Genomic DNA, 60,027 nt, shown 5'->3' on the forward strand with positions numbered 1-60,027 from the left:
AGCAACCTGGTGCAAGGGCAAGAAGAAAAGGAGAGACCATTACTATGTGACACCACCAGCAGCAACTCCTAATTCCTCCACGCTCTAATTTAGTACAACTGAGAGTGTCATCAATTGCTGAAATCTTTTCACTATTTTTAAACCTTAGGGAGCAAATGGAAATCACATTTTAAAGATGGAAACTTAATTAGGGTTTTTGAGAGCTAGTCATTTACCAAAGGAGAAGCGGCAAGGGCAACTCTACATTCCTTACCTCTCCTCTGGGAAGGTTTCTGATGTCTGCTGCCGATCCACGCGGTGTTTCTTTTATTGTGGATTTATCTGTGATGGCTCCCGGCAGATCGGTTTGATGCAGCTGGTCATCAGGATTAAAATGGAAGAATCGATAGGTTTTTCAGTTTGCATTTTTCTTCTCCTTAATTACAGGAAAGCCCGTAATTCTCATAATCACATCCTGACCTTGATTCCCAAGATCATCTATTTTTGAAGATACCTACACTGTAATCAAAGTTGCCATTACGGCTCTGCTAGTTACATGTATAGCTGCTTTCATCTAGCTAGACTCATATTAAAGGTTCCTGCAACATTTAGGCTGCTGAAGCCAATGGCAGGAAGGCTGTTGCAGCAGTGGAGCCCTTACAGCCCCACAGGGGATGATGGGCATCCACTTGTGAGGACCAAGGGCTTGGTGGCCCTTCCCATGACAGCTCCTGTCTCTATGGCTCTGCTGGAGTCACACTTCGGCTTCCTAGAATAATTTGTTACCCCCATCACAACCAATTGTCTGCGGTTAGGTATTTAAAACATGATCTTGTTCAGTCCTTCAGCCCAAGTACTTAGTAAGTGCGTGGACAATTTTGCTCATTAAGTTCTCACAGTCCATGTGGGGTGAGAGCAGCAGCCACTGCTGTTGCTGTGACACACATTTGCAGCTCCTCCTCTTTAACTCTGGAGTTTTTTAATGGAAATTTTTCTGCCTTGCCTTTCTTTAAGTTTCTTTGTTTCCTGTTGCTCTAGAGATCAGAAGTCATTCTGGTGTAATTCTGAAAGTTCAGCAGGACCAGTAAGTTAACAGTTTAAGAGGTTGAGAGGCTGGGAGGAAGGCAAGATAATCACAGCACCTTCATAAGGTATTTAACACTCAATAAAATACAATCAAATATTTTGATAAATAAATTAGGAGCCTAATCTCTCTTGGCTTTCCTAACAGTGAAAGAGATGACTTGTCCTGATTCCACTTGGTGGAGAAACCTAATTAAAGCATCCAGATTTAGATGAGTTAGTATATGATGTGACGACTCCTTCCCACTCCTGTTCATTTTTCCACTGCTCACATGGGTAGGAAATTCAGATGTATGTTACTATTTTTTTTTTAGCCACGTGATGTGACCCCTTATTGTTAACGAGAAGAGATTAACCTTTTGAAATGTGAGGATGAAATTACACTCTTTTCAGGACTAGAGCCACGAGCTACTATAATAATGTAGAGCCTAGGAAAGAGCTATGGAGACACCCAAATCTCAGATCTGAAATTTGTTCCTATAATGAGAAAACCAGAACACATATTAAATGGTTATTTAAACAGGCTCAGGATCACAATCCCAACCAATTCTGCTTTGGCCAGGAATAAAGAAGAGTTAAGAGAGCAAGGATGCAAACCCAGACCTCCACCCACAGTTTCAGTGGGAGAAAAATTCATCTTCCAGATGGGTTTTGCCATTGACTAATCCTGCAACAGCAAGAATTTTTATTAGCATTAAGAGGCCTAGGAACTAAAATGAGCTCTTAAAATGCAGCCCCAACACTGTCTGGAACTGAATTTTGGGTGTGTAATATACACTCACAACAGTCTTTGGCTGTACTATGTTTTGAACACAGCTGCGAGCACTCATGTACTTATTCCCTTAGAAACATCCGTCTAGGTTATGGAAACATTAGGAAATATGGTTCTAGAAATCCCTAGAAAATAACTACTAGTTATTATGAGAGACTACTCTCATCTGACCAGAAGAACTGTGGAATATAGACAATGTTATGTGGAAATTAGGGGGGAAAAAAAAGGATATGAAGGCAAAGAAATACCAGGATATACCTTTGTTATGCTGCATTACCATAAAATATAAACAAATGGGAGAAAATGCTCTCATGATTCCAATTCAGAATTTGAGGGATTCCTTAGTTACAGCTCTGCCAGAGGTGAGGGGTAAAGGACACTGCCCTTCTGAATGCCAGCAACATTTTCAGACTACCTGACATAAGCTGAGGCACTTGTGTGTCCACAGGAGAGGAAGAAAAAGGTATAATGCAATGGGCACTATGTAGGTCCCTCCAATTGTTCTGGTTTAACCCCAGCTGGCAACTAAGCACCACAGAGTCCCAGTCACTGCCCCCCTACCAGTGCAGTGGGGGAGATAATAGGAAGACTCAGACTCATGAGTTGTGATAAAGACAGTTTAATGGGACAGAAAATGAAGAAAACAATAATAATGATAAAATAATTCAAATATACAAATCGAGTGTTGCACAATGAGACAGCTCACACCAACTGGTACCAGTCAGTTCTGGAGTGGTGGCCCCCAGCCAGCTCCCTCCCAGTTCATATACAGAGCATGATGCCATATGGTATGGGATGTCCCTTGGGTCAGCTGGGGTCAGCTGTCCAAGCTTTGTCCCCTCCCAGTTTGTGCCTCTCCAGCCTTCTCACTGTCAGGGCACAAGAAGCTGAGAAGTGCTGTAAGTTGCTCCACAACAATTGGAAACATCAGTGTTTTCAACCTTACTCTCATACTAAATCCAAAACACAGCACTGTACCAGCTACTAGGAAGAAAATTAACTTTGTCCAGCTGAAACCAGGACAGAAAATGCAGAAAATACTTACCTACATTAATGCATCTCCCTTTTAGTTCTACTGTCTTGCACATCACTTGGAATGTCATGTCAAATATTGCAATGCTAGAAAAAGAGGTTTTGCTGCTGTAGTTGACATAGTTTCAACAAAAGCTGAGGGCTGAAGTTTTCCATCCACCACAAAAGTAGCCTGATGTTGTATATTTTAGAAACAAAGTACATACAGACCATTTCTAGTTGAAAGATGCTTCCACTCATAGGCTAATGCTTTTGTTGGCAAGATCTAGAACATGTTTTTTAGTATTATCAACATTTGTTTCAGTTTCTCTCTTCCATTTCAGCCTGTCTGCTTCTTTCTTCCTTCCTTCTTTTCCATGCCTTCTAATTCTTCTGCTCCTACTGCAATAGTGCTCTGGAGGCTCCTGGCAGTCCTGTCCATGCGTGCATGAGACCTCCATGCTACAGCTCCTTGGATCCTGACCCAAGGGCCTGAGCCCTGCTTGCTGGAGCTGCCAGAGGGCTGCTGGTGTGCAGCTTGCACAGTGCTCAGCCACGTCCCTTCTGACTGGCAAGAGGCTGCCTTGATGGCTCATCTGGGCACACCAGGAGCTCAGCTCGGCTCAGCTAGTGCTGACAAGGTAGGCACTTCTGACACTAAATCTGACAGCCTGACAACACAGGTTTAATACTAAGGAGGACAACTTCCTCTCCCTGTACCTCATTAATATTTGCTTGACTAGTCTCATGTCTTCTTCCTTTTCTCTTCCACTTTCACTTTCCCATCTAATTTCAATCTACTTGTGACATACTCCCATCCATTTTCCATTTTCTCTTAGTTTTCTCCACAAACACTCCTGTAATTCTCTTCCCTAAAGTAGCAGTGGCCAGGCACACGGAGTGGTTGAAGCCCTAAGGGGTTACGGAGCTCCTGAGTTCTCACTAACACAGCTTTGTAAAGGGTAAAATGAGACAGAAGTGACACAATGGGTCAGGCTCTCAGGAGAGAGGTCAAGGTGCCAGCCATGGCTGAGACACACTTTCTCATGAGGAACTTTTAAGGGATATCAAAGATGAGGCTGTCCAGATGTGCTATGGCTGCTGAGTGCCAGAGGAAAGGAAACAGGCCCATCTTTGCAGAAGCTTCTCACAGGAGAATGAGGGGATCTAAGGGAAGAACGAAAGCAAAAGGCACTGAATGGCCCAAGTGAGGCAGGGTAGATCTGACTCCCATCTGAGTTACCTGGTGTGCAGCATTTAAGACATGAGGTTTGGCTGTCCCACACACCTACTCACATTTGCATTCTACCTCTTATTAATGTTAATTACTCTTATGTTTTGCTGTAAGAGGGAGGGAGATGTGGACCTTAAAAGGCACACTGCTTTCAGAAAGCCATTACTGCAGCATAACCTCCTCCTCTTCTCATGGTGGAGCTCAGACAAGTTAGAATTTCTCTGAAACCACTGACTTGCTAAAGTTTTTTGAATAACTGAAACATACAAAAGAGCTCCATATTAATATAACAGGAATTCAGTTTCTAGATGGCAGCTGATTAGAAGTGGATGACTTATTTGATTAAAGAACCTTGATGCCTGTTGATCAAACTGGTAACTGATGTACTGCAGGGACTGCTTTTTGACCTATCCAGAGAGGGGTAGGCACCTGGAGGCAAATGTCTAATTTTAATTTAGACCCCTTCAGCAGAAAGTCCCTCATTTTTGTTGTTTTTGTCTCTCAAACACTGTGTCCCAGTCTTGTCACCCCAAGACACACTGATATTTACTTATGATGCCTACTGTGCAGTGCATAGCAAAAATTGGTCTTATTGCAGAAAAACTGAAGTTCACATTTTTATCACTGGCCAAATTGCATACTGTGTCCATTTAGGAGGAAAAGAGAAGTTGAACTGTTCAGAATAGCTCTCTTCCATCCTCCTTTGAGTTTCATTATTAATGACATTTTCTATTTCAGCAGACACCTAAACTTTCTTTATGAGCTTCCAGCACAGCCTGGCACAACTGCCACTATTTAAATCTCTCCTATACAAATACGTTTTATCCATCAGTATCTCATGACCCAGGAAGACATAAAACTCAATTTACTCATTAACCTTAGCTTTCTGAAACTGCAATTACTGCCCTGTGCACAGTCAGTAATTGAATTGAAAATGGGTAGCATGCAAATGCCAGTCAGTGCTAGCTACTGCTAAATAGATAATCCTGCATGCTTACCAAAATTGCATGTGGCACACAGACAGCAGGTAGAAAAGCAGGATGTTAGAAAGGAAAGTGCACAAAGTAGCATGTACAGGGATTAAGGAGATGCAAAAGACCAGACTCACAGGAACACAGTGGGAATAAACACAACATTATATTAGCTTAGGTTTATGATTACAGTTAATAGCATGCAGTTATTACTTTTGCATTGAAAAGCATTTTCTGAGCGGATGGTTTCACCACAGAATCAGATCTTTTCTCCCTGCCTTTTGTAATTCAAGATGCTGGCTAACATTTTATATAGCCTAGTATCTCCTGCCCCAGCTGTCATGAAAGAGATAAAGACATTACAAATAAGGACTGGCCTAACAGAATGAGATTCAACTTGAAGTGTGCTTGTCTTTCAACATTGTTACTTTTCATTTTTTTCCTCCCACTGAAGCATGAGTGTATGCTTATCCAGGCTTGCAGACAGTGCTTTTCAATTTTTCAGCTTGATCTATGTGTAGATGACCCTGGTCTCTTGCAGCTACATTTCATATCTCATCATGGCCCTTGCAGAAGTATTTCACTGGTTGGCTGAGTGCATTTATCATGAAACCTCACACCCCTCTCACATTTAACTTGGTTTTTTTAGTTTCCTGGTTTCAGTCCTAATTTCTTAATGTCTTCCTTCACTACTGGGAGATGCTCCAGTAAGTAAAAAATACCACTTAAAAGCTCGACTCACCGTGGTTCTGAACCCTTACAAGGCATACCTACATTAGTATTTTAATTCAGATCAGGACCATTCCCTCTTGCTGGACCTTGGTTCATGTCACAGAACTGTGTTGGAGAACATGAAGAGGATATCTACTTGAGGAGTCTAAAGCAGAAGCTGTTCTTCAGGAGCACAGGCAGCAAATTCCAACTGCTATTGGCAGTCACTGCCCGAGGCCAGACTACAGCAAGCCCAGAGCAATCCCTTCCCTAGCAAGGTCCATTCAGTTTGGCAGAGCTCTCATTTTGGATCACATCACTTGTAAAGACTGCCATAGCACCTGTAGCATCAGTATACACAACCTTCTCCTGTTTCAATTTGGTAAGTGCAAGAAAGCACCTACAGAGAATCTACAGCTCTGTATAGAAAAGTGTTATTCTGCTAATCTTTATGTTGGAAGGGATCTCTCTTTAATCTGATTTTAATCAGCAGTTGTCTGGTTCTCCTCTTTGGCTGAACTTGTGTCAGCCTGATTTATAACCTTGGTTTAGCTTCCTTAGCTGTAACATTTTTTTTTTTTCTAGTGATCAGACAGCTACTCCCCATTCTATGTACTTTTGCTTAATTTAATCACATGATGTAATAGTTTTTATAGAGACAATGGTGGCAGTTGGTTATTCTACATAGAAAGATGTATTTAGGACTCACACATACAGCAGCCAGTGCAATTACACAGGAATAACAGCAAGGCCTTCAAAGTGGGAACACTGGACGGGGTCTAGACAAATACAGGCCTGGGCTGGTAAGAGGGGACTTGAAATCACAATAAGAATGCAAATACTCATCAAAGGCGAATTAAAGATACTCACAATTTGGAGCTGGGCAAAACTAGTGTTAGGAGCAAAAGAGAGCAGAAAACATTATCCAACACATATAAAATTCACTGTATATTGTGAATGCAGATGAGATGTACTTGCAGACCAGTGAAAAAAAAACCAACCAAGGTTCATTGAAGTGTCAGCAAACATGAAAATAGCCCCAAGTGGAAACCTAGAGTGAGGAAGAAGTTGCCAACATCATATTCCTCTTGGCAAAGGAGAGGAGGAAACCCAGTCATCAACACCACACCCCACCCAGTGTGTGTGCAGGTGCTTGTGTGCATTGCTCTGCAACAGTGTAAATTGATTTTTTTTTTCATACAGTGAGAAGTATTAAGTTAGTTAAATAATAGGGACTGTGAAATTTAGTAACTGGAGTGATCTTAGTAGCTGTATATTTCATTTTATTTAAGCCTACTGAAATGTCAGTTGAACAATATATTCTTGACTTCCAAATAAGGCATGTCCCCATTTTGGCTTATAACAAGACTTTGAGAATAACAAACTGATTTCAATTAAGATGTATTTTGTTGCTAGTTTAAGTAATCCTTGTCTGGATGCAGAGAGTTCACAAAAACCTGCAAAAGGGAGTTATTTTGATACAGGTTTGTATCCAGCAGCAGTGGTGCTGGATGTTAAAAGTAACCAAGCTTAAACTTTTCAATGTGTCAACGTGGAGATTTTCACTGCTTTTGAACTGCTTTTAATGTGCATTTAAGGTGACAGAAATAGTGTAAATTGCCTGTGCTTTCTTTGGAGTGGTGATTATACATGTCTTGTACAAAAACCAACCATCTCGTCTTTCCTCCCACACATATTCCACTGAGGAGAGTTCTTTAAGGGACATTGGAGTGACATGGATTTGGGATAGTTGATAGATACTATAATCAAAGAATAAAAGACATGTAGAAAAGTAATATTTGGCATCTAAGAATATCTGTCATATCCAGCCATCATAGACTGCATGAAAAGGGAGATCCACTTGATCTAATTTACCTGGATTTATAAAACCCATTCTACACATCCCTCACTGAAGGCTCTTAGAGATACTAGGATGCCATGGGACAAAAGTCCTCTTCTGGATGAACTGCTGTTTAAATGATAAAAAGGTATTGTGTAAACTGATGCTGAAACTACATTTTTGAATGCAGTTCTGACCCTCTTGAAAAGAGATGATAAAAGATGTACATAGGAGGGCTGTAAGGGTGTTTACAGTTATGAAATGGCTTCAATAACAGGAACAACGGAAGATAACAGGACTTGCCAAGACTGCAAAGGATATGACTGATGGAAACACTTGATATAAGATCTTAAAATTATGGGAAGTTATTTTACCATAGAAATGATAAAAAGGAAACAACTATTCAACTGTTTCTTCTTGTAAGAAAATGCTGGGGGAGGAAACAAATTAGCAGATGATAAATTCAAAATTAAAGCAGCTCTTTTTTCCCATAGCCTATTTTTATGATGTAGCACTTACTACCACATCATATTGATGGTATCAATAATCCTCATGGGTCTAAAAAATTTCAAGCAATTGGACCAATTATTGGAAAAAAATCCATTATGCTATTACGATTCATCAGCTCAGGGACAGCAGAAGTTTACCATCCCATTTCCTGCCCAGCAGGGGAAAAACTTTATTTTCTGTAAATTCTTGTCTATTTTAGGATTGCAGTGGGTAAAAAGCTTCCATTTTATGCTTGTCTCTATCACACAGGATTAAGTTAATGAGGCTTGAGCAGCCCCTTCCATTTCTCTGTTCTTAAAAATCAAAACTTCATTGGAGCAAAGAAAGCATTGACCTTTTCCAGAGGTCATCTCTGGCTGCAAATGGATGTTCTGGTCTCCTCTTCTTCCCAGGGACTACTGGAGCTCTTTGGAATTTGTCCTTCCCCCCCCGAAATGCCACTGAAGCCCCATTAGGGGCAGCTGCAGTATCCTGCAAGAAGGACTGCAGTCAGCAGCCTGGAGCATAAAGTAAGTAATTTCATAATTTGGCAGGTAATACATTTTGGCTTCCTTCCCTCTACTGCCTTCCACTACTGCCTTCCTTACCTCTTTCCAGGCAAGCTTGGACAATTCCATAAAGCCTGTGTTTACATGGCCACTGTGAATCTGCATCACTATCCCTGAGGAAAAAACCTGACATCTTTCTTCAGTGCTGGACAGCTTTTAGGGACCCAAACTCACACCAGCTAGGGAAGGTGTCTGTGGGATTGTGTGTACTGACACACGGTAGATTTTATAATCCCTAAACACATCATAAGAAGGCTTTAGAGAATATGATAAGGAACTCTGGGCTAGAAGAAAGCGTAAAAACTTTAATCCAAACAAGCGTCTTAATTTCCTCACCACAACAAAAATCATAGCCACCACCAACCAGGATTCCTCCTTTCTAAGAGCCAAAATCATCTTCAGGAAATAAAAATTCAAACTTATAACTAAAATAAAACTAAGTATTTCAGAACTATCTGTTAGGATCAATAGGAAGCTGGATTCTTTTGCAAGGGCTGGCACATGGCCAGACCAACATAAAATTTTGTTTAATAATATTAACCCTGTAATCCTCCGTGACACAACATGATCCTTGAAGAATAATGAATTGAAGCAGAACTCTGAAGTACCTAGAGCTAAAATAAAAAGTTTACCTCAATAATTTTAAGGAAAAACACCCTTTACAAGAGACAGTTTACCTATATTTTAGCCAGAGTTGGAAGGAAAAATAGTTTCACTCCAGGCCACCTAATCAAGTACATAGAACAGATTCCACAGGAAATTCTAAGAATTAAAAAAAATAATATTATGAGTGCTGAGCAAAAGCAAGGTAATAAATCACACTGGGAGTGGTTTTTTTTTGCATTTTGATTCATTTATTAGGAAATTAAGAAGGCCCATCTGGATACTTATTGATTCCTGAATAAGTCACTGAAAGGGATCATCAGAAGTATAACTAAACAGATTGTATCTATCATGCAGATCACTGGAAGTTAGCTAAGAACAGCTTTTCTGTCAGAAAAGATACTTAAGAAAACAGTTTTGCATACAGAAGGTTAAGTGTCTTTCTAATCCTTCAGTACTTCCTTCCTTGTACCAAAACAACACAGTCGTGCATGTCTTTGGCTGTATTTTCAGTGCCCACAGCTACACACCACTGTAAGTTGCTGCTTTGGAAAAAGCAGGAGTTTTGACGGAAGAGACGTTTACTCAGTAGGAGACAGGGAGAAGGAATTGCTCACCCAACAGGGCAGGGAACAGACTCCTCCACTGGCGGAACTTCACTGACCCCTAATGGACAATCCCCACCAGTGCGCTGCCCTGGCAGCGATTTCCAGCCGTGCCAGAAACCTCCCGGTGGTCAGCACTCCTCCTTTCAGCCTAACACCAACTCTGACACCTCAGCTTTTCGCTATTCAGTGTGAACATATTTATTCCACCTTCGTATCTGACCGTCTGAAATGTTCTAAGAAGCCAGAAGGAAGAGGAAGGTGAACAGTGTTTAATGCAGCAATTCTGACAACTAGTTAGGACACAGCAAATTCAACTCTTTAAAAACCAGAGCAAACCAGTGTAACATCTTTCAACAATAAATAAAAAACCGTTAAGGACTAGCACCTCCAACTGACCCATTTAAACTACTTTAAAAGGTAGATTTGCAATCAGCACAATCAAGAATCTGTATAAACGATGGGAGTAATTTGAAAGGCACAATCCAAGTATTTGTGCCTTTTCTCCCCAAGGAGTGACTGTGAACCTGCCATCAGGAGAGCAAGGAGACGTTTCCATTACAGGAAAAGGACTCTCTGCTTCGGCAAAACCGCTGCCATTTCCACTGAGTGAAAAACTGCCGACACCAGAAGGGAGAATGAATCCACACTGGTTGGTGCAGCTTCTTTTTGTCATTCAGACTGCAGAGATGAACTCATTTCCCAATACAGGAAATTGACCAAGCTGCAAACAGGCTGCATTTCCCATTCCCTGTCTAGAAAAGGTTTTTGTTCACTTTTTTTTTTTTTTTTTTTACTACTTTTGTTGCTCTGTTCCCCTTTTCCTATGTACCTTGCTTTCCTTCCTATCCCAGAAATGTACCTGCTATAAATCTTCCAAATTAGTGCGATGTTGACATGCAAAAGGTAATGGCATGGAATAAAAAGGATCCCAGAACTGATGCCCACATTGACAGCCAGCAGAACAGCCCCGGTTAGACAAACAATAGCACCAGTCTGTAAGAAAACTACTGGCTTCCAAGGCTAGCTGGATTAACTAAAAATCCTTGCCCAAGTCATAAAGACCCACCAAATTTCCAATCCTGCTTTACATCTAGCACTCTAAATAATGATCACTTTATGGTATCACTTTCACAAACAACAATGATAATAACACCAACCAGTTAAGGCAGGCCCTTTGCTGCCAGAAATTCCTGCCCCTTCAGTGTGGTGACATAAATAACAGATTAAATTAAACTACATTAATCTCTGGTTAACAGAGCCCCTTGGGAGACAGTCTTGAAGGGCAAAGGCATCCAAGTAGGCTGGACATGCTTCCAGAAGGAAATCTTAAAGCTGCAGTAGCAGGCCATTCCCATGTGCTGAAAGATGAGCTGGCAGGGAAGAAGACCAGCCTGGCTGAACAGAGCTTTGGCAGCAACTCAGGGAAAAAGAGTTTATGACCTTTGAAAGAATGGGCAGGCAACTAAGGAGGACTACATGGATGTGTTGAGGTTATACAGAGAGAAAATTAGAAGGGCCAGAGCCCAACTAGAACTTACTCTGGCTATTGCCATAAAAGACAACAAAAAACATTTCCATAAATACATCAGCAGCAAAAGGAGGGCTAAGGAGAATTTCCATCCTTTATTATGTTTATGCAGGGGTAAACACAGTGACAAAGGATGAGGAAAAGGCTGAGGGACTTAATGCCCTCTTTGCCTCAGTCTTTAATGGTAAAGCCAGTAGTTCTTTGGGTACCCAGTCCCCTAAGCTGGAAGACAGGGCCAGGGAGCAGAACGAAGCCCTCACAATCCAAAGGAAAACAGTCAGTGACCTGCTATACCAGTTAAGACACATCCAAGTCTATGGGGCTGGATGGGATCCACCCAAGGGTCCTGAGGTAGCTGCTGGTAGTGTTCAACGGGCCACTTCTTGTCATTTTGAATCCTGTGCTTGGTTTCACTACAAAAAAGACACTGAGGCGCTGGAGTGCCCAGGAAACGGCAAGGTAGCTGGGGAAGGGTCTGGAGCACAAGGCTTATGAGGAGTGGCTGAGGGACCAGGGGTTCTTTAGCCTGGAGAAAAGGGGGGACCTCATTGTTCTCTAAAATTACCTGAAAGGAGGCTGTAGCCAGTTGGGGGTCAGTCACTTCTCTCAAGTAATAAGTGACAGAAAAGGAGAAAATGGCCTCAACTTGTGCCAAGGAGGTTTAATTTGGGTATTTTAACTTCCAGTCCTTTTTTCCCCACCTTCTTCTCGTCTTTCTTCAACAGAAGTACCAAATCTTGACATTAGTTATGTATCTCTGCTCTGAAGGAGCAGAACATCTAGTGAAAGGAAAATGTGACTGTCACTATTTTTCTAGCACACAAAGCACAACAGTGCATAATTCAAGATGTCCTAGTAAGCCAGTGGTTTGAGTTTTTTCTGTATTGTGACTATTAGATACGAGAGAAATTTCCAGTGCTCCTATTTTCTGTTCACTTGTGAAGAAATGATTTGTTAACTCAGCCCACTGGCTGAATGTCCACTACAGTCAGGTAAGAGGATTATGGACACAATCAAATACTGTTTCAGTCTCCCAATAGATACAAATTTTAGTTTTGGTAAAAGACACAGTGCTAACTGGACATAATACGATTCCAGGAATTTACTGTACTAAATCCTAACCACATTGAAATCAGCGGCAAACCACCATTCAATGACCACAGCCTATCTAATGATTTCAGTATTTCACTATTTCCCCGATTCAAGAAAGTCAAGAAACCACCACTACTTCAGAGTAGATGATACTAACCAATTTCTGACACTCCTGTGATTTCTGCTTGCCATGCTCGCTCATCAAAAGGCACTCACATTTATTTTGTCCATCATGAAGAACCTGCCAGGGACTAAAGGACCTCAGCAGCACCTGATGAGTTTAGTGGTAAAAAGCATTGTGGGCTCAGTGTGAGAAGGAAACAATCCCTACACACTCCCTGAAGAGTGGGAATGCCCCTCCCTCTAACCAGGGCTTCTAAAGAACAGCAATCTGCTAACTAACACAGACGTGCCAGTGCTCATCTTCCCTTTTTTTTCCATCCTGTGATCCTCAATGGTTGTGCAGACCATTCAAACAGTCCATCATTAGATGGTAACACAGGCTGGGCTGACTGCTGAATTTCCATATGAGACAATGGAGAAGCATGAATAACATTTTTTCCCTGTCCCCTCTTCCCACATTACACCACAAATGCCTGCTAGGTGGAGCAAGGGCATAAATAAACTGGTTTTGATTCATATAAAAGCTGAAGAGATAACATCAGGAGACAAAACCCTCTTCATAGTATAATGGATGCAAAGCACACAGGTTTCCTGAAAATTTTATGATTTCCAATGAATAATCAAATACACTCAAGCACTCAAACACTTATGTCCTTCTTAAATGCAATAGTTTTTAATTTTTGGTACAAGAGACTGAGATCCCAATCTGCCTATATACAAACAGCACAGAATTACAAAAAGAAAGTTCATCTAAGTCAAATTTCTTAATTTTTATTAAATTCAAAAACTGCAGGAAAAAAAATCACAAGTTTCTAGGTACAAATAAAAACAAATCAGCTGAAATAAAATGGTTGTCAAGTTAAAATCCACTTTCCATAATTTTCCCTTCCTTGCTACTGCCCACAGTATCATCTGAACTCCTAGAAGTGCTTTAGAAATCCATTTTATCTCACCAATAGGATAGTAAACTGTAAGTTTACTATGTAAAAAAGCAAACTGCTTAGGCACAAGGTGGCAGAAGACATAAGCACAAATATTAACCATGCTTTCCTTAATTTGTCAGTAGAAATCCAGGTGTGCTACAGGCCTGCATGGCATTGAATTCAGAATGTCAGAGCTTACTCAGTGAAATAAGGGCTTTTTTTTTTTCATTTGTGTTAACAGTTTGTTGTGTCTTTTTTTCTCCCATAAAACAGAGAGAAGCTGTTAAAGTCAGTGGTATACCTTACTGTTCAGTGCCAGAGTTCAGGCTAGAAGAGTGGCAAAAGTGACAAAATGGGTTCCAGCACCAGAGAATGTAAAGTAGAGAAGCTGTAGTGTGAAAGAGACTGGTTCATACTTGTGTTGTCAGTGTAATTAATAGTCTGGCGACCACCTGCTAAGACAGCATGACAAGCAGTCACATGCTATTTGAAGATATCAGCTGGGCCAGGTCATCACTCTCCCAACAGAGCAGTGATCAAGGTGAACAACTAATGTCTGCTGCTCTTCCAACTACACCTAAAGGAACTGTTAAACAGAAAATTAAATCATAACAAAATTAACACAAGTGTTGTTCCATATTCCACATTCTACCTTTTACCCATCACTTGATACTTGCCATTCTAATAACAGGTGCAGTTCCACTGTCATTCATAAATACAAAATTTTATTTGCACTTCATTAGTTTAGAAAGACCACAATGTTTTTCAATACCACAACATTCAGGACACACCAAGTTATTCAAATATGTATCTACTGATTTACCACAGCTAAACTAAACAGTGCATTTAATAAAAGATATACCAAAGATATAATTCACAAGTTCATTATCAGACAAAATCCTAACACAGTATTTGCTTGATGGGAATAATTTCCACCATTAGGAAAGAAAATAATTTTACCTTAGGTTCCCTTCCCCCAACCCTACAGATGTCCAGACAAAAATACACATATATATTCCTTAACACAGGAAAATGTATCATCTTAATTTTTTTTTTTTCAAGAATTTGTCTAGGACAGCAGCATTGCTTTTTATACCTTCCTTTAGAGCTTGAATATATCTCCATTCTTTTATTGAAACTTAATGATTCTTGTAACCAAATTTACGTTTATGCAGAAAATTATATATGCTATTTCAAAGTGCAATCTTAGATCTGCACCAGGTGTGATGTCTCAGTACACAAAGAAAGGGTGCAGCATTAAACAAAATAAATAAAAGACTGCCAAAAATTAAACTTAGCTTTTCAATAAATCCAGTCAGCAGAGGATGCTACAGCCAAAAATGTTTTCACTACATTAAAAGGAAACATAATGCTGATTATGGAAGCTTTGTACATAAAGTCCTCTGTTTTTAAAAAATTTGTCTTTAAAATAGTTAGCAAAGCACCATATACTTATCTTCATACCAGAAGAGCTTCTGCCTGCCTGTTTATAATAACAAAGAACTATTACAACATTTATGTCAAGAATAGGTATAGATTTAATTTCTCCTCCTCCTCAACTGGATGTGTGGCAAACCCCCACCGACTGTACAGTATTTATAACACTGGGGCAATGAATGAAACATCATTGTGAGGGAGAGGGGTAATAATTAAATGTTATAGTTGAATCCTACATAGGATTGCATATTTGCATATTTACAAGTTAGTGTGTAGCTCTGACTCGAATAACAAAGTGCAACGAGAAACTGCCAAATGATTGTAGTGCAGAGTAGTACAGATACTTCCTTTACCCTCCTGCTCCTATTTTTCACTCTAGAGGAAGTAACAAGTCAACAGCAACGGACATGTGGCCTTGGGGGAGGCAGTTCTGGTGGGATTTCTGGCTCTGGTTGCAGGGACAGGATACTGTTGGACAACTCATTTCTTATAACATCCAGTGGCATCTTAAAGAAAAGAAAAATCACCTGTAAACAGTCATCTGCATAGAAAGAACTCATTTCAAGAGTTCACTGACAGCCAATGCCTCAATTTCAGGATCTTTTAGATCTTACTAGTGAGATGCAGTGGTCAACAGTCTGTGACTGCATCATGCCCACTATATATTATCTAAGATTTTCACCTGACAATCTGTACTTGCTCTCTGTCCTCCCAAGCATGTGCAGTCATTATTTAAACATTGATCACTTGTGTGACCAGAGGAATACTACCACCTCAGTATTTTACCTTTTTCAGAATGTCATCAACAAGTTTTAGAAATATTTCATCCACATTAAAATTATCCTTGGCACTGGCTTCACAGAACCGCATCCCAGTTATCTGCTGTGCAAACTGATGGGAGAGAAAATAAAATAACTCCATGAAAATATGTGCAAACAGCAACAGATAGCAAATATATCCTCCTCATAAAACCTTAAAAAAAGTCCCAAACACACAACTTTCCCCAGATCTGTGACTGCACTCTAATTCAGCTAATAATCCTGAATCTGCATGGTACAGCAAATATTGCAACATATAGCTAATTTTTGCTTAAAGTAAGTTTATTGGAAAAGCATTCTGCATTTGTTCAGACTTACATCTGAGAAATTCATGTATTCAGTTGACACATATTGCTGCAGACTGCCAAAAAGTAAGAACCCAGAACAGCTAATCTCAACTTCATTATTCAAAATGTAGAAAAGGGAAGTACAGATGCAAGAATTAGCCTTGATTCCAAAAGTCTGGAATTAGCCTTCACTTCCAAATGTTTGTGTATGCCCATACTGACATTGTTCTGACCAAGATGGTGCTGAGTATCACACTACAACAAACATACACTCTTGCCATGTTCCTTAACACTTTTGGGGTTGCACGAGAACAAAAGGAACATGAAAGCAAAGGTGAGCCAAATAATCAAGCAGGGCTGTTGCCTGTCCAAAAATGGTACTGAGAAGCAAACATCTGAAAGAAGGCCCACAAAGATTTCCTGAATAGAGATACATCTCCATTAGTAATTCAAGTCTTCACTACCCCTTCAGAGCCCAAAAGGAGTATCCCCTACACTACTGTACAGTGTAACCCAACTTGTAGCTTACTCTTTCTTCAGACCAAAACCACACTACTCCAGCAGGAACACAGATAACTGCACTTTATATACAAATAAACACCATATGGATTTTGAGAGACAACCACCACCACCACTCTTAATACACTCCCTGCATCCAAAAGTCTGAACAAGAGCAGCCATGGACCATCAGCAGCAATGCCACAACAGCTTTGCCTCTATACCTGTCCTTACCTTCTCTCCCTGCTGCCGAGTAATCTCTCGATCAACTTCACAGTCCAGTTTATTTCCAACTAATAGAAGCTCTGCATCTTCTGAAGCATACTGCAATTAAAACATTTCTAATTAACTAAACCTAGAAATGTAAGATTTTGTGACTCAAACACAATACAAAAAAAGGGAAATTCCTCTACTAAATAAGGAGTCACACTGACAGAGTTTATAGGTAAACATTCTTCCCAGCATTGTTTCAAAAATTTTCAGTTTTTAAATTCCATTTTTAAAACGTGACTTGAGAACTAGCTGTTCTAGTTTATCTGAGAATGAACATAATGACCTTATTTCACAGACAGGAAACAAACCCTCCTCCCCCCACTGCACAGGTTAATGAGCAGTGTTACAGATTTTCACTGACACTTCTAACTGGGACAATTCTAGTTCAAGAAAGCAGGAGTGGACAATCATTTTGCAACAAAAACACATCAATGTTAAATCCTGGCTAAAAGACATCACTGAAAATTAGCTGACAGTAGTTTATTAATTCTAAATTGATGACGCAAATTTCTTTGAGGGGAAAAAAACGCTTGTTAAAAAAAGCATGTAAAAATAAAATACTTAAGGCATACCTTATCAATCATTTTCATCCATTTTGGTAAATCGTCAAATGTTTCCTTCTTGGTGATATCATACACCAAAATAATTCCCTTGGCACTTCTGTAATAAGCTGAGGTAATGCTGTTGAATCTCTCCTGACCTGCTGTGTCCCTAAGAAGCAGCAGCAAACAGTGGCACAAATATTTCACCAATTTGCAAAGTACAGAATAACTTTGTTTACATTTTAATAACATCCCCACATTCATTAGAGACACTACATTTCCTTCTACATGTATGAATGTCAGGAAAAAAAATGGAGCAGTACTTTCAATCATAAAAAGTTTTCACATTAAAACTTTACCCCATACTAACTTCACCAAGAAAGGCCACCAAACATTTCTATATGTGTCTGAGAACGAACCTATCCAATGAAAATGTACCAGGAGATAAAACCAGTTTTGAGTTATTGGGGTTTGTTGTTTGTGGTCTTTTGGTTTGGTTTTTTAACAGCCCTGAAAAAATTAATGGATACATGCTTATCAAACACATCCAGACACCCAACTATAAAATGAGCACTGCACTGATAATTTTGATTTGAGCTTTCAGACTCTTTTTGGATCAACCACAGCAATACAGCCATGGCTCTAAAACTACTGCAGAACCTACTGGCACAGAAGTGAATGAAAAGAGTGAGCAATCACTAAGTGGCAAAACTCTTGCAAGTAGGTACCTGACTTTCACACTCACATCTACTTATCTGAGGTGTGCAAGTAACATTTCCATGCTCACTGTCAGCACTGTAGGTATTTCAGACAGGGTGCATTCACACTGGAGGCTATTTTCCAGCCATGACACTAAGTCATCCATACTAGCTATGGCTTCTGTTCCAAAGTAGATGAGACAGAAGGGTTATTTTTTATTGAACCATGGAAGCTTTTGAACTGCTTTTAATCACATCATCAAGCCTGCCTAGGGAAGATTTTTGGCAGTTATACTAAAAAAATAGCTGGTGCATATCCTAAGTCTTAAAATGTGACTGGCATCTCAACTGGAAAGTAAGTTATATGGTGCTCCAAAGTGATCAAGCATTTGCTGCTTGAGTTCAGCCTCCAAAATCAATGGATAATTTTGAAATTTCTCTGTTAGAACAAGTCAAAAGATGGATCAAAATTAAAAGGGGAGGGAGGAAAATTGTGTGCATGCGTGTTGCGACTCAAAAATTCAAAATGAATCCTTTTCAACAGTCACATTTTAGACAAAAGGAGGAGAATGAACTTGGGAATGAGATTAACAATGGAGACCTGAAACACTTGTTACCAAGAAAAAAAAAAGGTCATGTTCACAAAATGCCACATTCATTGTCCTGAAGATTCAATCCCTTTAAGGTCTATGCACAACAAGCAGCAGAATAAACTACCACAAACCTAACTCTTCATAAAATTTTTAGGAATTTCAAGAAAGCGAGTTTCAAAGTGAAGTACTTAACTTTCCCCTGAAATTGCCACAAGTGTACTTGATAGCAACAAATATCTGCTAGTGATTTTTATAAAGTAAAGCAGTGTCCACTGGAAAAAGATTTGGAACCTCTGCTTCATAGCCTGCAGGAAAATAATGACTTATACTTCACTGCAAGCCAATGACACTGCAACATGGGGCAGAAGAGAACAAATTCCTATTGCATCCATTTTTGCTTTATTTTTATTCAAATCCCGTTTTCAGAACTTTAGAATTACATTCATACAAACCTCTGGGACCCTACAGAAGATGAAAACAGGTAGTCTGTTTCAATAAGGTCAAGCATCAGTAATATTGCAGACCAGTTTTACAGGGTTAATTGGTTGCTTTCTTATCACTAATGAGGCATTTTTTCTAAAGCAATACAAGTTCTGGCAGCTGAAATTATATATATATATATTACTCAGATCACGTAACTCTGCATTCTTTTCTATTACTTCTTTATTATGGTCAGATTCATTTTTTGGGAAGTCTTTTGGATGTTCAGTCCATTAAAAACTTAAAAATTTTAGTATGAACCGTTGATTTTCCACATATGGATAACATTGCTCTAGTCCTTATGAACAGAATGCTCAGAATTATGACCTCGCAGAGCAGCCCCTGTCATCTGTTGCTAATCCATCCTACTGATCAAGTGTATTTGGGATGGGATTTAGCTCCATCATTCTGAGCACATGTAACTGCATGGCAGGTGGAAGGGCATACCTCAGGTGGGAGAATACACCAATTCTATCTTTGCTTAGAGCAATGGGAAAAATTGCTTCTTGGTTTTGTCTGTTTGTTTTGCTGGCCAGTCTTTTCCCTCTTTTCTGTGCCCCTAGTGGAACATAGATATAAAGGGGATACTTCAGAGTCACCTGTTTGTGCCTTCAGGTGAGTGCTAAGGACTTTTACGAACTCCATCACAAGGTACCAGATCACTAAGTTCATAAATTATAAACACAGAGGGGAAACAAACACACTGATATTCAACTACCCTCCCTGAAGCCAGTCATCAGTGCACTGGATAAGTAGGCCACAAAGAGAACTATGCAACATTACACAACTCTCCCACTCCAGCTATCTCCAATCCCACATTTCCCCATGCCTGCTGAGTGCTCTATCTCCAAGTCCACCTGGTACTATCAGCTTCTCCTTTCTCCACAACACCCTCAGGCTCTTTAAAAGTTTATAGCATTCCTAGGCTTGCTGCACCCTGGGCTCCCATTTGTGTAGGTCCTTCATCCAAATGTCACACAACCTGTAGTCTGGCTTGCTGGCTATTTGGGACACACCACATGCTGTGGCCAGTTTAAAACACCCATGGACAGCCTGGCTGCCCACTACCTATAATAAATGGCCAGATGACCATTGACTGCCACCTGAGTCACACCAATTACAGTGGATTATGGCTGACTTTCTTCGCCTTGCTTGAAGTCACTGACTGCCCCACACTTCACCTCTCCTGCTGCAGCAGGTGGAAATGAAACCAGTCAGCAGGTTTCTGATTGTGAGTGTGATATTCTAACCCTTATTTCCTTTGAAAAGTGGAAGAAAATAAGCTGAATTTGCTGTCTCTAACATTACATTGTATTAGTCTTCAAACTGTAAGGTGAAAGTTGGAACACTATTTCTGCAATAAGTAAGTCTAGAATGCAACCCCAGCTACCTAAGTAAACTACAGTTTGAGAAGAGTATCAAGTTGATCTTTAGCATGGAAAATCTCATCTTCTACCAGCTGCTATCATATTTTTCATGAAAATGTGCAGCAAATTCTTCCAGTGTTGAGGAAAAAATGACAACCCCTAATGCAGAGCTAACATTAAAAGTATATCCAATTTCAAATGCCTTCTTCTCATGTGCAGGGCTGGAGCAATTATTCTTGCTACATTATTTTTGTGGATGTATTACCCTCCTGCAGCTGGAGTAACTTAGTAAGGATAGCTACTGAAGCACTAGTGGAAAGCTAGAAGAAGAGATGACCCCTATTTAACCGGGCTAACAGTACATAACTTCATGACTTTATGAACGGTACTAAGTGCTACTAGTTCTTTATTTGCTCTGGTCAGAATCAACACAACAGCAAAAGTCAGTTCAATTTAGTTCCAATTAAACTCCAGAAATTCAAATAAGAAATTAATACAACCTAAACAATGACTTGGCATAACTGAAAAAAAATCCCATTAGACTACTTTTTTTTTTAAATACTAAAAGCAGTTTTCTTCTGTTGATTTTTTTTTCCAATAAAGTTTTCTAAATGAAAAGCATTGGTCTTTCTAATTTGTAATCAGAAACATACAGTGACTACTCGAGCAGCTATAATCTGCAATAACAGAATCCAACTGCTTGACTGTTTTTTGCTTCCAAAACAGAAACTAGACATCACTCCAAAAATACAAACATACATTACACCAAACAAAAAAATCACACAAAGCCCATTTTCAAGTGTTGACTTGTCATGTTCTATGGCAGACTGTATAAAACACAATACAAATACAGTTAATCTTAATTAAAATTGGTTTGGATAATTTCTCTTTTACATAAATGTTCTCTGTGTCTATCTAAACCAGTTGAAACAAACACATGGACAGACTCAAAACTGTCTCTTGGATCTCCAGTTAATGTTTTATGACTGGTGGTGTAAAGTGGCAATAGAAGTGAAAATATTTTGAAATTTACAAAAAAATTTAACACTAATTTAACCCTTTCACATGCTCCATGCTTTAATGGAATCTACATGCAATATTTTTAAAAACACTTTAAAGTAGTTTTAGAGGTTAATTCTACCTGTCAAACAGATTTTTTTTCCTCCCATAAACCACAAATATATTTAAGATCTTTTATTATATAAATAATTTATTTCAAAGGTACTGAACCAAAGAAACTACATTCTTATATATTCTAGGACAGTGATTTTCCAAGACAACTTTCTCTTAGAAAACCCAGCAGGCAGAATGTGAACTTTTACGAGAATGCACTGGTTTGAAACACCTTCAGAAACAAAGCAAGCTTGTCTTGTTCCCAGGTTGCTGGCTACATTGGGCATTAAACCTGTAGAGGCATCAGAGAGCTCCCTTGGCTCCCCAGTGAGGAACTGGGTGCAGTGGCAGGGCATAACTGCTTCCCACAACCAGGTCCTTCCTTTCAGAGGGGAAGCTGGAAGTGACCATGTCAGCTGCTTGTGTCAGTGACTGCCCAGATTACTCAGGTGAGAGGGCACAGTCAGGCACCTGCCTGTCCTGCTTCAAAGCATCAGTGAGAGGTTCCTATTATTTGATCCAGTTTTCCAGCTTTGAAGAAGCACTGATTCACAGATGCTTGGATTTACCTGGACACTTACACTATCCAGTAGTTCCAGTTACTCTACCTCATGGCTTGAGCTGCATGCAGGCATTACTTCTCACAGGACACAGGAGCTTGTGTCAGCCTAGAACTGCAAGGCAGAAGCTGATTTACTGTATCCTACCACTTCTGGCAACCCAAGGGGCACTACTAACTGTTCCACATGGCACAGAACAGGTGGATACTACTCTCTGTTCTCAGTGAAGCTCTATCATTACATCATCTAAGAAGTAGAAGGTTGTTTCCAAACTGGAAGTTGGGGAAATAAGGGAAGCAGGGACCAGACAGGAAGCTAGAGGTGAGAGCAGACACCTCCGTGATCCTCAGGGCACAGCTGCCAATTATGAAAGGAACACAGGAGACAAGCCCTTTTGTATTCTACTCTCCTAACAGCAGCAGGTGTGAAAGCTGCTTTCAAAAGGACATCTTGCACACCTAATTGCTTGAAATATTCAACACAGTACTGTTTTAATGCATCTTTTGATAAACTCAAGTGGTAGAGCTTTGCGGAAAACACTCTGCTGATAGCAGTCAGGGGAGAGACAGGTCAAGTGACCATAAAAATACCAAAGTGAAACTTAAAAAAAACCTGTTCTTGTTTCACTCTTGAAGTAGAATCACCAAATTACTAAAAAACATAAGCAAAATTGCATGCTTTGAAATGTACCTTTAGTAATTTTAAGGAAACAGATAAGCGTAACTTCAGAAATTATCTGTTCACTGAATAAAATAGTTTTCTTGTAGTAAAGTTACTGCAATCAATGTACGTAACACTACCAGGAAGTATGAGGCAACCAAAATTCTGTCACTGTGTAGGTATGAAAGGAGACTGTTTTAGCCATGCAACTGAACTCTGCATTCCTAAACTTCCAAGTGTTTGACTTGGTAGACTGCTTTCCTCTTCAATCTAACCACTGGAGGTACAATAAGGAGCTGAGGGAGCTGGGGTTGTTTAGCCTGGAGAGGAGGCGGCTCAGGGGTGACCTTGTCATTCTCTACAACTCCCTGAAAGGTGGCTTTAGCCAGGTGGGGGTCGGCCTCTTCTCACGAGTAACAAGGGACAGGACAAGAGGAAACAGCCCCAAGTTCCACTAGGGGAGGTTTAGATTGGCTACTAGGAAAAAAATCTCTTCACCAAAAGGATTGTCAAGCATTGAAACAGGCTGCCCAGGGCAGTGGTTGAGTCACCTTAACAGACATGACCCTTGGGGACAGTGTCTAGTGGGGGACTTGGCAGCACTGGGTTAATGGTTGGACTCATTGATCTTAAGGGTCTTTTTAAACCTAAATGATTCTGTGATAATAAGAGTTTATAGGTAGGCCCAACAACATACACAACACAATTCAGAATTCATTAGCAAAAGTCATGCTTATCTAATTGCTTTTCTAAAAAACTAAAAGTATGCCAAGGCAGTTTTAAAGATTAAGTATAAGAACAACATTTTAACAGCCACTGTTGGAGACAAAGTGACACTTAGGAGCAGGATGTCATGTTCATGAATTTTATCATATTTTAAAATATCTCTTTACATTGTGTTTTCCTTGCCATTTTAGTAGGGCTTCCCACAGGAGTTATTATCTCATCTTAGCAACCTATGAACTTTTAAACTTAATTTTTGAAGTTTCCTATATCCTACTAGCATATTCTCAATATGTGGAAAATAATGGTTTAAACATCTCTTTTCCAAAAAAAACTTCATTCCTAGAATATATTTATTCAACATGAGAATTGTTTTTATAAGCTTAGCACATTTCACAGTACGAATGCATATTAGGCATACATTAGCATCTCCACATCAGAATTTTTTGTTACCTCTGTCAGCTTCAGCAGACCCTGGCTAACAATTGCTAGCTCAACTGCCAGTCTTGTGGTCATAGGTTTCCAAACAGGGACAGATGAATGAAGACATGCCACTAACATTCAAGTGTTAGGTGACTGATGAGACCAAAGATGAAGCAGCAGTTAACTCAGAGGGAAGCAAGACAGACACATGGTGTGACAGACAGAATTGATGGTGACCTGCCAAGAGGAGTTAGTAAACTGAATTCACTGCATCTATGTAGTTAAGAACAAAAAACTACCAGAAAATCCCAAAAGTGTAATAAAAAGAATATTTAGAGCTTTTCCCCCCCTCCATGGATTGTTAGCAGCTTAAACAGTTTAACTACAATGCCAATTATGCATCACACACTGTTAATAAACCAAAGCTAAGCTTCTACACAGTAGTATGTAAGATTAATGTATAGAACATAGCTGGTTTATTCTCTCATAATTATGTTTATGTATTGTACTGCTCTGCAAAACAAAGGAGCTGTTAAGCTCAATAATTTCTAAACAACAAAAATTGTATTTATCACTAACATGGAGAACCATTACCAGAAAACATGTAGCCTACTCCAGAAAGGAAGAGTTTAGCTCAGACATTGAACTTCCTGTAGTAGGACATCAGTACCAGTAAAGGTACAGTCTTATTTGCATGAAATTGCTTTATTTTTCCATGCTGTTTAGAGTGGATATGATTTACTTAAGTCTTGAATGCCCTTTGCTTTGAAGTTATTTAAAAACAGTGTCAAAGAAACAGCACTGCCTATACCAAGTTTTAGAAAAACAGATTAGAAAATACTTCACAGTTGCTTTATGATTGCTGTTACAATGAAGGTCAGTTTTAATCAGTCCAGAAAAACAAAGAAAACAAAATGCACTTTCTCTAATGTCTATTTAACACAGTCAACTTTTGTTGTTTGTAGAACTCCTATTTCTTGTGTAGGTGATGTCATTCTTCCAGGAAAAGGGGCTCGAGGCCTTTGTGATGCATTAATATTTCAGTAATTACACTCATGCCCTACTTCTAACTTTATCTCTCCTTCTCCTCCTTTACCCTCACAAAAATCTAAGAGCTATTTGATTTTGTTTAAGTCTTGTGGGGATGGAGGAGAGAAGTAACAGGGTAAGAGCTAAACCAGCTTATAACAGTTAATAGTAGTATTAGACAAGCATATTAATTCATGCTAGAACATAAAAATTAAAACATACTGCTGGTTGCATGTTTGTTTTACTTACCAGATTTGTAATCTAATTTTCTTTCCTCTTAGCTCTACTGTTTTGATTTTAAAATCAACACCTATAAATAAAATACAGTAAACAGAAAAGGAGGAATAAGAAGCAAAAGTAATGAGGGTGCAATTATTATTTTTTGACACTTTTTATTTTAGATCAACTTGTAACAGTCTGAACAAGCAGAAGGGTTTGCACCACTATGGGTCAACTCAGGAACATCATGGGGATTTGACAACCACTATATAGCCTGTGAGCCATCCAATTTGGCAACATCACAACATAAACCTTCCACTTCATGCAAAATTTCCAGCAGCAGGTAAACCCAACACAACAGTAAAACAACAGGCACAGTATGATTGTTCCTCTCCTGTTCACCTTGACTGTCAAGGACAAGCCTGTTCTACTTCCAACTGGCACAGATGCCCTGGAGGCATGGAGCAAATCCAATCCCTCCACATCAGTTTTGCTGTTTGTGAAGCAGCAACAATACAGGTCTGGCTTCCAGGATGGATGCTTAGCATCTGTAAAGTGCTGTAGTAGAAGTGCTGGAATTGAGGTTGGTTTATAAAGAAGTTTGTCAGCACTGTCATTGTTAACTCCTACAAATATTTATTAGCAAACTTCTTATATTCAAAGAGGGCATTTGACTTTTAAAATTCATTTTATACCTGTATGGTATTTTTATTCACCACCTCAAAACTCCAGTCACATTTTGAATGCATGCTAAATATCAAAGATAGAACCACAAAGACTTTGTTATACAGAAAGATTTTAACTTCTATTAAAAAAAATACTGCTGGCCACCAACACAAGACATACTGTGGTCAAACAATACCTAGACACAAAAGATTACCACCTTAACTACAAAAATATTTCAGCGAATAAATGTCCTAGAATATCATAGATTTGTAGATTGTGAACCTGTTTATTTTAGGATACATTTGTATGAAGATTTTTGTTTCAGTTCTTCCTTCTAAACATCATCCCTCCTAACAGTGCTAAATCAAAAAGGGAGAAATAAAAAGACATGAGAACACGGTTCAGACCCATACACTCAAGCAATAGAAACATAATGTGTTGGAAACACTTTTGCTATTTCACATGCAATTGTAAACTAAGAACAGGGATGAAACTGAAGAGGAAAAATGGTTTTTATTTTCTCAAACAAGAACTACACATTTTCCCGAAGACTACCCGTGGTAAAAATTGGGTGTCCCTGCTAATATTAAGAAATGAGATTGAATTTTGACAGAAGGGGCTGAACTTGGCCATTATATCCCTACTTTTAGTTTGCAGAGCAGGTGGACATGGTTCAGTCAGATTAAATAAATGGAAGGATCACTGACCTTCATTCTCCTAAACAAATATCCCCTCTAACAGCTTGCAGCTGGACATTGTTTATTGATAAAACTAATGGTCATCACACCATGACATTTGTTCTCGTTCTCCATGTCCTTAATAGAGTCTAGCACACTTAATCACCAATTCTTGGAGAGCTATTCAAGACGTATGATGCCTGTACTTCACTTACCAACAGGTATCTCATTCAAACCCCAGGAATGAAACTGTTAAACTGATTTGTACTAAACAGTCTAAAATCTTAATGGCAATTTTCAAGTATTCAATGCAAATTGACAAAAGTATTAGAATTATTAAAATTTCAAAGAATTTATTAATCCTAACTTCAAGAAATCTTTTTGTACACTTCTGAAAAGCAGCTGTCTGCTAGTGCAAAAGCAGAAGAGAAATGACCCAGCTATGTTCTAGTATCCAAAGTGTGCGAAATGAGAACTCTTGTAATTCTATTCTAATAATGGTATATTTTTAAAGAAACACATCCATTTCTACTGTTATAAGCCTTTTCTCTATATAAATGCATTTAAAATATAAAATGCAATTGTCTTAATAGTCACAACCTTGTCTACAAGATAGTAACTTTACTTAATTAACTGTAATTGCTTGCCTCAAATCTCTTCTGTCCTCAAGGAAGTTTGAATATAACTGCCCAGACATCTCAATCCCAATTCCCAATCCTGCCATTCTGTCATGCACAACATATTATATTATTTGCCATTTATCTGATATTAAAAAAGTCTAAACCATCTCTGATCCCAAGGTGAGTGTTAAAACTGCCACAGGGACTTCATGAGAGTTTCAATAACTACAAAACCAAAGTATTTTTATTTTTATGGAAGTGGTTTATACACTGCTGTCTTACACAAACCAAGAAACAAAAAGCTTTTGTTATATTTTTAAAAATGAAAAATAATGAACTATGGAGAGAAAATTCAACTGTTGTAATAAACCACATTTTCAACCTGGGACTTCCTGGGACTGGAAGGCACAATATATGAATAAAATGAAGTAGAAAAAAGCCTACGTATTAAAGAGATGGTTTCAAAATAAATAATATGTCAACAGTATTCTTATTTTAAAGGCAGATCTTTCTGTTAATCATCCTAAAGTTATACCATGAAATATTTCCCTACTGTGAAATTTTGCAAGGAACAATACATACAAGTAACAGTTTTGGAAAAGCAGACAATCTTCTACAGAATTGTTTGAATCATTTAATACTTAAGTCAGACAGAATGCCAGAACTGTGCAGAGGTTGCTCAACTACTTTTTATAATTAGTAATGCTCTGCAAGCATCAACACAATACCAAAAGCATCATGTCTGCCAATACTGAAGGAAAAAATCAGGCAGCTTTCCTTTTGCACACGAAGAAACAAATTCCTAAGCCTGTCAGGTTTCATTAGCATGTTTCACCATAGACTGCCAAAGCCAGTGCTCTGAGTTTACATACAAATTAGTAATTCAATTAAAACAACAACACAATAATTTGTTTTCCACTTCAATTTCAAATATTGCATTGAATTAAGAAAAAGGTCAATGAAAGAAACTATTTAGCTTGACATATGTTAATGGAAATACCTAAATGAAAAGTTTTGCTATCCATACAATTACTCTTGACAACTCCATTAAATCTGAACAACATATCTTATAAAAAGAAGTGATTTTAAAAAACTCTCTTTAGCTGCTACAACACCAGCAAACTATCAGTGGTTTGCATGCTACCTAGCTTGCATTTAAAGGCCTGCTGGCTAATTTATTGTCAGTGAATAAGAAAATATACACATGCCAGGAAATCTGACAAGTGCATGTGCTTATGACCATACTGAAGTGTGCCACTTGCCAGGTCACAGTGATGTAAGGGGAACCAAAAGGTTTATTGCAATCTCCCCTCCCATTAAAAAGCCAGCCTTGTCTCTACGTATCAGGCTAGCACGGGTAACAGGCAATCAATAATTTTCCAGATTTATTACACTCAGACAACAAGTAAATCCAAATCACCATCTCTCTTTTTATGGATTAAAATGGTATGTGTTTTGGATGTCACATTTTGACCCTCATTTTTCGCTGGAAAGGCCTTTTTCAGGAGTCCAAACAAACATCTTATGAGAACTAATGAAAAATGCACAAAAATACAGATCTCAGTCTCTGGTTTGGGTTTCTGATTTTGCACTTATTTAAGCATTTGAAGGTATACTGATTGAGCTTGCCCTACAACATAAAACTGCAAAGGAGCAACTCTTCTCTCCCCACAGCCTACATATATGTCAAAGAAGGCATTAAGGACAGCACCACTAACGTGGTGTGTATCACGTAAGTAAAGGATTTGCAACATTTTATATATACATTATAACCATATATATATGGTTGTTCTTAGTAGCACATGAACTTTGGATGAAAAACATACTTTGTGCAAAGAACATATATTACAACATGCACTCAACTGAAGCTATGCCTGCCTCCTCCAGGAAAAACAAAGGGCTACTAGGATAGAAGGGTTTAAAAGTATATTAAACACACAGCCAAAGAACCCATCTGCACTCTTTTCAAAACTAAACAGCCTTAAAAGAAAGAGAACAGAGACTCAAAATAGAAGTTCTAGATAAGGGCAAGTCACTGAGGATGACATCTCTTGTCAATGAACCAAACTTGAAACTGTTTCAAACTCAAGACTGAAATCCTATAAAAATGAAACCTAGCCCAGAACTGACTACAGTAGGTTAATTTCTCACCCCAAACAGGAACTAGAAGTCATCTACTAAAGCACAAACTGAAATACAACTGGGTGCAGTGTTTCTTTTTAAAGCTAAAAGTATTTGTTTAGAAATAAAATAGCAAAGAAACTTCTTACTATCCACTTTGTGTTTAAGTTTGCAATATTTAATTTCTTTTCATAAGAGACAGAAAAAGAAAGTGGAAACAGTTTTGCTTAATGCACACAGAGTGACCTTTCAGTGGACAAGATTTCCTGGTAACAAAGTTAATGGAAGAGCTGGGAAAACAGATGCAAATAGAGCACAAAAAACCCCTCCAACTAAAATCAATTCCAATGGATTCAGTTTTCAGAGGCCTATTAGTGATTTGCATCAAAGTAATTCAATCAGTGAAAGATAATCAGACTGTGCTTAAAGAAACACAATCAGTTTAAAAATTCAGAGGTTATATACCAATTAGCCATTGAAACAGACATATAATTTGAAGACTATGACAGGTTATTTAATTTGGACATCTGACAGCATAATGCAAAAATTTTTCTTACTTATGCTACATTCAATAACTGAGGTCACATGAGTTTTGACGTAATAACCATCTTTATTAGTCCTGGTCTGTAACTCAAACAATACAATACTTACACCTATCCCAAAACTGCCAAAGTCAACGAAAAGATGCTCAAGAGCATGCTTTCTGATTACTATCATCTTGAGGGGGTGGGGGGGAGCAATCCACAACAAAAGGTACATAGGGAGGACAGGAAAAGGTTATAGAAACTGCTCCCAGGAAAAAAAGCCCAAACCCATTTTGTCTTATTTTAATTGAAGCTCTAGGGCAAGCACTTAGTTTTTAAAACACACCAAAGTGGAAATGCCTCTTTCAAACTGCATGTTATAAATTAAAAAAATTTAAAGAAGAGATTTGGAATCATTTAGTGCTGAGTCAGATATAAGTCTGTGTGGGGATTATTTTAGAGGCAGGTAAAATACATTGTCCATAGAGCTTCAAACATGTAATTCTAGAATGATTAACATGCAGACATTTGAGACTGCTCGCCTAAAATAAAAGTGTACCCATACCTCAACTGGCAACTGTGCTACAGACTAGAATGAAACAGATACCAAATATTTTTCTTCTGTATAATATACATGCAGTGAGTAGATTTTGAAGGTGTACTGTCAAGTGATTTTTTTCAATACACGTCTTCTAAACATTTCAGATGCTTGGTACTTCCCAATTCAGTGAGAATGGAGAAAATTATAATTTCTTTACATTCTTGTGAACAGTAAAATCGTAAGGCCTTTCAGAAAATGTAGGCTTTTGACACTATTTAGGATACTAAGTTCAAAGCATGCACCAAAATGTTGGTGAACAGAACGAGGTGGAAGAAGAAATTGGAAGGAGTATTTCTCTGTGGTTTCATGAACAAGACTTCTTTTCAAACTTCTGATTATAAAACAGAAAAACACACTGAGCTACTGGTCTGCAACTGCCTGACATGAAAGGAAAACTGAATGGAAAAAGAAAGGTTATTTCACGAGCAACACTATTTAGATTTTTAGAAGGCAGAACCTATTTCAAAATCAGACTGAAATCAGCATTTTGTTTTGAGCATCAAGTTTCCCTCTCCTTGGGATATCAGCAGAAATGAGTTGTAGAAGTGTTGCTACCCAACTTCCAGAAGGCCCAGGGAATCATATGGCCCTATTTTCTTCTTTTTCTTCGCTACTGACACGCTCAGCTGTTCACAGCAGAGACTGAGTCTGACAGCTGCATTCCACTCTCCTTGCAAACTAAGCTCCCCATTTGACACCATTCAAGTGGCCTCTTCACTCTGCCTGTTGTTTTACTTGCGTATTCTCATATATGTCCTGACTAGGTGCTACAAGGCTCTCTGACAGTCCTGTAGTGTTGATATAACCCAGTGCCCGAATATTTCTATCAGCTGAAGTTAACATCTAGTTTATAAACAAAAAAAAAAGAAGTCAACTTCAAATTTACTCTTCCTTGTAACCTCTTGTTAATTAAAAACCCCATACCTTCACAAAACCCTGTTCCTAAACCCTAATAATTTAAATTATCTACCTACATTTTCCTGTTTTAAATTATGGTTTTGTTCACTTACGAGGATTCAAATGATTATGCATAGCAAACCATTGCTGACTATACCAAATGCTGTAAAATACACTTAGTTGACACATCTGAGGCAAACAATGACTGGCCAGGTGTTTTCACTTGCTGGAGTCTCTATGTTGTCTATTACAAGTGACTACACTGCTCCTAAAGGTAAAAGGCAACTTCCAGGGGACACAGGCTTCTGTCATAATTTGCACTTCTTAAGACAAACAAGGAGGTTCATATGTGCTCCCTGATTATCTTAAGGTCTTGTGGAAGACAAAACTGTTTTTCTCTGTGAGTTTCCAGCCTCCTGCTCTTCTCTGTTTATAGTTTGGCAAGAAACTGCAGTAGCACCATTAATAAGGTATTGGTATGGTTTATTTACACCACTCTGCACTAGTCAAAAAGCCAACACATAAAGCCAGCTGTATTAATACCCTGGATATACAAAAGAACAGTCACTTCTCAAAGAAATACTTATCCCTCATCAAAACTTCCTTCCTTTTATTTATACAACAGCAGAAATTTCTCACCTTGTGTTTAGAGCTGTTTCTTGATTAAAGCAAGAACATCTTACTGTTACTTCGTCACAATGTGGTAAACTAAGAAACATCTATTTCTACTCTTTCTCCCCTCCCCCCACACCAAGTAAGCTTTCAGTGCCATCTTATTGAAGGGCGAAAAATTTTTAAAGAAAAATTAAAATGAATTATACTTGTCAGAGAGTCCACGGGCACACAAGTGTATCAAAGAGAGAAATGTTCTTCTGGTTCACTCAGGGTGATTTTCTGAAAATTTTATAGATTGTTCTTCATCTCAGATCACATCTAATTACTAAATTTATTTTTAAGCCATAATTTTGATTTACTGAAAAAAAAAATCCAAATTATTAGTAAGCCACATACTATGTTTACAGTGCCTGTAAGAATGAATACTGATTAGATAACCAAAAAGATTGAGGAGCAACTTAAAGGGCAGTTCTGAAAAATGGCAGGTACTTTGAAAATGAGTAGTCTGATACTTTTAAGTGAAAATAATTATATGACAAGCTTATGGGAATGAAACTGAACACTTATGCTGTTAGCCCACATTTTTTAAGGATAAAGAGAACGAAGACAGGTTTGAATTGTGACAGAAACCCCAAGCATATGTATACATACATATAGAAAGATATATATGTGTATATTTGTACATCACATATAAATATCTATATACTGAAGACAGAAGTTGCCTTACTTAAGAGTATTCTGATAAAATACAAAGCTAAAGTTTTCATTATTGTTTTCTGCACTAGGAATTTTGCAAGGACATGGGTATTTTAAAAAAATTAATAGGAAAAATACCACTTGGAAGGAAAAAGCTATGGACCTCTGAAAATCTTAGGCATTTCCAACTTCCATACCATTTCACATGAAGGTGAAACAAGGTCAAAGAGCATTTCTGTGAAGTCGAAGGAGTCTTGCACCACAGTGCATTTACATGCCACTGATCTGGATCCCCCAGGCTGCTATTAGCCCAGCACAGATCACAGGTCACTAAATTCCCATCCTGATCCACAACAAACCTTCCCATTACAAACTCCACCTATTATTTTGCTTGTAAATGAGGACAGAAGGAAGCTTTAGTGTTTACTACAAGTGATACTTTGGTTTCCTATGAACAGCTGGTAAAAGAGCCAGCAAGGCACAAGGCACATGAACTGCACTGGCATCATCAAGGGCAAGGCCTCTTTCCTGGGATGATTTTAGACCTGGTGAAAAAGAGCTGAAAGATAAGACTAGGTCTCAAGAGACTTTACATACTGAGCCAGCATGTAAAACAAAAGCTGAGGAGCTCAACTTGATTTGAGGGACCAGGACAATCAGCATCCTGAGAGGTGAGTCAGTACAGGGCCTCAGGTTTGGGAGAGCAGGAACCTCAGGTTCAGAGAATAAAACCCAGAGAGAAGTGTAATAATCTGTGGCAAAATTAGATCGACAGGAAATACTGCTGACTACAGAATTCTGTAGATCTGTCATGGAAGAAAAACAGCAGAGACACTGAGAATGAACTAAGATTTGGTGGATTAGGTAGGACATACAACCATGAGACTGAGCAGTAGTTGGACAGACGCTGGGAAGAGAACAGAGTCCACTGAATATTAAATAAAGGGACTCTGATGAAAAAGAGGGCGAGATAGCACCATTAAGATCTATATATATATATATATATATATATATATATATTTAACATCACCACTATGGAGATGTGAATTAGGATATCTTTTAGGATAAGAACTAGTCAGGGAAGAAGCAGAGGCAAACACTTTTTCTTCACCCCCATCCTTGAATCTTCTTACAAACGCAGCAATGAGTATCTACTACCTGTGGAAAGATCATCCTTTTCCACCCCATATTTGGCGTATTTTTTTTATTTGTCAACTCTGGAAAACCTTCGACTGATAGCTTTGGATTCTGCTCCTATGTGAATAATGCAGGTGCATGGGGGGAGGCAACAAATAATAAATGGAGATCAAATTTTACTTTAAAAGTGTAGATTTATATTTGTTGACAAAGCTAATATGTCAATATTAGCCTTGAACAAGTTATCATTCCATTACAGAAAGACAGTGGATTTAACACTGGCATGGAGAAAGTAATTTTACATTTTTCAAAAATCAGTAAATATTTGAGCATGCTGGGTATTCTCAGTGCTATGTAAATAGCAGATTTAAGGAGACACAATATTCCACGCAAATAATTTCATGCCCAAAATAAATACATCAAAAGAATTTTAGATCAACAGCACATTGTGTACCGTTATGAATAATGTGCTGAAATCTGCCAAGCTATTTTTGAACACTTTCAAAGAAGTTCCGTATCTGAGCTGAGACTGAAGACATGTTGATGTGTTTTTATTAGAGAATTTTCTTTACCAATCTGGCAATGTAGTCTTCTTAAATTAGCATTTAAATACTGTATCTTTCTTAACTGATTCCACACCTTCCCTTTTCTGCAGAAACACTCCACTTTTCAATGACACGGCATTATTATCAGCACTTAGGGACAGGAGACAGAAAAGGTCTTTGTACATTTGCAATTCTTTCACTGTCGGAGGAAGTCCTCTGAGTAGCCTCTGCTTTCATACAAAAGCTTAAGGTGCTAAATGTTGTTCTCTTTGTCCTACACATCCACAGGTTTAATATAAAAGCATGAAAGTAAGGTTGAGACCATTAAAACCAAGGTAAGGAAATATGTGTTCCAGCATTCCATTTTAAATACAGCTTTGCTAATATAAGGTACATAAAAGAACATGCAGTTTTTTGGTTGGTTACATAGCCTTTTCAAATTAAATCTCAATATATATATTCAGTTTAGATAACTTCCTCTGAAACTGGATCAGTCACAGGGTTTTCACTGATGTTTCAAAACACATTCTCCACTTGCAATTCTTGAAAACCACTGCAGTTAATGGTGACAAAGGAAGAGCTTTAGGATTTCAACTGTGTATTAGAGGCTGAACTCAGGTTGTTTTGGAGTGTGGGTTATTTTCAATCTATATGAAATGTAAATACCAGAGGTTACTTTTTCTTACTTTATAGTGCAAAAAAAAGCAGCGTATGAGCTGACTATGAAAAGCTCTTTCATTTAGCATTCAAAAGATCTGGGGGAATCTCAACAGTTCCCAAGTTTAGTCTGAGGACCTTGAAAGAATGCCATTACTATTGAGTCCTTCTACATGTATTTTGGCACAAGTTGATTTCTCTATGCTCCTTTATGTTGGCACAATTTGTACAACAAAATTATGTAACCTTCTGTCTAGCAGCATATCACTACTTATTTCCTGTTTTTTCTTTAAAATAAGGAAACTTTTCTGCTTAAATCACTGTCTCAGTTATTTAGGAAATCAGTTTTGTTCAAAAGGCACCACCCTGGAAGTCTGGACCGGGGTCTAGACCACCTCCTCTCATTTCCCAAGATTCACGGCAGGAAACTAACCCCAATTACAGAGAGCAGCCCAGACTTGAAGCAACCCTTAATGTGGGTCAACCTAAACAAGATGCAGGAGAGTTAAAAACAATGTCTAGACCAGGAGAATGTATAAAGAATGCATTCCTCTATTAGTTGTACTTGAGTTGTTACTATAAATTTAACTAATCTGCTCATCTAGAGAAGCCATCAGCATTTCTTCATTACAACACATCCCTTGAGCATTAATGCCTCTGATATGCTATCACTGTCTTTCTCACTTCTCCAAGGTTAAGTTGCCAACTTCAAATCAAAAAAATTATCAATGTAACAGTGCTACTCTGCACTACCATATCTGGATTCTTAGACAGCCTAGGAAAGAATTAAATAACCGAAAAAACACATATTGAAACAAAAGTATGAGTAACTGTGCATTATTTTCTTATTGGAAGACCGTTTTGGATAGTACTAACTCAGCTTCCAAAAGGCAATATAATCACTTTTCATCAGATGCTATAAACTTCCTCACATTCCAAGCTACAATTAAGTTAGGCATACATATTTTCCAGTGACAGAGACTTTAACAACCACCTTGCTGCAATACTCAAGAGTTCAACTCCAAGGATAGGACTCTAATAACAACGCAGGCTAACTAGCTTGTTTTCCTCCCTTTACACACTCGTGTATTAAAAGACGGTAGGCATTAAATTACCTCCAAGACTCGCACAGATGACTAAACCATGAATAAGACAGCACACTACAGAACTAGAAGCTTGCTCTCTAGTTAGTTGTGTGAAGAGCCAAACACGCAGTGTTCTCAAGAAACAAAACATTAACCTCGGATCTAACATCACAGGGGGTTCTTCATGAAGCCATAGCAGCCATCTGGAGTTAATCTGGCTGCAGTCTGGAAAAGTAGCTGAATACACTGGAAGAGTACACAGAATACACACTGCAACTTTTCAACTCCTGAAATACTTCTGTCTCCTTACACGCAACATCTAAGACTTAAGCACAAAAACCTGCTTTACCAACCATGCCTAATTTTTTGTTTAAATTGTTTGCCGTTAGCAAGGCTGAAACAGGACAGCCAGCAGCTTCTCAGAACTCCCAAAGGTAACTAGGACATCCACGATCCTTCCAAGAAGAGCTGTGAAGCCCCTGAGCTTCCCATGGCCGAGGAACCCACCCGGGGAGACCCAATCCCGCTGGCCTGGGCGGGAAGGGGACGGGGACCACCGCGCGCCGCGGAGGAGCGAAGGGTCTGGGAGGGAATGCCCGGCACGCGGAGAGCGGGCCCGCACTCGGGGAGAGGCGGGACAGGGGCTGGGGAAGGGCGGCCGCCGCACCGAGCCCCGAGTTCCCACGGCCGGGCCCCGAGAGCACGGGGGGAGGAGAGCCCCCTCCCCCGGGACGGGACGGGACGCGCTCCCTTACCCACGGTGGACTTGCAGGCCTCGCAGAAGGTGTCGTCGGTGAATCGCTCCATAAGGCTGGTCTTGCCCACCCCCCGCGACCCGATGATGATCACCTGCAGCTTGAAGTCGGCCGGGCGCGGCGGCTGCTTCCTGCGGCGGGACTGTCCCCCCGAGAGCGCCGGCGACCCCGCCGCCGAACCCGCCCCGAGGTCCAGCCCGCCGCCCCCCGCCCTGCGCTGCGGCAGCCCCGAGCCCGGCTCCATCAGCGACGCATCCGGCGGCGCCGCGCTCCCTCCCCGCCCTCCCCGCCACCGGCGCCGACCACTGCGAGGCAGGGGGAGGAGGGGGCAGCGAGGACGAGACGCGGCCGCCGCCCGGCCCTGCCCGAGGGGAACGGGAACAGCCACAGGAACGGGAACTGCGCCGCCGCCGCCGGGAGCGGCGCGCCCAGGCCCGCGCCCGCCCGCGCAGCGCCCTCTGCCGCGCCGGAGCCGCGGCCGGGCCGCGCCGCAGTGCCGGGGGCGGGAGCGCCCGCCCGTCCTGCCCCGCCCCGGCCCGGGCCGCGCCGCTGGGCGCCCCGAGACCGGCGTGCGGAGTGTGGCCCGGGGGTTCCGCCTTGCCCCAGCCCCTCCTGGGGTGAATCGCGGTGCGCTGTGTCGCTGCGCAGCCAGGTCTTGCTTCGGGCTCCCAGTGGGAGCTGCCTCTGCCGGGACGGCCGGGTCTCCAGCGGAGAGGCAACGAGGATGGTTGAGGGATTGGAGCATTGCTCTTAGGAGGAAAGGCTGAGGGAGTTGGACTTGTTTAGCCTCAAGAAGAGACGACTGAGAGGGTGTATATAAATATCTAGGGAGCGGGTGCCAAGCAGATCAGGCTCTTCTTCGTGGTGCCGAGAAATAGGACAAGAGGCAACGGAGGAAGCTGATGCACAGAAAGTTCCATCCGAACATGAGGAAGAACTTTTTCACTGTGCAGTGACCGTGCACTGGAACAGGTTGCCCAGAGACGTGTCGGGTCTCCCTCACTGGAGTTATTCAGGAGCCTTGTGGACACAACCCTGTGCAATGTGCTCTGGGATGACCCTGCTTGGGCAGGGAGGTTGAACCACATGACTCACTGTGGTCCCTACCTACATGACCTGTTCTGCGATTCTTGATTTTGCGATTTTCTAATTTTGTCCCGCTTAAATTTACCCTCAGCTAGTCAAGCAGACCCCAGCCCTGGGCAGACGCCCTGTATGTGGTAGCACACATGCGTTTGGGGTCGTCCAGGGATGGATTTCACTGTCAAATCTCTGAACATGGTACGTGCTCACTCCTGGGCACCGACCTTTTCATAACAACCTTCTGTGCCAGCTCAGTTGTTCAAATTCCAAGCAAATAAAAATATGGCTGTAGAGGATAAATAGTGTGAGGGAATAATAAATCATGTGAGGGAAAAATGATTGGGATGAGTGTTGCTCATTGTAGTTTTTAAGGAAATTTCTATCTCTCCAAGCTCTGAGGACCTAGAGTTCAGAGAATGCCGATTTTTCAGATGCAACTGGCGGCAAAGGGTGCAGAATCGCAGAATGGCCTTGGTTAGAAGGGACCTTTAAGATAATCTAATTCCAACCACACTGCTATGGGCAGGGACACCTTTCACTAGACCAGGTTGCTCAGAGCTCCGTCTAACTTGGCTTTGAGCACTTGCAGGGATAAGGCATCCACAGCTTCTCTTCCAGAGGTAGGAGGGATTCATGGTTTTAAGAGAATCTGAAATCTACATGTAGGATAAAGTATTTTGAACATGAGAGGCACAGATAGCCAAAGCTGGTGGAGATGTGAGAACATTTGGTCCCATTTTCTATATTCTCACTACCATTTGTAAGCTAAGGAAATTTATCAAGGGAATGTGAAATTGGGGATTACATTTAGGAAACCATTGCCATACAGGAATGACTTTCTCAATAGCTGATTTTCTTGAGCAAATGAGACTATTTGACAGTGATGCTGTTTCCAAGAACAACAAACAAAAATAGAAAAAAACCCCAAACAAGCAAATAACACCCCCCCCAAATAAAATGAGAACTAGAATCAATTTAACATTTTTCTTAATTGCCACTAGTTTACATCACAAGAAAAACTGGTAGTTTCAAATAGGTAGAATGGTCTAAACCTTAAAACAAATAAACAAAAAACTTAATGTAACAAACACTTCTTGTACATTACCCTCACCCTACCCTCTCATTACTGATTATATATATAATATATAATGTTATAATTAGGTATTTAAAGGGGCAATTCACCACTAAGAGTGAAATAATCTAGCAAGTAAAGCATCATAACAACATTGTCTTTTTGGTTTGAGTTGGGTTTTTTTATCCCTTAGGTCCGTCCTCTAGAATTATAATGTTCTCCCAAACCTGTAACTCTGACAGATCCTCAAGACTGCTCTGCTCTTCCTAAAGGGTGCAGGTGTGTTGTAGACTGTTCCTGCCCATTCGTTGTTGGTTGTTAGAGTAGCCTCAGTTCCTCATGTTATTTTGTGTTCTACCAACTCACTTTCAAACAAGGTCATTCAAGTGGATCTATGCTGACCACTCTGTTCCTGTACCTGCACACAGACACTCAGCAACATCAATATTTTCAGTCCTTCATTAAATGAACTGAACTGTGAATACCAGTCTTCAATTGCATAGCCTCAAGTGGTTTGTATCATTTGTTCAGCAGAAGAGCTTTTTCCTGATTAGTCCACAGCTGCAGAGAACCTGCAGACATGAATTGAATTCCTTTGTGCCTCCAGTCTGTTGCCAGCCATTGCCACTCTTCTTTTATATCTCTTTGGATATTTGGTGGGGTCATTTCACCAGGCATACATGGATTTTTCATGTTAGCTAGTTCCTGGCATCCAGACCTTTCCTTCAGCATCTGTTTTCAGCTTTTCTATACTGACGTGCACAGTCAACTACTGAGTATCATAAAGTCACAGAATTGTTGAACCACGGAATGTCTTGATTTGGAAGGGACCCATAAGGATCATGAAGTTCAACTCCCAGCTTCTCATAGGACTAAACCATGTGACTGAAAATGTCATCCATATGCTCCTTGAACTCTTGACAGGCTTGGTGCTCTGACCACTGCCCTGGAGAGCCTGTCCAGTGACTGACCACAATGTCAGTGAAAACATTATTTGAATGTCCAGTCTGAACTTCCCCTAATGCAATTTCTGTCTATTTCCCTTGTGTCTTGCTGGGCACCACAGAGAGAAGATCAGCGCCTTCCCCTCTCCTGCCCGCCTCAAGGAAGCTGTAGACTGCCGTGGGGTGCTCCATCAGCCTTCTCTTCTACAAGCTGAACAAACTAAGAGAACTCAGCTGCTCCTCCTAAGTCTTGCCCTTGATGCCTTTCACTGTTTGGTCTTTCTCCTCAGGACACACTTCATAGTTTCATGTCCTTCTTGTATTGTGGCCCCCCAAACTGCCCCCAGCACTCAAGGTGAGGCCACCTCAGAGCAGAGCAGAGCAGAGCAGGACAATCCCCTCCCCTGCCCGGCTGGTGGTGCTGTGCCTGATGAACCCCAGGACAGAGTCGGCCCTCCTGGCTGCCAGGGCACTGCTGACTCATGTTCAACTTACCTTAACCCATCCAATAGACCCAAAGCCTTGCCGTTAACCCAAAGCAACCAGTAGAGCAATAGGTTCTTGTTTGTCAAGATCAAACTACAAATTTCAGGGAAAACCAAAGCATTTGGACAATCTGCAGTACTGCAGAAAAGAGTTTGTCATACCCTCAACTACTTAACTCCAAACAGAACAAGGTTTTTTCTTTTTTCAATAGCTGGGCTTGGATTTTCTTTAGACAACAGACAATACCATCAATAGCTGCCAATGAAACATTTTTCAAAATGATCTTCTGAATTTTGCTGCTTTAAATCAGACAACATAATATGTTGCTTGGAAGGAAGTTTTGAGATTCTCATGCTTTCATCTAGATTTCTTATTCTGAATTAAGATTGAATGCAATTTTATTTACTTGCATTCATCTCAGGTGAGTTTAACTTTTTTTTAAAGTTTTAAAAATATATATGATTTCAGGGATTGAAGGTGTTGGGATCTGAGCTGCATGGTTATAACATGGATCAGTTTGACTGAGGGCGCAATTTTAAAAAACCAAAATACTGTTACCATTCACTGTGTAAATGCTCTTCATTTTATAAAGAGATTTATATTGGTATGGTTCATACAGTTCCCCTAAATGGGAGCCTGCATATATGATGTATTAAGTGTATGTGCATCAGTAGAATCTTACCAACATACAGACATACATAAGAATATACTGACATTACTATATAAAAAGTTTTGGTGAAGCTGTATAAGTTTTATGGATATCCTGGCCTGCACTTCAACTCATCTATAAACTGAAATAAAAGATTAACATGGGGGGGATCAAAAACCAGCTCAAAAAGCAGAGAAAGCAATGGGATTTTGATTTCCTTGTAATTGTTTGGTGAAAAATAATCGATGTGGTAGTAGGTAGTGTAGTCTCAGCTGCAATGTTTTCATTACAAATTAAATTGGTATTGGCCAGCAGAAAAAAGGTTGGAGCAGAACTCAGAGGGTTGCTACAGCAGCAGGGATGAAATAGAAAAACAGTTTCTACCCTCTCGAAAAGCAAAGAAACAAAAGGGAAAAAAAAGTCCACATACCTCTCATTTTATTAATAAGCATATGCATGAAAAGAAGGCTATTTTAATACAAGATTCAGCTGTGTTCTTAGGGCAAACTGTAGCTAAAATTTACTTCCCTCCTCTACATCCCAGACACTCTTAGGGCAGCCAACACGTGTGTTTATGTTTAGAAATGTGAATGTTTTAGAATGTGAATGCTTCAATGTGGGGAGCTGTTTGGAGATGTCACTTTGCGTCTGTACATTTAATTTCCACTGGACAGCCTTTAGTGTATGTCCCCTACATGTCATCTGTCATGCCCCAGGCCTAAACTCTTTCTTTTCTTGCAGGTTTTTTTTGCCTTCTGCTACATTTTGTGCTCTTCTAGGTTTGATCCAGGTGGAATTTATTTCAAGAAAATTATTTAAAAGAAAATACATGAAGTATTCCTTGGGGGGGGAGGTGGGGGCGGGGAGCAGAGCAGGGCTGGTTGGATAGATCAGCTTCCCTGGCTGTCAAACCCAGTCTCTTTAAACTTAAAGGATATTGATGGAATATTGACTGGCTGGTTACTCTTCCGGTGGAAGGAACTCTTGCTACTCAATTGACTACAGCACTGTAGTTAATTTGAATGTCTCTTTAATCAATCTTTCTCACAGGCTATTCTGTGATACTTATGCCATTGCATCTGGACTGTGTTACTATTATAATTTATTTATCTTTTCAGTACACATCTAAAGGGATACCGTTACGCCCACATTACACATGGGAAACTGAGGCCTTGGGATTTTTGGCTGTGTACTCTTTGAGACTGATTGGAAAAATTTTAGATGATTATGTTATGTGTTAAGTCTTGAGGATTTCCTTTATAAACTGCTTGAAATATACTGTTTTGGAAAGGGTGGCAAGAAGATTTTTAACACATTGACAGTCAAAATGAACACAAGACAGGGACTGGAAGCTTACGATGCCAGAGTGGTCTGAAAGTGGGATTTCAGGGCTTCTGCTATAGTACATTGGAAAATTTCTAGCACTTTGGAAGAGTGATCCAAGAAATAGTAGTCTTGACCTGTGCCGGAAGAAATGGTAGGCACAAGGGTATAGCTAACATCTTTCTTCCACAGAGAGCTCAAAGTTTTATAGAGCTTCTTCAAGGTGCATAGCAGAATGCAGATTCTTCCTCCCAGATTATCATCCTAAAACAATCTTTTATCAAATATAAATTAACTCAGTGGCTTCTGTTAGCTTTATTGCTCCTCTTTCTACTGTATGAGCTTGTGAATAGATACCTGTCTGCAACTTTTTTTTCTCTTCTGTATTTTTTTTTCATAAAGAAACAATTACCTTTTCTCTCCCGTTTTCAGAAACTTCATCAACTCTGAATAATTTTCCCTTGCAGTTCAGTGGTCTGAGTTTTAGATGTACTCTCTGAAGCTTTTAATCTGAGCAATAAACCTACTTTTTAGTATGTTTGTTCCTTTCTAGACTTGAATATTTTATTTACTATGTGAGTGAACTGAAAGAAACTTTTTCCTAGGCCAGGAACCCATTTTGAGATTTGGAAAATAGCAATTTTGAGTGATATCACACCCCGCTTTAGTGCCTTAGTATATTTTTCCCCCTTATAAATCAATATTAGCATTATTGTATCCATATTAGTCTCATTTTTGAGAAGTTCATTACATGCGTGGGGTATTCATCATCCAGCGTCAACATGTCATATTGAGTATGATTAAATCCAAGAAGAAAACAAATAAAAGTTTGGAAAAGTCCTACTGTAAACAAATCTGAAAATTCTTTATTGTACTATCAATTTTAAGCAGGTCTTCTCATTGATTTCAGCATTGAGTTTGGCCTCCTGATTGTACATTAAAATCTGAACAAAGACAGTAAAAGGATTTTATGTGAGGGAGGGACTTTCTTCCTAGCACCATTAGTGTGAGAGTTAATAGGCTGCATTCTGATCACGGTCACTTCCGAGTAGGTTTCCCTTTGACACATCTTGCACATAGAGAACAGCTTTACACATGTAATCCATACCTTTCTTCATGCAGTAGTGAAGAGCTTTCCACATCTTCTTGGGAACGGGATTAACTTCTACATATGCAGGGACTCTTGGGAGAACTGGAAGGAAGTAAGCAGGAGAAGCAGGCACTCATTTAGCCTTCATTTTTTAACAAATTTGGAGATGCAGAACACCTAACACCCTTTAGCTATTGCCATGGATTTGTGTGATCTGCCACAGGAACTCTGGTCTGTCCTGTGAAGGTAAGCAGGTCGCTATCCCCAGTGGAAGGGACTATACTTTGCTGAATTCCTTGGTTCACAGAAAAATGTTCATTGACCTCTATGGAATCAAACTCGTGCATACTTTTTTTTGTGGTTGAAGTTTCCAATAAAGTTCTGAAGTGTGCTAAAAAATGTACAGAGCAGTTTTCCTGATTGCAAGCATACCTACCTCAGTCCCGTTCCTAGCAATGCTTCAAGTAACATGTATTTGCTATTGAAACGAGAAACTTGGTATAGTGCAAAAAATAAGTCCTGAGGATAAATGGACCTACAAACAAATTCTTAGACTAAAATTAAAGCTAATGAGCCAATAATCTCTGTCTACTGTAATATGATAGAATGTGAAACAATCCTTCAAATATGCAATCTTATGGAGCTCAGGTTGTTATAACAAGCTTGACTGACCAGGTTTTCTCATTACTTTTAATTCTGTGCTTTTCTTAGAAATTTCAGAGAGCTATTGTTAGATAGTTTTCTAATTTTTGATTCATTTAAAGATAAATAAACTCTGAGGTTCAATAATCAATATTGCTAATTATTGTGATTAACCTCATTTAAATATGCCTTGATTTAGATGTGGAAGGATTACAATTAGATGAAGACATTCAAATACTTTGCTCACTATAAGGAGTAGCAGATTTTTTTATAAAACGTGCAGTCTTTCTATGGGTTGGCTTTATTGTAAGCAATGACTTTTAAAAACTCAAGAGTTTTTTCTTTCTGGTATTTGTCTGTAAGATACTAAAGGATAAATTCACTCTAGATAAAGATCTAGACCCCAGAGAAAGTCAGAAATTACTGTAAGAAAGTGAACTGTTTATGCATTTCAAGACCACTAGGTGCTGCCTATTCACTGCAGCAAATCTTACAGTCTCTTTTATAGTGAGTTAGAGGAATTATGTGAATTATTCATAGTATCAAATAGAATTTGAGGCCTTTTGCTTCACACTGTAATCTGAATAACTGAGAATAAAGCTAAAAATATGGTAGAGATGTGTTGTGTAATTAGGAGAATAATTTCCTTGGCCACTTAGTTTTGAGCCCTCAATTACTGACATGGTGAATAAAAGGTATCAAGAAAATCCTGCAAAAAGCCTTCCCAGTGTTTTAAGAAAGGAGAACACAAAAAGGCCTCTCGTATTCTAGTCTGACTGGCATGGGAGGGATTTACTGTCAGGCAATTACTGAAAATTGAAAAATGTAATTAAGGTTCACTTAAAAGTTTATAATCTCACTTTAGCTCTGATGCTCATTATCATCTTAAATGTGACAACTATTGTTTTATAAACAACGTGAGAAGAGCTGGATTCTTACAGTTAACACTCAGTCCTTCCTAATATATTTCATTACCTGCTAATTCTGTACATGCAACTGCAGATTAAGGATAGACAGGAACAGAACAATAAAGTTTTTTCTGCATGGTTATAATAGAAAAAAATATTTCAAATCTCTAGCTTTAAACAAGCCTGTCCAGGATAGTTGTAAATAATGCTTAAGAATGAAATGCCACCAGCAATCACAAACCCATGTGAGTCACCTATCCACAGACAAATGGAAGCTCATGGCTGCATCAAATTTCATGGAAACAGTTGTGGTTTTTCTGTGCTTGACAAACCTGTGTTTCTGTGTTCTACAAGATGGACTGCTGTATGAAATTTAACACCAACCATATGAAATTAAACAAGGACGAGTGCTGGATTCTGCACCTGGAGCAGGGCAACCCTGGATGAATGTACAGCCTGGGGAATGAGAGGCTGAAGAGCAGTGCCATGGAAAGGAACTTCGAATTGTTGGTCTTTGGCAAGTTGAACATGAGCCAGCAGTGTCCTGGCAGCCAGGAGGGCCAACTCTGTCCTGGGGGCATCAGGCACAGCATCACCAGCCAGGCAAGGGAGGGGATTGTCACACTCTGCTCTGCACTGGGGCAGCCTCACCTCGAGTGCTGAGGGCAGTTTGGGGGGCCACAATGTATGAAAGACATTGAACTCTTAGAGAGCATCCAAAGGAGGGTCACCAGGATGATGAAGGGCCTTGAGGGGAAGCTGTATGAGGAGCAGCTGAGGTCACTTGGTCTGTTCAGCCTGGAGAAGAGAAGACTGAGGGGAGACCTCATTGCAGTTATAACTTCCTTGTGAGAGGAAGAGGAGGGGCAGGCACTGATCTCTGCTCTGTGGTGACCAGTGACGGGACCCAAGGGAATGACCTGAAGTTGTGTCAGGGGAGGTTTAGGTTGGATATCAGGAAAAATTTCTTCACTGAGCAGGTGGCTGGGCGCTGAAACAGGCTCCCTGACAGAGTTCAAGAAGCATTTGGACAGTGCTCTCAGGCACATGGTGTGATTCTTGGGGTATCTTGTGCAGGGCCAGGAGCTGGACTTCGATGATCCCTGTGGGCCACTTCCAACTCAGGACATTCTGTGATTCTGTGACTTGTTTGGAAATAAATATGGGACAAGAAATAGAATTACAGGGATTGATGGTTTGTCTATATTAACAGATTAGGATAAATGAAACATTGAAATAAAATATGCAGTATGAGGAAAGCAGGATTATTGCTCCTATGTGTGTTTGATACCACTGTTCTCTTTTCTAATGAAGAAGAGATGAAATTTCATTTTTCCTTTGACTCAAGTAGACCATTTTTTTCCAGTAGGAAGAATAATAAAGATGTGAAGCTAATGTTGAAAAGCAGAACTGAGAATTATCAAAGGTTTTGGAAAGATTTAGATAAAAAATTGCAAGAGTACCATTGTTCTCTTCATGTCACTGAAATGACTCTAAGCGTTAAGCTGTACCCACATTATTTTCAAGGTCTGAAAAAATGGTAATGCTTGAGTAAACAGTGCAATATAGAAAATTAGTAGTCTAGGTGAAGAGATTCATCACTCCTGTAAAAAGCTCTCCATTAATAACTCATGTAAAGATTGTCATAAGAGACCATATATTTAGGTGACAGAAAGCCCAAGGGAGCAGTGTCATGGTAAGAGCATGGGTGAGATTCTGAAGCAAAGTTTAGAAACCATAAGCCCCTGTGTGTTCAGCTTTTGCTTTCCCCTCTCTTTATTTGCAAGGTGCAAGTTATATATCCCAGAATGATGTTATGACCCAGAAAATTTAATGTGAATCAAAACACTCTCAATTTTCTATTTTTCAGTGGTATATCCCAAATCCATTTAAGCTAATGGGAGGTTAGTTTTTTCCACTGGTAATTTCAGTATAGTGAAAATCCATCAGTGTTTCATTTTAACCACTGGCTAGGAAGTGCAGGTTGCTACCAGTTGCGTGGAACAGGCCTGATATTCCCATCCATGTTTCTGATACCCTTGTTTTTCACAGCCACTGCCAGGTTCAGGGCCATCTAGTCAGTCTTCTCTGCTGCAGATTTCCTCTCCTTTTTCAGAGCAAGAGACTTGGCATCAACTATTCATACTGGCAGCACTGTGTGATAGTCATTAAATACAGTCAAAACAAAAATGTTATGTACTGGAGGTGGGAAGTGTCTAGTTCATCTGGTCCATGTCACTACTTTGTAGTGCACGTTTTGTTTCCCAGCAGTAAAAATGAGAACAATTTGGGGAACGCTCTAATGGCTTGCATCATTCCCTTCTCTAGAGGTCTGCCAGAAAAGCTTTCAATCATGTCTGGGGTATGGAAGAGGCACTGTGGCAGAGCCTGCTCCAGTGAACAGTGACCAGCTGTGCGGGGTGAAAATTTTAAATTCTAAATTCCTGAAAACCATCAGTTATTTAATGGTGATATTTTCAGCTATGCATGGCAAGCCTGACCAAAGGACCTGCTTAGTGAATGTCACTGTTCAGAAATTAGTGTGTAAATGGCAGATTTGTGTCTGATCACACAGTTGCCCAAGTTACAAGGTGGAGACCTTTGTAGGGAAGGTTTCTTCTTTACAACAATAATCACAAGATCACCAGAACAAACGTCTCATTTTCTGGATGGTACAGAACATTTACTCTTCCTAAGGAAGGTAGAAAGGAGAATATCTGGTTTTTAAAATTAAATATATTTATATCAATAATTCATGTGCTTTTAAAGTTATTTTTGAAATGATATTAAATAACACTAATTTTCAAATTAACTTGGAAATCTGAGGACATGCCAGTGAGGATTTCCAGCATTGTTTTAGAGAAAGGGAAGGAAACTTGGTGATCTACTTATCTGCTTAAACCCCATACGAAGTAAAAAAAAGTTAATTTTGTTACCAATAACATCATAAACTGTCAATAAGCATAATTTCATGGATCTACATCTTTCCAAACAAACTGTTGTGTTTATTTCATAGTGAACTGTGGATCTGATGGAACAAGACAGTTGTATTGATATGGTAGTGTTGGATTTCTCCAGTGGGTTTGATATAATATATCACATTCTGAAAAAAAAGATATGATTCTCATGAGACAGCCATTGTGCACAGCATATAGAATTAAAGTTGGATTAAAGAGGTCTTGAAATGCAGATGATACCAGGCTCTCAGAGCTGGATACCTTGAGCAGGTTCCAAAGGGGTCATTAAAGCACTTCAATACTCTTTTTAAAATCAATTGTGTGGATGATGATACAGAATCTTCGCCTGGATGGTTTAAAGATGACATAAAGATCGACCAGGGAGTATAATGAATACAAGTTTCTTTACAGAGAGGACCTCATTACCTAATTAAATGCAATTACAGAGTTCAAAGAACTGTGATTCAGAAGAGACACATCTATAACTAGGAGTCATTACAGTTCACAGCACTGTCTTTGCCAGCACTGAGTATTCTTCAGCAGGGCTACATGGTCTTGGCATGTGGTTTTGGCTATGCTGTCCACTGTATTCTAATTAACTCTTTAGGGGCCATCTTGGGCATGTCTGAATTGGATTGGATCCAACTGGTTCCAATTGGATTGGATCTTGCTTACTCTCTGTCTTGGTAGATGAGTGACTCAAAGAACAGCTGAAAGTTCAGTGTAGGTGAAATGGAATTTTCATCTCAAAATCAAACATTAAGGCTATGTTTTAGGAGAAAGGAGCAAAGGGAAACAGGAAAAGTGACTTTGCGAGCACACACATCAATAGGAACAGCATTGCTAGAATACTGTTGTAATTTTTCATAGCTATCCTATGAAAAGCATGTGGAGATAAGATTGAAAGATGCAGAAAGGTACAGGGCAATGTCATCATGAGGTCTGTAGATATCCCTGCTCAGTTTATTGACTCCTAACTCTTAGGGAATTTGAAAAAAAAACAGAATACCTTTCCAGAAGTGGCCTGTGTTCATAGCTTTGCTTCCATGGACTGTTCATTACTTGCTTAGAGAAAGTCTGAGCTAAAAGCACTCAACATTTTTCTGAGATTCACACCTCTCTCCAGTCTGTGCACTGAAGCAGTTTCTCTCTTCAGGCAGATGGACTAGGTGATCATTGTAGGTCCCTACCAAAGGAAATATTCTAATATAGTACAGAGTATTCTGTTCTTCAGGGTTAACCCTATCATTGGTTCTTTTTCCTTGGGCTTTTCCTCCCCCAGTTGATTTTTAAGTGGTCCATATCCTGCGACTTTTTTTTAATGAAAGCATATTGGCTGCCTGGAACAAATATAAGACAAGATGAGCAAAGGAGATTAACCAAATATGTCCTGCAGAAGCAGTTGCATAATACTGTGGGGTTTTTTTTAAAGTTAAACCTGAATTATTTTAGAAAGGATGTTAATCATTATATACTACTCTAAAGACCCTCTATAATTACCTTTTCATTTTCACTGACTTCACTGATAGCAGAGGGTGGACCACTAATGATCTTTGGCTACATGGTGCTTTTTTCCTTTCAATGAAAGGACAATAGATAATTACAGCTTATTAATGGACAAGAGAACAGTTATATATATACAGGAAAAAATGTTAGGGTCTCATTCAAAGCTGCAGGGGGGAATTTTCAATGCATAGAGGCATTCTGTTCTATCAAAGGATATGTTTTTTGTCTTTCCTCTAAACACTGATTCTGTGAAAGCTCAGCGACATTTTGGACACTGCATTATTTTGTTATGTAGCAGTGTGCAAGGATTTGCATCTTATGGAAGGAGAAATCTGCCAAAATTCAAAGATGTTTCTGATTTGGTTTATTGACTCTAGGTGAATTGTGTTGATCTTTTTCGGTTAACTGCAGATTTGAAAACAGGAATTTGAAGTGGGATGTCAAATGTCCTGCCACTGGAAAACTCTTGTAATCTGTCAGCATCCTGGATGACATTTCAATATGTACTTTTGCTATTTTTAAAGATAATTTTTTAATATAACTTCAGTAACAACAAATGTTATTTGAATTTAAATGGTTTCCAGAATATTTTTTAAGTCTCATGGCTGCAAAAAATCATATATCTCATTAATAGAGCACGACCACCTGCCTCCTGCTTTGATCAGTTTATTGGGTGTTAGGAAGGGATAAAACTGTGCTGTAAATTGTAGCTATTTGTATGCACTAAAAACCCCTTTAATTCTTTTTTTTTTTTTTTTAAAGAAGGGAGATGTGTCCTTTTCTCCAGTCCCTAAAAAATACTGCTATGACTCAGAAGTGCAATTTGAGATTAGGTTATTTCCATTTCAAAAGGAGCTTTGAGAAGAGTGGATACATGGAAGATGCAAAACCACCGGAGTCTTTATAGACAACTCTTTCTGAACTGTAATACACTGGGTTTTAAAAAATTTTATTACTTATTATTAATAAGATGCACCACAAGATGGCTCTCAAACAACAAAAATAGTCACGAAATCCAGAGCTCGTTCTAAAAATAGTTATTGAACTCTGAGTAGGAGCATATTCACCAGCACAAACCTCTGTGTGGTGCTGTTGGAGCTAAGGAGAAACACTTTAACCACACGGACAATGCCACATGGATCCCTGTTCTTTTTCCTGCAGGTAGTTATTTGCTTACAGGAAGCAAGTAGAATATAATAGCACTCCCTTAAAAGTTCAACAGCAAATAGCCATGGCTACCTGTGAAAAGTCAACAGTGTAATTGTTACACAGCTGCTGGGTGCAACAGCAGAAGAACTCAATGGCATTTTTAGCTAAAGAATAATTTCAATATAATTTATACCAAATTTTGTGTGAAAAAAAAAAGAAGCATTTGTTCTTAATTTGCAGAGTACTATTTTGTACTCTGCTATCCTATTGAAAGGAAGATAAACATGTTCCAAACTTCCATTTGTTTAAAAAAAAGTATGTGCAGAGCCATTATTTGACCGGCTTGCTTGCTGGAAACAAAATTAGTATGTATGCAAAAGTGAGGGGAGAAAATATGCATGTGGAGAATGAATAGCAAACAAATGTATATCAACAGCAACTTGTGTGCAGTAATAGTCTGAAGCAGGTAGAGTCAGAAGCGACTACTGAGGAACCATCTCCCAGGAAGTATGCACTGACTTTGCTGAAAAGGAAGAACCAAACTTTTGTATTCTTGTCCTTCATCTCATGGTTTACCATCAAAAAGCTGAGTTTTCCTGCCTGTAGCAAAGGCTTAAGCAGACTTCAGATTTTTTAAAGGCAGTGTCTGTTTTTGGAGAGCCATTGGGTAGGTGCAGACAGTCCCAGCATGGGATATTTCATGCCCCAGGCAACTAAAAGGCAAAGAGACTAGTCTAACCTGAGTAGTTTAGTCCAGTCAAACTCTCCCCAGAGCTTAAGTGAAAATTTCACAACCCAGTGGATGAAACAGGGTCAGCATCTTGCTGAGCAGATCAGAACACAAGGAACCAAGAAGAGAAAGTTGGAAGCTGTCCTTAGCTGGTCCTCATCTGTTAGTCATGGCTGACAGCTGCAATTCAGTAATTGCCCATGTGAGCACTTAGGAATTGTGTTAGGGCAAAAATCGTCTTTAATTCACCTGTTTGAATTTTCCCACAGATGGAGAAGAAGATCCCCTGTAGTCAGTTACCAGCTCTCAGCCAGGAGTTATACATGATCCACTTCATAGAAGGCAAAATAATGGATTAGTTTGAACTATCTTCAGCAGCTTGTTCAGATAATGTGTCCTGAAATGAGGTGCTCCCATAGTCAGGCACAGCAGAGATGTGATGCTAGAATATCTTTTACCTTCCTTCTCAGCTGCTAGCTGCTGCCTCAGACCCATACCTTATTGTGGAAGGGCTTAGGGAGTACTAATAAATCAAAGACAGGCACAGATTTAATGTGTTAGCGGGTTTGCTGTGACTGAACTTGGGATAGAGAGCTTAGCCACAACCCAGTGTTACTATGGTTCTGATAGAGACCACTTCACAGAGGCTTGTGCTGCTAGTAATGAAATATAAGAGGATTACTGTTTTGGACAGAGATTTATATCTAGTCTTCCTAGCTCTAATAAGAAATGGTCCTAAGCCATATAAAATGGGATTTAAGACTTTCCTAAAGTTTAGTTGTGTTCTGAATGGGGACTTTGGTTCAGGGGAAGTATTTACAAACTTACGGATCCTGGAATGTCTACTGTCTGAGACTTCCTAGCTCTCTCTACAGCTCCCTGTAGAGCAGTCCAGCAAAATTACTGTGACAAAAGTTCTGCCTTGCAATTCCTCAGTCCTAACCCTGTCCATGTTTCTTATAAAGGACTCTTGCTGAGCTGGGCTCCTTGGTTACTGTTCAGATAACTTACCTTTCACAGGGGTGAGCTAAGGTCACAGAGAATACCAACAGAGTTCTCCTAATTTTTTATGATGTTTGATTGCCCTTGTGAAATCATGGGATAGACTCTGTCTGTTGACTGACACCAAGTGAGATGACGTATTAGACACTGAAATGGCTGGATTAAACTGGAAGTCATGGCTGATTCCTTACCTTATATCATCCTGATCACCCTCTTCATCCGAAGCAAAACCTCCAGTTACAATCTCTTGAAAAATCTAATCTGATGAAAACAACCCATTGTAGGTGGTAATGAAACAAAAAAGGATCCCTAAATCTGCAGAATGGACCAGCCAAATTATATCCATTGTTACAGAATGACAGAATGGTTGAGGTTAGAAGGTACCATCCCTGGAAGTGTTCAGAGCCAGGTTGAATGGGGCCCTGAGAAATCTGATCTCATGAGTGACATCCCTGCCCATGATGGGGGAGTTGGAACTAGATGATACTTAAGGTCCCTTCAAACCCCAGCCACTCTATGATTCTATGACCTCTGGTCCAACCCCACTGCTCATGCATGTTTAGTCAGACCTTGAATTGCTCCACAGATGGAGTATCCATAACCTTTCGGGGCGACCTGATCCAGTGTTTGGACACCTTTATGGTAAAAAAGTGTTTTATCATGTTCAGATGGAATTTCATGTGGTTTAATATGTCCTTTGACTCTTCTCTAGTCACTGGGCACCACTAACAGGAGCCAGGCCCTGTCTTTTTCACTTCTTCCCGTAAGATATTTATATAAATTGATACTTTACCCCTGAGACTTCTCCAGGCTGAGCAATCCCATCTCTCTCAGCCTTTCCTCATGTGAGAGAAGCCGCCATCCCTTCATCATCTTAGTGGCCCTTAGCTGGGCATGCTCTAGCAAGTCAAAATCTGTCTCTTACTGGGGAGCCCAGAAGTGAACTCAGCACGCCAGGTGTGGTCTCACCAGTGCTGAATACACAGGAGGAGTCACTTACCTCCTGGCAACACTCCTCCTTATGCAGCCCAGGACACCGTGGGCCTTTTTATTGCCACAGGGGTGCGTTGCTGGCTCAGGGTCAGCTTCTTATCCACCAGGTATCCAAGGTCTTCCTTGGCAAAGCTGCTTTCCAGCTTCTTGCCCCCCAGTGTGTGCTGCTGCCTGGAATTATTCCTCTCTGTATGTGGGACTCTGTACTTTCCCTTGTTGAACTTCATGTGATTCCTCTCTGCCCTGTTTTTTGTCAAAGTCCCTCAACAGTGGCACATCAATCTGGTGTATCAACCACTCCTCTCTTGTGTATAATCTGTGAACGGGCATTCTGCTCCATCGCTGAGGTCATTAATGAAGGTGTTGAACAGTATTGGCCCCAGTACTGAGCCCCATGACTTGTGCCTCTAGGGATTTGCCTCCAACTGGATTTAGGCCCACAGACCACAAAGCTCTGGACCTGGTCATTCAGCTACCTTCTAATCCACATCACTGTCCATTTTTCTGACCTATATTTTGTCAGCTTGTCCATGATGATGTTACAGGATTTGATCTTGAAGTCTTTATTTAGGGTAAACAGTGTCCACTGCTCTCCCCTTGTCCACTAAAGTAGTCATATCACTGCAGAAGGCTATCAGTTGGTCTAACATGTTCTTCCCATTGTAAATTCTTGTTGACTACTCCCCATAACCTTCTTGTCCTTCATATATTTGGAAATGCTTTCCAGGAAGATTTTCTCCTATACCTTCATAGAGACTAAGTGAGACTGACTGGCCTGTATTTCTCTGGATAGTTATTCTTGGCTTCTTGAAGACAGGAGTGAAATTTTCTCTCTTTCAGTCTTCAGTAATCTCTCGCAGTTGCTATGACCATTCAAAGATAATCAAGAATGTCCTTGCAATATTAGCCAGCTCCCTCATCACGAGTGCAGGCGGTCAGGCCCCTGCAGTAATGTACTTCCACTGGGTTCTAGTGCTCTCTAAACTGCTCCTCTTCCACTAGGGTAAGTCTTCCTGGCCCCAGATCTTCCTCTGGTCTTAAGTGCCTGGGATTCCTGAAGGATGGTTTTCCTTGTAGAGACTTAGGCAAGAAAGGCACTGAGTACCTCAGCCTCTCCATATCATATGTCACCAGTTCCCTGGATGCGTTCAGCACTGGGGCCATGTTTTCCATGGTGTTTATGAACGTGTAGAACCCTTTCAGCTTGTCCTTTACTTCCCTTGACAGACTCAACTCCAAGTCAGCGTGTACATGTCAGAGTCTATACTCCTCCTGGGATGTCTGCCTCTGCTTCCACCCTTCATATACTTAGCTGTCATAGCCATGTACCTGCTAAAAATATTTCAGAAGACATGGAGACAAGCAACAAGATTCTTCATTCTCCACCAGCCTTTGCACGACAGATTGTGCTGAGTTTGTCAGCTTCTCCTTTCATTTGCACCTCTGGGCTTAGCACAGCTTTCACACCTGACTGCTGTCAGCAGCTTCTGCCCCAGAGGGTGCAGCATCACTGGACTTTTTTGCCTTTTGCTGTATATTTACAAGAACAATGTATTTTTAATACATAAAGGGTAAAGATAAAGAGCATAATAAATGTGTTACCTATGTAGTTTCATTTATTTCTGTTTAACAATTTGTTATTGAAACTCAAAATGACAAAAGTGACTTGGCCAGTCAGAATACACAATCCACTGTATTGCTCTTTGGCAAGTGATGTTTTGGGATGCACGGGACACATTATCATTGCAGTTAGTATGCCATGGAGTCAAATGGGAAAATACCACACAGAAGAAATCTCTTGATCTTGTTCTAGGTTAAAATTCACAAATCTTTGCAGATTTAAATGAAAGAAAAATGCATTTTAATTTTTTTTTTTTTAGGATTAAACTATAGAACATTAATAATGAAAACAATAGCAATGCTTTGGAAATAGATGTGTAACAGTATGCTCTGCATTCTCAATAGTTAGGAATTTGAGTAAACTCAATACAAATGAAAATAAAATAAGATAAATTTCATCTGTGGTGTTCAAATGTTTCACTGCTCTCTTGTGAAATTTACATCCTGTGACTCAAGTAATAATACTTGAAAGTCTTAAGTCTTAAGTGATAAAATGCAAAACAATGGCTCATACAGAACACAGAAATTGCATCAACAGGCACTCAGCAAGTAAAGTCATAACAGGGAACAACAGGAAGGAAAATTATGGCTATGCTGTCATTGCTTTCAGAGGCAATGTGGGGATTGGAAGGGAAGATACCTGTTTGCAAAAATATTTCATTAAAAAGAAAATCTATTGACTTAGTCAGCAGTGAATAACTTCTTGGTGAATTAAAGCATCAACCACCCTATTTTATCTTGTGAGATCTGCATCATTAATCCAGATGGTATCCATCCCCAGTACAATACTAGATTATGTAGGTGCATGAGGTTTATCAAAGTGTGCAATATTTTCTTAGCTCTGGCAGTCTTTGAGATGTCACACCACTCACTAATTGGCATTAGAAGAGGCAAAATTTTTTCCTCTCCATGTGGGGAGTTTATGTTCCTGAACAACTGACAGGACACTAGAGACTTTAATTTTCTCATTATTAAAGCTGAGTGTGCCACCAGCACATGCCCAGTTTCAACTGAAAGATGTAATTCAAAGCTCATGTTGATAAAGATGTTGGTCAAGAGATACTCTGAATGGACAATTTAACCTCCAAGTGTTTGTGCAGCTGGACCTGCATTAGAATCGAGGGTGCCCCTATGTCCTCACTGACGTCAGAACTGTTGACTTTCAGTAAGAGTTTGAAACACTGAAGGTCAGGCTACCAACACACCGTTGAACCATCAGCGCACACATTCCAAGAAGATGCAGATCAGCATCAAGCTGCCCCTGAGTGAGTAGCACTGGAGTGGGAAGTGCCTTCCTGGTTTTTCTCTTGCACTCATCCACCTAGGAGAGATAAAGATTAGCCCTGAGGTTGTAGCACCAAAGCCTAAAGTTCATCTCCCAAGAAAGAACAAATGTTTTCCACTGTACACCATAAACACCTCATGAGTGAAAAGCTGCCAGTGTAAGAGCTGAGGTTTAAAATTCCCAGGTTTTAGCCTCATTGCCACACAATATTTCTTGTGTTGGTAAATTTAAGGACAGGCATATGCAGTGTCTGAATGTCCTAAAGTAGCTCCTTGCACCTGGTACTGAGTATGGCAGGAAGAGCATCTTGCCTGGTTCTCTGTTGCTGTGCCTAGCTTTTCAGATGTTCTTTTAAAATCAGTGGTCTATCAAGGTGTGTTCAGTACAATGAATGTGTTTAGCTGGTTTCTAGGGAGAATGTAGCTATTAGTGCAGGTGGCAATAAATATGTTAAAAAAGGATGAAAAATCTGTTCATCTAGCAACGATATCTTTCAGGCTTGTATGCTACCAGATACACTCATAGCAGGTCTTCCAGGGTTAGTCCTCTGAGCTGGGTGCATGAACTCCTTCATACAGATAAGTAATCTGCAGCAGAACTAGTCACCTGGAAGGAGCTGTTCCCATGCCTTAGTGTGGACAGGGCTTGGCAGATCTGTGTTTGCATTGTGCAGTTGCAAATGCCAAGGTGAAAGGTACTGAAGTGGTTAAATTTTTACATGAAGGAGATACCATAGCACGGTCATAGATATCTGTGCAATGGACCAAGGCAGTGTTTTCTACAAAATTCTGAAGTAAATTACAATAATAATACCTTATTTGCTTAATGTCAAGCTATCATCAATCCCATGCAAATTGCTAGCTTTGCAACAAAGCACCATGTAATTGTCACTACAGTCTTAAGCCTCAGCAGTCTTGATTTTCAAAATACTAGTTCATCAATAAACAATTGTAAAGGCTTTAAGCTCCAACAGGAATGCAGTAAAGAAGCTCTTTTCATCTGTGATGTCAATAAGCTGAGATGAGAAAAGAAACTAGATTCATCCAAGTGGAGATATATATTTTAAGAATAATGAATAAATGACATCCCTATTAATGATTTATCTCCTTTCAACTTTAACAAACAGTTCTAGTGATAACAACTAAATTTTTTTTGCATTAGAAAAGTAAACTGACACATAGGTAACATAGTCAATTAGAGCCTAGTTCGATATTCATAGATGCTAGCTTAGTGCATGGAAACTGAATTGGTAATTACAACCAGAACTATTCATTTTCTTTTTTAAGAGTAGATATCTAGGAATGCCATTTAGTCATTACTCAGAATTACTTGTTATCTTTGATGAACTTAGTCTGTGCTATCATCTGGTACCAGACAGCATGCTAATGCCAATCAACAGTGTAAATATGCAAAGAAAAAATATTTGGGATGCAAATTTTAAGTAAGCCTGGTGTCATTTTCATTCTGATCCCATTGAATCGGAAACTGCAGTGGCAGAACCCTCTTCAAAAATGCTACCACTGGGGCAAGAGGGGATATTATCGTGCTTAGAGAAATCCATTTCTATTCTTGTGACAAGAAATGCACTGCAAATGGGCATTTTTCCTATCCCTCAATCCATTCCCTTTGTTCCTATTCTTATACCAATTTCGAACCACTCACCCGTCTCCTGCCCATTAGAGCTGGTTAGTACGTGCTGTTCATTTATCATACAGGAAACAGGCTGCTTCACCAGTCAGATTTTTTTACAGGAAGGTATCCGTGTCAGCAAGGCTTTTTCTGAAGGCTTGAAAAGTGAGAGAGTAGAGCCCCTGTGTCCCATGGCAGCCTTGCCATTGCTGGGGCCACAGGCGCAGGCATCGGAGACTGAAACCCGGTGCTTCTGTTTTGTGCAAACAACGGAAACAGGTTGTTTTTATCTCTGTGCAGAGAAAAAAAGCACAACAGCAACAATAAATGTCACAACCTGAAGAGCTGCCACAAAACAGAAATGTCGTCCTCTGGTCAAGTTTGGAGACATTTAGTTTGGAGATCTAAGTCAGCATCTAAAACACACACACACACACACACACACACACACACACACACACACAGAAAAAGGTGATGCAGCTGTTTTCCTGCAACTGGATTCTATTTTTTTTTTTACATCCTTATAGTTACAATACCTATTTTAAGCTTTCCTATAGTGTCTGTCATAAACCCCTTTAGGTACTGCAGAGGAAATTTTGAAACACAAATACTCAATAATAATAATAATAACAATAACAATAAATATGAATGTCAGGAAGACAATTACTCCTATTTTTGCTTTTGAAAAGTTCTACCACTGTATCTATAAACATCCCCAGTGTTCTCCAACCTCAGTACATTTATCTGTAGGGAGATTAATGCTCTTTTGAAGTCGTGGGTCATTTTTCAAAATGTTGGTTTCCTCCTGTTTTCTCTTCATTTTTCTCAAGATGCCTCTGCTTCATGGAGATGCCAGTTAGTACATTAGCTCTTTGCCTCTGAAGATCTAGATGAAAGATTTTGACCTTTCACACTTGTCCCTTATATTTACTCAGTCATAAACCACAGCACACCTACCAGAAAAGCAGGAGGAAATAGAGAGCAGAGCTGGAGCACGTGGCTGGATAATGTTAGTGCAGCTGCGAGGGAAACACTCACTAAAGCCGGCAGACCTGGTTAAGCCTGAGTTAGGCTGTCAGCACTGAGGTCAATGCATTGTCACAGCTGGACCAAGGTGAAATCTGGACTTAACCTCTCTTTTTCTGCTGGTTGCAGATTCAGTGCCTCATTCTAGCAAGACTGTAAGAACGCTCTCTCCACCTCTGGAGAACAGACGTTAACCTTGAAGGATAGCTATTTGCATAAAATATGTTGCAAATACTGGATTTCTGAACACAGGCTTCTGTTAACGTATTTCAATGGAAGCACGTTTTAAAAAAAGATGGTTATTTGGAATTGTCACACATTACAGTGAATACAAATACACTCTTATAAATGAATAAAATGCTAAATCTTCTTATGTTAGGATCTGTCACTCAGTCTCAGTGGAACTTTATCCTCTTCATAAAGGCTTAAATTTTCTACTGAAATAAATATAAATCAGCACCTCATTCTAAGTCATTGAAATGGTGGTTTGCTTTGTTTTTCTTGACAAAAATCAGATGGGATCCAGTTAGCAAGCTTGCAGTAAATGCCTTAGTGGTCAGACTAATCACCTCTAATCATTTCAAGCCCTGAGCCACTCTGACATAAAAAGGGAAAATCCAGGCATTGCTGTCTGCACCTTCCTGAGAAGAAGTGTCTTTGGGCTCAAAGCCCAGTGGAGGCCATGACCTGGAAAAGAGGGGCTAGAAGAAAAAATAAAGTAAGTTCGGCCTAGCCTGAAAATGTTGTTTGTCCCAGTGGGGACCCTCCCAAAGCTCAGGAGGATGCTTCTGTGACCCTTCAGGCGTGCCTTAACCTAACTGGAGGGGTGCGCAGGAAGCAGGGGGAAAACTGACAGATAGTCCCTGCTGTCACAGTGTGTGATGGGCTGTGCAATTAAGCAGAGTGGTGCTGTTCAGGAGCTTCAGAAAGCAGGCTTTGAGAAGCTGGCTGGCAGGAAGAAGCAAGGGTGTTGCGTGTGATGGCTTGCTCCCAGGAAGAGGGCCCTCAATCTCTTTTCCAATGAGGATCTTTTATAGAAAGTCACAGCAAATATCAGGCCAGGCATCAAACAGTTCTGTGG

General features: G+C 39.8%; 1 protein-coding gene across 1 annotated transcript; it reads right to left on the reverse strand.

Annotated features, from left to right (window-relative positions):
• Positions 1-13,264: 13,264 nt before the first annotated feature.
• On the reverse strand, positions 13,265-37,189 carry RAB12 (RAB12, member RAS oncogene family). The gene is made up of 6 exons (XM_048289383.1): positions 36,853-37,189; positions 25,287-25,347; positions 17,422-17,560; positions 16,811-16,900; positions 15,760-15,864; positions 13,265-15,479 (listed from the first exon to the last, which is right to left on the reverse strand). The coding sequence occupies exons 1-6, from the start codon at positions 37,094-37,096 to the stop codon at positions 15,366-15,368; spliced, it is 753 nt and encodes a 250-aa protein (XP_048145340.1). The 5' UTR covers positions 37,097-37,189; the 3' UTR covers positions 13,265-15,365.
• Positions 37,190-60,027: the final 22,838 nt, after the last annotated feature.

Source organism: Corvus hawaiiensis, chromosome 30 (genome assembly GCF_020740725.1).
Source record: "Corvus hawaiiensis isolate bCorHaw1 chromosome 30, bCorHaw1.pri.cur, whole genome shotgun sequence".
In the NCBI taxonomy this organism is placed as follows: domain Eukaryota; kingdom Metazoa; phylum Chordata; class Aves; order Passeriformes; family Corvidae; genus Corvus; species Corvus hawaiiensis.

Excerpts from the sequence above, each read along its gene's own strand:
- RAB12 (XM_048289383.1), bottom strand. The coding sequence starts at position 37,096 with ATGGAGCCGGGCTCGGGGCTGCCGCAGCGCAGGGCGGGGGGCGGCGGG. Across the intron at positions 25,348-36,852 it reads GGCCTGCAAGTCCACCGTGG|GTGTTGATTTTAAAATCAAA; the intron begins GTAAGGGAGCGC and ends TTTTATTTATAG. Across the intron at positions 16,901-17,421 it reads GGATGAAAATGATTGATAAG|TATGCTTCAGAAGATGCAGA; the intron begins GTATGCCTTAAG and ends TTTTAATTGCAG.